Here is a 53647-nt window from a genome sequence, read left to right on the forward strand (position 1 = left end):
TGCTTCCATGTTTATTGAATCATCATAAGGAATGGCAAATGGATTTAAATGCTGCCAAATGTGAGGTCATCCGAATTACCACCAAGAGAAACCCCATTATCTTCCCATACACAATACACCAGACAACCCTCAACGTAACCAACCAGGCCAAGTATCTTGGAGTCACCATCACACCAGACCTATCTTGGAAATGCCACATCGACAATATAACGAAAAAAGCCAACTCAACCCTAGCTTTCCTGCGCCGAAACATCCGGTCAAGCCCACCAGATGCCAAAGCCAAAGCCTACAACACCTACGTACGGCCAGGCGTTGAGTATGCCTCCTCTGTATGGTCACCTGCTGCTGACAGCCACATCAAGCAACTAGAGATGGTACAAAAAAGAGCAGCACGGTTTGTCAAGAATGACTACTCACGCCAGAGCAGTGTCACAGAGATGGTAAATTCACTACACTGGACCACTCTACAGAAGAGAAGAGACATGGCAAGAGTCACCATGCTCTACAAGATCAAGACCTTGTAGACGTCACACCAGATCCCCCACTACGTAATGCAAGAACATCAAGAGGCAACCAACAACAACTCAGCCAGCTCAGAACAGCTTCTTTCCGGCCACCATCATCCTCTGGAATCGCCTACCCATACAAGTTGTTGAGAAACCAACCTTGGAGGGGTTCAAGTCGGCGCTGACACAACCACCAACTAGACACATTGCCAGTTTTTACCAGATTTTAAAAAGATGTAAATAGACAATTTTTAACTGTAAAGAGGAAACCAATTGCTGCGCATGTACATAGTTTTAATTTCATCGCGATTATGCTCTATGAAGAGTGAGGCGATTACTGAAGATGATGATGATGATGAAGAATGAAAACTTCGTCCAAGTGAATAGCTTTCTTTATCAAATAAAGACAGCTGTGAATTATAATTCAACTTTCACAAATATTTTCAGGATAAGTATTGCGTTACTTCTTTCACAATTGTCAGGAATATAACGCTAATTATTGCATTTTATTATTTTATTTCTATTTCGTAAACATTAAGACATTATTTATCATATTAAGAAAACAAATAACGGGAATCTTTCATCAATTCAGCCATATCCGTGTTAAATGGTTTGTAAAAGGTATATAACAAAGTGGCTGTTTCATTCTTCATTTGCCAAGCATGTTTAATAATTGACAAATTCGCAATTCGCGAACTCAGCATACTCTTCATCTTGGTATCGTCAACTTCACCTGTAGACGGAAAAAAAAAGTGTTGATATATGTCTGATGAATTTAGGTTATAAGAATGAGAAAAATTTAAAATAAATAAATAAATAAATGCAACTTACTCATTTCAAGAAAGTTAAAAATACTGCGGATCATTTGTTCCATGTTAGTTACGTAATCAGTCATAAGTATTGCTTTGATCTGACTAAGTCCAAAGGCATCAATCATATCTCTCATGTAAATGGCATAAAACCCAGCTGTAAAACCGACAGCTACCTCTAAATGTCTCTGAAAAAGATAAGTGATATTCAAAGCTAAACAGTTGAAGAAGGGATAATAAATCAGCTACATATATCAAGATAACGATCAATATTTTTCACTAGGCAGAAATAATGTGATTTTTATAACAACGTTTTGAGATATCGTATTTCTCGCACAGTTATAACATCAAAATGCAATTCTTACAGATAGCAGTTGTTGGCTTAGGGTATTGTTGTAAACACAACTCCTTTTTGTATATCTCTGAAGACAATCCTGGTAAGCATTAATGACAATTTTGACTTGATCATGGAATATATCTGGGGAATTAGACTTGTATTTTCCTCTTGTAGCATGGATGAAATCTGAATACAACCTAAATGAAAACAACAACATGTGTATAGATGAGTGTACATTACATAGAGTTTTAAATAATCATACAAGACAAATATTATTTCTATTAACATATGCTAACCGTGTATGCTCCTTCTTGTATATCAGTGAAACTATTTTAAAAGGGCTATTTTTCTCAATTGACAAAAAAAAAGCAAAAGATAAAAATAGTAATGCATTTCCATACGACTGGATAATCAATTGATTGTATATTTATATAGTATGGACACATTCTCCAAGCGTATGTGTGTAATAAAATCATGGGATTCAATCTCTCTTTTGGGCGATTGCAATGTGTTTTATAGAGGAAAGGAGGTATTTTCTTATAAGCTGTTAGCAAAATTCTGCAATGAGTCAAATTTGATAAAAACTGTTGTTAATAATGCCTGAAATGAAATATGAGAAGGCTTTTAAAGACATATTGTTGGCTAGCGAAAACAAAGTATGTCTTAGCCTTAGAGTTTAACTTTACCTAGGATGTGTCGCAAATCGTTAGTGTACAATTGTTATTAAAACAATTAGAATTGTCGGAGTCAGTTGATGACGGTTGAGACAAGTCTACATCAGAACCTAAAAGAACTCTTTCGGAATCCGTCAGAGTCTATACACAATTATGTATTGCATGTATCATGAATGTCATGCTTAATTCATTTTTATTGTTGACTATATAAAAATAATGATATTTGATAATGTGAGTTTAATTTAGGAAACATGACACGTGACGTGTATACGTGTATATTGTCTGTAAAATAATATAAACTAATTGGATTTAGTAATATAGAGAAAGTTTGAAGAAATTATTGTTTTTACTTTGAATAAAGAAAATTCCAAGGAGGCAAAGACATCGAAGCTACAGTTCTAAACAGAAAGATAGAAAATTCGCCACAGGATGAGGACGGTCATATGTAATAATCGTTTTAAGAGTAAACATCTAAGGTTAATAAATTAATAATATAAACTTTGTTGTATACCTGGGTGCATCAACAAATTCGTTAACTAATTTAATTCGGAAACGATTTAATTCAAGTACCCAAAATGATTACTTCTTCTCAAAATAACGTCCCATGCACGATTTGCACTTGTCCTTTTTCTCGACCCATGATTCAGACACGAGTTGTAGCCGTCAAGTAACATATTCTGCAGCTATCTGTCCATAACACACCTCAATTCATCTCCTGACTCACATTTCGTACCACGAAGACTATTTTTTTAAGTTGGAAACAGAGAAATGTCAAAAATTGCTGGGTCCAGACAGAAGGTGGGGTATGGTAACAATTCGACGTCGAGTTTTTTTTGTGTATCCATGACAACGTGACTTGAATGGTTCTGCGCGTCGTCGTAATGTCATATGAATCCGGGCCTAAGTAGAAGTCGGCGTTTTCTTTATTGCCGACATGAGTTCCGATCTAAGTAATGTTGCAGAATAGTTTCCAGTGACTGTCGTTCAAGGAGGAACAAAGTGGCTTAGCATTGTACCGCATGTTTTACAGACCACAATAGCCAATACTTTCCCGGCTGACTTGGAAATTATCGTTTGTGTAGTGGAAGGCGAGGAAGGATGCATCAGACAAAACTCTGATGTTTGCTTTCCGTTTCAAAAAAGCGAATCCACGTTTCATCACATGTTATCACTCGATTAGAAAGAAATCGCCTCCTTCATGATACCTTCAGTCGTACTGCTGACACATTTTCATCCTTACCCCATCTACTCCGACGTCAACAAACGAGGCACCCATCTTGGTTAAACGCGGCACGTTCCTAATCTATCAGACTTAATGCACTGAGCTGTATCATATGAAATAGCAAACTTACCTGCTACGTTCTCCATACTTACTTGCGTATCTTAATGTATATACTCCTGAATGGCAGTAACATGTGTGACGCCATTTTCGAACGACCGCCCGTTACGTGACGTATTTTACGGTTTATGACGTTATGAGTGATGACGTCAAAGTTGTGACATAGTACTTCAATTTGAAAACATCTGTTTTCACAGAATTTAAGTTTCATTTTAAACGGACCAGCAGTTTTGTCGTTTTTGAATTAGTTTACACCCTCGTATAAGTGTATTATATTAGCATTATACAGTCAAAAATATACAATTGTGTAACTTAAAATATGTTGAATGTATGTCTTTGATATCGTTAAACTTTAATTTATATAAACTTTAATGTTTTTTTTATTGTACATTTACATTTTATCTGTGCAAACTTTGTTGCAATTTGAATTTCATGTTCATTATACATTGATTAGTTTTGCAGTTTAAAAGTCAAGTGTTGGGGTGCAGAAAGTGCTTTTGCAGCTCCAATTTAAGACAAATGGTTGACTAAAAGCACCACTGTGAGAATGAAATATGAATAAGGAATATATATCACCTTAACAAGTGCACACATCAAATCAAGTTTTGTTTTACTTTATGTCAGCATCGAATTCGGCGTCGGTAATTTCTTCATATGTTTCAAGGCGAAATTATCTTACTAATATTTCTAAATTTTGGCGATGGGTACTAAAATGTAGAACATTAAAAAATGCAATCATATTTTCAGATCTTGCTTCATTTTTCTAAGAGATCATACAAATATCTAAATTAAGAACAAACAAAGAAAAGCAGGACACAAAACCTTTCCACAGGATCCCTAAACATAATTATGAATTTAGCACTTGGTGTCAATTCTTTTATGAAATGAAAGTTGGTGTAACGAGGCTCGTCTAAATATTTGTTGTCTTCTAAATGTTCCCAACAAGTATGCATAAAATATGTCTTGGTGCTTGCATCAACTGAAAGTAAAAACAAGAATTGTATGTCGACGATACCCGGTTCATGTATCAAAGAAACAGCAAATGCAATCTAATGTAAGAAATTTATATTACAAAATTGTACATATATATTTATATTTAATTGTAAATATTTGTTCACATGTATATATATATATCAACCCAAATATGAAATACTACGGTCATATGTAATTATATAACGAAAGGTTTTACTTGAAAATAATGCAACACTTTTTTGTAGCATGTTTCTTATCACCGACATAACTACGAAACTTTTTAAAGAAAAACATTAAAGTTGTACGATCTTTGTCAAAAAATATGCGATATATACGTATAATGTGGTCTTGTTCTCTACGACAATCCTTCTTGACATGTCGTAGGATAGAAAGCAACATACTACTTTTTAGAAAATGACACTAATTTATTTTGATTTAATGTCATTTTGTGACATAATAATTTCAACACAACGTTCGAAGCTCAACTAACCAATTGCCAGTAAATATGTTTGAAGTCTTTGTTACTTAAATGTACGATAGTTTGTTAAAACAATAACAATAAAAATAAAATAAAATAAAAATGCATTTTGATTCGTTATTTAGACCTGTGTAAATATAGAAAATTTGAAAGCTGTAAAATACCGCACAACAAATTACACAACCGTTGCAAATGTAGTTATTTCATTTCTCCACGGTATTTTGTCATATGATATATTAGTTTTAAGGATTTTGACAAATTATAATAGCTTAAAATATGATAAACAAGATCAACAAGGAAAAGCTGCGTTCAATGAACGCAAAACCGAAAAAAAAAGTATTTTTCCTTCATTATTTTTAGTAAACAATTCAAATATGTATTGAAAATATGACTGTGGAATTTAAAATAATGTCATACACGCCGTCGTTAAGTGAAATGTGCTCGATGACGAAAACCGGTCGTATATCTGCACATTATATTTTGAAAATTTAACATGATGGGCAAAATCAGCGTTTTTTATTTCAATAATAACAATGTGACATCATGATTTTATGACGTCAGGAATAAAAGTGAATGTCGTTACACTGCAATAATAAGTGAGAATAACGTGAAATCGCTATAACATAAAAAATATATGCCATGTTTTATTCTTAAATAGTTGATATTTTCATCTTTTCTGGACTTATGGAGCGATGGATAATTAACATAAATTAGCATATATTTCTGACCAACACAGATCTTAAACACATGTTTTTGAATCATAATTTTAATAAGTCTGGTATGGACTAGGGGAGACTTTTCCTTTAGAAATAAACACATTTTACTTTATTTTATTTTAAATTGTTGAAATCAAATTTCACACATGAAATTTCAAAAGATGAATTATAAACAATACACATGCATGTTATTAGAATGTAGTCTCTGTATATATTTATCAACACGATACTAAAGTTATAATCGTAATAAATAATATACCTGTTATTTTCCTATGCATGGTTGAATTTTCGTTTGCTATACAGTCTGCCGCACGGTCGAACATTGATATATAAAATTCAATATTTGTAGTTTCAATGCCCTTTTTTGTAATATCTAAAAAGTTAAATTATTGTTATTAACTATGAAACAAACCATTGTACTATTCAATATTACTTTACATACAGTAAAATTATATATCCAGTTTATAAAATAAAAATCCATTAAATCAGATTGATAAACGCGTGTGTCAGAATGTAAACGCGATGATTCCTTGACAATTTCAGATTAATTTTTTATATGTACCGTACATAACCAAGCAATTAAATCAATTGCTGCGAGATAAACTCTAACTCTTTCGTTTATTATAGAATACTATCAGAAAGAAATTAAAGATACACACACGACTGTTATAGTGGCAAAACAGTATTGTATTCATTTATGTTATAGCTCAATTAAACAATGGTTTGAATAAAACAAACTATTTATTTTAAATATATGATTATCTAAAAATCGTTCGATATGCAAACATAAACATTGTTTTCTATGTTATAATCAATTAGATCAACATATAAAAAAAACTTCTAAGTACACAGAAAGGGAATATGCAATTGGAGAACATTCTTATATGATTTATTTTTTCCTTTTATTCTTAAAGTTGTATTTGGTTTGTATTTGATCATGTATAACATACAGTATATATCAGCATATACATGCGTTTTCGATAAAGAAAGTAAAATGTGGGTCGGAAAATACACATATATCAGAAAACAGGATGAAACAATACTTTGTCTAGAATCTGACACATTATTTAAATGTCATGTTTGTCTACACAATAAAGTTAAAAACACATTTGCACGTAATAAATATACATAATTGTCAAAAGAAAACTAATTAATTTTGATAACTAAGCTTATTACATTCTATTGGATAAAAGCTTTGGTTCGGACACATGATTTAAAATTTTAACGAAACTGACCATATTATAACAATTTTTAGATATAAATTAAATACTGAAACACTAAAAACAATTGATCTCCAGAACGTACAAGGTTTTACGCACGTTAAACTTACGATTTTCTATAGCTCTCATTTTAGGCACATGATTCGGTGCACCAAATCGCTGGCTAGATATCCACTGACACTCTTTCGAAAATGAAGGCCGGCATATGTCTGGATGTTTTGAAATCCTGCCAAACAAATCTGTAGTAGCACTCTTCTTTACACCTTAAATATCGCGTTACACGTGTGAGTCAGGAAACTAAAGGTAGTCTAAAGCAGCGACAGAAAAATATTTGCACCACCGGAGTGTGGCAACTTTGCAACCATTTATACTTGACATAAACACTGAACAATAGTTCCGTATGATGGATAGAATTAAAGTAGAAAAAAACACATCCAATCATTTTCTGTTTTATTTTTCTTATTAACAATTTTGACCGGGCTTCTTTTTCTGAAATCCGCCAGAATTACGAGGGGTGTTCAAATATGATCGCAACTGTGTCAATTTTTCAAAAGTGTTTAACAAACAGTGCCTAAATAAGTATCAAAATGCTTCAAAATATTTACCACTATGTGTTTTACAAAGTTAATGTATTTTAATCCAATTGTTCAAATGTACTTTTTTATATTATTGTCAAGGTATACTGTTCAGACACTTGAAAAAAGCCAAACCTTAATTTTTTGCGTTTGATATTTTGTTCCAGCAATGGTTTTATTTTCTAGTCTCGAAAATAAGAAAGAAGTCACAACGGGCAAGATCTGGCTAATAACCTGTTTCGGATATGATATCCTCGTACAATGGCCTTTTTTGTGTGACGAAGCATTATCTGTTTACAACCAGGGACCACGGAAACCAATTGCTTGTAGACGGTTTTGAAATACTTCTTTAATTGATGAAGGACCTTGCCTTCGTAAAATTTAGCATTTACTGGTTACCCTTTGGAACTGTAATCTGAATAACAGGACCCTGATTGGAAAGGGAAATTACATATTGACCTTTTTGACGTCCATGGCGCTTTTGCTATGCAAGGTCTTTGACTTCCTTTGATAACACATAATTGTTATGTATATTTCGCTTGGGCTCATACAAATGAATCCACGTCTCATCGCAAGTGATGATATTTGCGAAAGATTAATTGTTGTATTTAGGAAATGGTTCATCAATTGTTTGGACATTCTTACCCGAGCTTGTGTTTGCTCTTTTGTAAGGATACGGGAATCCATATGGCACTTATCCTTCTCACTTTAAATAGCGTCTGAGAATTGTATGAGCGGCTCCTACAGAGATAATGACGCATTAAGCTATAAACTTAGTTGTAAATCTTGCGTCAGTAGCAATCAAATCATTTTTTTTCAACCATATTTTCAGACGACGTGCATGAAATGCATCTTTTACTGAATTCACAACACTTTAAAATTGATTGCACCACCCTATGATAGATGAAAGAAAAGCCATGGTTCCCATAAACACGAAATATGTCATTAAATATGTATTTTGCCTTTGTGTCTTTTTACGTCTTTAGTATACACAAATATAAAGCGTTAGTCGAGCTGTTGTCAAAGCTATATGTGCACATGTGTTTATCAATTGAGAGCTTATTGCATATTTGTGATGCATGTGCACAGTTCGTGCAAAACGTGGTTCAAAGTGAGATATTGGCATGGTTACATTCATATTTGAACACCCCTCGTCCTTAAATTCCATTTTGAATTGTTTCCAACATTATCGTTTATTCCAACAGGAATTTCAATTTCAATTTCCCAGACGATTCAAAACTGTAAAAATCATCAATAATATATCCTTTGGTGACGTTAGCAAAGAAACAAAATCCCATTTAAAAAGATTGACTTTTTACAGAATATTTTAAACAAGTATAAATATGGAAAGTTAATATATATTTAAGGTAGTTCGCTTCTTTCTGACCGTAATTTGACAACATTTCAGATCTGAATGATTTTATTTGTATGCAAACAAGTAGACATGCAGCCTGTACTTCCGCAGCATTATTTGGTAAAGAAAAAACGTGGGTATGACGTCAAAGCGCCCCGTTTCTGCGGTGGCGGACGTGCCTATTTTTATCAATAACACGGTTTTTATCAATTCTCACTCGATTTTCTCCATTAAAATTGTATAATGTTCAGTAGACTTACACCCTTTCACTGATGTCTTTCTTTAATTTTTGCTAAATATACTGCGATTCTATGGCTAATTTCCCTTCGTTTTGGCGTACAAATCTGTTGAAAATATTGCGCGTCATCGCAATATCAATATGGAAATAAAAAAACGATCAGCACGGTAAATTTTGTTATATTCCTTTTGAGCATGAATCTTGAAGGTTAATATTAACGCAATAAAAACGGGCCAATGCATACTATAGTTTGCTATTACTGTCTTAAGGTGAGTAAAACGTAATGATTTTAGTGACCTCAATAGATGGTGGAGTTCAAAGAATATACCTACTAATAATTTTATTAAATAATTGTAGATTAAATGTCATAGAGAAGGATGTAACTTGATTCGTACGGAAACTCAAATCTGTATATGTTTTCAGACGAAATTATGTGTACTGTTGAAGAAAAAAATGCAAATTAGTTGGGCATAGTAGGATTGAGATATTCACATTGACTTAATTATATAACCTGTTCGTTTAAATAAAAAGAAAATCATGTAGTTGTTTATTTAACTGTTTTGCAAGAAAATTTATTACCATCCTTTTACCAACATTAAAATTTACGTTTATTTGTATATTAGAAGCTTTAAAATGCATTTTAAAAGGACCCCAATTTGTTAGAAACTACTTTTTTATCATTTCAATAAAATTGTTACTCACTTGTACATAATAAAATTGCTTTTTACTCTGTTTTATAATGATAAACCTTGTATAATTTACTTTGCGTATTGTTATATACACTGGGACCCTTTCACAGGAGAATGATCTATATATCTAAGAAAAAAACACATAATGATTTGTGACACTTAAATATTTTATCAAAGTATTTCCCTGTGAACTAAATATCAATTAAAAGGGCTTAATTATATCAGTTAATAAAAATATGAACACAAGCTATCAACATTATATAAAAAAAAGAATTTTAATAACAGTTAAATATTATGCCAATACTTTCATTAAAATAAATTTAAACAAGTGCAAAATTTCTAGAATTGTTTTCATTAATGAATGACATATATCAACACATTTAATTATCAAAATTAAAATAAAATATATTGTTATGAACATATTAATCATTTTTGAGAACTGACTTAAAAATTTGTCAAACTTCATAAAAAGTTGGTTTAATTTTCTTCATAAAATGGTGGTTGAAAAGGTTTGTTTATACCTGTTTTCATATAAAAATGAAATATTACAATTTATTGAATATTTGTCTTACAAACTTTCAAGGAATAATACAAAATAAATTATATGTGGGAAAACGTTTATATAAAACAAAAGTTATAATATTATCAATAAAAGTATGAGAAAAATTGTAGTATAAAATATTAATATTCATATCACATACATACTGTTATTTTTTAGCAACATTCAACTGTTTTATATTTTGAATGAAAAAGACCTAAAAGATGTTAACAAATGTTAATCAATATAATACTTTGCATTGGCCAATTGCTCTGTAATTATCCATTAAACAAATAAAGTGTCACCCTATTATTAATAATAATAATAATAATAATAATAATAATGATAATAATAATAATAATAATTACCATAATAATAATAATAATACTAATAACAATAATAAAGTGAAACAAGACGAAGTCTAACTTTGTCGTATCTACATGTTTTTACATTGTTGCGCCCAACACCAAAAAAAGAAAAAGAGGTAACATGTGTAATTCAAAATTCAGCACATTTTTTTTTTACATGATTTTGTTTTTCTTCATTTTCAAAAATACCTGAACACAAAGTTATGATAAAAATGACTTGAATCGTATTGTTGCATAGTGATATGTTTATTACATGTTATATGTGTGCATATTCACTGTTGCATGGTCATGTAATAATGCTACGTTTTTTTTTTTCCTTTTTAATTTGAATTGTCATATTTTCGCATTGCTGCATTTTAACTTCAATTTATTGCAGCATTTTGGTATCTTCAAGATAAAATAAGCTTGTGTTTAGGCATTAAACATAACATGCTATTATATTTTTATATTTTCGAATTTCAAAAGCTCCTATCCTGATATGCAATGCAAAATAGTGAAAATGTAATACAACAATAATACGAAAAATGTAACAGTGCATGCAAAGCAAGGAATGATGTAATGCGAAAAAAATGTCCACAAGACAAAGTCCAACTTTGACGAATTAGCATGTTTTCACATTGTTGCACTCCAACCACCAAAAAGCAAAGATCTAACAGATGTTATTTAAAACACAACACATTGTCTTTTGTTTGATATTTGCATGATTTGGCTCTTATTTTTCTTTTTGAATGCAAAAATGTTCAATTAAATACAACTCCACAATATGTATGGGTATTGAAGTGAGGGTAATATATCTTCCACACAAAGTGAGTAGGTATATTAGAAACCCCAATAAGTGTTAATAATCTATAAGTTAAAAAAAAGTTCCCGTAGGAAATGTTCTCTTAAAGTCGTCAAACAGCAATTGCAACATTACGTGAATTTACAACTTTTAACATAAACAATGTAAGAATTTGACACCTTACTTTCTGCATTTAGTACGGAACAATCATTTAGTTAACATAGATTTTGTTAACTTACTTTTAGAAATCTATGTATATAAAGATTTGGATACATCTTTTTAAACGGTGTACATACACTGGCATAACATGTAAATTAAAAATGTGTACAACTCCATTAGTCATACTTTTTATTTTAATCTCCCTGGGATCTTCTTATTTTTGTTTTTATTAGTAATATCTCATCGATATAAATAATAACAATAGTAATAATAATAATAAAATAATAATAATAATAATAATAATAATAATAATTATCATAGTAATAATAATATAACTAATAATTAAAGCAAAATATATATATTATAAAAAAAAAACACGAGCAAACATAAACTTACCGATAAGATAAAAAAAAGGCAGACAGTGCACCTTCCCATCATTCAGTTGTCCATCCTTGGCCATCCAACAAGGATTTTTAAAGTTTGGAAGAAAGCGTATCTGTTTCTAAAGAGAGCAATATGTTTAAACATTTGAGGATGCGACAAAACGGTTTTTTTTTCTGTTTTTTTTTCGTTTTTATTAAATTAGATATGGCACTGACTATACACATACATGTTTAAAATTAATTACTTTATATCAGTGTGTTTGAAATATACCGTTGTATGTTGGTAGCAGGCATTCAATATTATTTCATATGCAGAAGTTATTATTTATGTACTATTGCAAAATGATATGATAATATTCTTACCAGTTCGTTTTTAGAAACACATCTGATCTTAGGCTTTGAAATAAATGTAAAATTTGAAAACCACGTCCAGTTTATGTTTGCCGTATCAATCAAGACTTTGCTTAACTTATATGTTAAATTCCCATCTAAATTTCTGTTTAAATATCCATCTTTTAAAACAACACCATCTCTACGTGTGTTTGTGTCGTATTTTGATTTACACATGTATATGATTATGGAAATAATTAAAATTGTTACAATGTGTAATAAACGTTTCATTTTGCTACGACTAACAAATATTCTTATTTCGTAATGTATATATCAAATAATTACAACTTAAGTCCGAAATACATACAATGCAAAATTTATAAACTTCTGTTATGCATAACTTGTCTTTTAAACACAAATCGTATATATCATTCATCATAAGCTGCTCCTACATAGTTTTATTTTCGAATTGAACATAACCAATGATACACGGTCACGTGCAGTAATTCTGATATATACTAGTAACTAAAGTGATAAAGTAAATCATTTATGTAAGGTTTTAACATACACTTACTTCAACAAAAATCAAGTGACCCTGACGCTCAATGTATACTATAGTGTATCTCATTAAAAATGGAAATTAACTGTTGCCTGGTATGAATTAACAAAACGACGTTGAATAAAAATTAAAACTTTTTTGTAAAATAAAAAAAAGTCACCCTCACGATTATTTAGGATTTTTCTCTAAAGTGTCTATTTTTCTTGAAAAGCAAAGTTTCATTTCTCTACGGCAAGTGTATGTTGTTTATTTTCCGTAGCCATTGCCTGAAGTACTCTACATTTGAAGATGAACGGGGGAAAGCACGTGCCATATTTCTAAATGGTACACGATGCTCTCGGGATCGTTTCATAATTATTTTATAAAGCTGGATATATAAGATGTAACAGTTTAGTGCAATGCATTATGGAGAATTTAAAAAAAATGAATAATAAGCAACAAGAACATCGAGTCACATGAAGTACATCTCGAAATTGCACTTACTTTTAAGCTGAATAGAATCCCTATGAATTTCAAAATATATCTTTATAAACGTCACGGCAAATTCGCATTCTGAAGATTCCTTCATTGCCAGTTTCTGCCTAGTTCCTTAGATCATATTCTTTTACGTTAAAACTCCTGAATGGTATGACTCCAACACTTAAGATGATCCAGATTTTTTTTTTTTTAAATTGCTTATCTATCTCATTATTAAAATATTGCTCCATTTGTGAAGTTAACTGGTTAAGAAAATGAAACACATCATAATTCAATATATTCCAAATCCTTAATTCAAGAACGGCCCAACAATTTTAATTCAACATCGCAATGTTTATTACTCTTGAACATCGATTCCTGGCGAAGAAAACATTATGACGTCAACAACAATATACGAAATATATGACGCAACAAAAATGACGCGCGCTTTTTATGGATGATTCCAGTTGCGGCATTGACAGTGGGCAGTTAGGCATAGGTAACATCAAACAAATAATTTTAAGTGTTGAGATAAATTTGTTTTCAAGTTTTATTAAATATATATCTCAGTATGTAATATAAATAGACATGAGAACAAATTCTAATAATACACGTAATCACAGAGGACAACTTTTATTTAAGATCTTGAAGGAATTTATACGAAAGTGAGAAAAAAAAATCTATTCCGTAATTAATGATATTGGTATCAGTCCATTCTAGTCATACTTATGGATTTTAATAATGCGCGACCCGGTCTGTAGATATTTTTATCAGGTTATTTGATTGGTCAATTGATTTACACACCGTGTAAACCCATTAATTATATCATGTAGGTCAGTCAGGTTATGCAGTAATTGTGTCATTGTGTCAGGTTAAGGTTAATATCATGGAAAACGTGGATTTCGTCTGTCTCGGACTTAATCACACGTAATCTGTTTAAGGGTAGAAGTTGACATCTTCGTACTGGGTTATTGTCTCGATGCCACTTAAAATTATTTTTGTATACCCAGATTTAGCATTAATTGTTAAAATTACACCCTCACTTCATATATTAACAATTAAACGTGTGATAACATTTAAATTATTTTAAACACACATCTTAACGACATGAATCTATGACAGCACAATACTTCTTCCATTAATTCACATATAACTTTCGTTTTGATTTTATGTTTTTAAACTATTTTATATATTTCTCAGAGAAACGATTTCCCTACATACTAGTATTGTCTCGTTGTTCAAGACTTCTGTAAATCCTACTCTCTTGGCTACAAAATGTACCATATGCGGTATTTGTTATTCTCCCACGAAAAATAAAGGTATTGTTTTCTTCACTGAATATTTTCAAATTTTAGGAAGACTTAAATTATTGAGAACATCACTCTGTGTTTCTCTTTGGCTCGATCTCCCCTTCATATTAACATGGTATGTAACACTTTCAGTCTACAAAAAAGTGTCCCTTATTGAACGCTCTAATTCAAACTTATTCTAAATAATATTACATCACTGCCGGTATTTCTGGACATTTTGTTAAATTGTGAGAAGGACAATTAAATATGTATTTACGAGCTTAAAGTGCATAGGCCTAGGTTTTGTTGCTCAAACTAGAAAGCATGATTATATTCTTATTATTTTCATTTTTTCTCGCACGCGAGTCTGTATTCTCTCATTTGCGAATTAGCTAGTAAAAGTTGACACTGTGCAAACCAAAACTGAACATATATTGAATCAGTTCCCCATTTATATATATATATATATATATATATATATATATATATATATATATATATATATATATATATATATATATATATATATATATATATATATATATATATATATAAGTTTGTGAAAAATATTTGCATCTACAAAATACCTTTCAAAAACACTGGATCCAAAGCAGGATACAAGAACGTGGAAAAAAAATAAAAATAAATTTGGAGAAAATAAACGTTCATACAGTGCTAAAGTATAAATACCCAAGTACTTTCGGCGTATTATGCCTTCATCAGGGGTGTATTACATGTATAATGTGCACACAATCGAGCACAAAATCTCAATACGTGTGTACTGTATAGTATCAAAAAAGTTCAATTTTTGATACTATACAGTACACAATAAATTTAATTTCTTCCATACAACACAGTGCATTTCACCTCCACCACAAATCACAATACATCTCATCTCTGCCATATAACACAATACATATATTTTATTCCACCACATGACACAATAGGTTTCTTCTCTTTCATGTAACACAATGCATTTCATCTCTACCACGAAACAGAATACATTTCATCTCTTACATATAACACAATGCATTTCATCTCTTTCATATAACACAACATATTTTATCTCTTCAATGATGCACTATTCATTTCATCTCTTTCATATAAAACGTATTTCATCTATACTATATAGCATATTTTCTATTTCTTCCATGTAGCACACTACATATTTAATGCTAGACAATACAGATCCATATAAGACAACACATTCCATCTCAACCATAAAGCACAATGCATTTCATTCCCTTCCTTATAACACAATACAGTTCATCTCTATCATAAGACAAAAAACATGTCATCTCTACAATATTACACAACATTATAATTCCATCACATTCCAAAACATGAAAAATAAGAAATTTAAGTTTGCTTTACAGTGGGTTATCTGACGATAAACACTTATCATTTATTACTTAATATTTTTTTTTTACTTTGAAATGAATTTAAACAATTTATACAGGTTTTTAAATTGCACTTGTCTGTGTGAGAACATAACAATTAGACCTGTTGTGTAAACACTAAATAATCAAAAGATTGCACTGGTTCTTCAATAACGTTGTTTAATTTCTGATTACCGGAAGCCAACTCATATCAAGACGTCAATACAATAACGTATAAAATGGCGCGTCACGCTAAACTTGACGCTAATATTGGCGCAATAACTCTGTACATACATATTTACGTAACACTCCGGGGGCCACAATGCTTGATCAAGATCATATTAAATAAAATAATAATTGTACAAACTGAATTCAATGAAATGAAGTATTGTAACTTAGAAACTATGAAATCAGATATATCTAGTGAATTAAATTACAAGTTAGATCGATCAATTAAATTCATAAACTGTCTCTGATAGTAAACCACTATTGCAATTAGTTTCAAATCATTGTTATTATACTCTTATTGTAATTAACCGGTAAAGTTTCACTGAATTTATAACGCATTGCAAATATCACTAAATGATTAAAATGTATGCGCGAACAATTGCTTTAGACATTCAGCAAATGCACGTAAATCACGTGTACAATGTTACTTAAGTTCTAGTGAGACTCTCGTAACAAGGTTAGGTATTTGTGTTTCCATCTTGAAAAGAAATGTTTTAGCGTTGAGTCTATGAGTATGTACAGTTCCTCGACAGGCTCATTGAATCCCCTTGTTGTGAGTTCTCTGTCGTCTGGGTTAATAGGGGAGGTAATCCTGCGTCTGTATAGTAGATGAAATGGGTCTTTGAGATCTGTGTACATGCATGTGCGGTCATTTATAACACATATTTTTTCCGAGTCTTTTCTCACAGGATGGTGGGGCATAGTTCGGGGTCTACTTATATGTTCGTTTCGTGATATAATGTAGTGGTCATCTTTCTGTGGATAATTGTCAACATAATTTTCTTTACTGTACGTAATGCTATTTTCTGAATATTGGCGTCTTTTTTCGTAGCATAATTGCTGGTTTGGCTTATATCCTTCTCCGACCGACTCTTTTATCTTAAGATGCTCTATTTTAAGTTCATTATTCGTAATCACAGTCGTAACGTTAATTTTACAGATGGGAATCGATGTGGAATGTATTTCATGATCAGTTTTCAATGGTCCTGATAGAAGGTATCCGGTTTTAGACAGTGTAGCTGTAGGCCCGTCACCTCTGATAACTTTATGTTGTACTACGTCCCAGTAATGATCAGCACCAATAAGAATCTCGATATCAAAATCTTCATCTCCTGAGACTGGGTGTGCGAGTTTCAGATAAGTTAGGTGACCAGCATGTTTGTGATGAGATTTCAGTTGCGTGGAAATTTCAGGAATAATCAAAACCTTTATGGGAATATTTTCTTCTGGTGTTTCTAAATACACGGTTGCTCTGCTTAAATGCCGCACGCGACGCTCTGTGTCTTCGAAACCCGACATGTATAAAATTTCACTTCCGGTGGGCTCCAGTTGTAATTTTTGGGCTAGGTGTTCACTTATAAATGTGTACGTAACAAGACTTAAGCAAAAATTCATTTCAAAGACATATATCAAATAAGTCGCAGACTTCAGATTAGATTTTAATATATTGCATTCACTTTATCTAGAATTTCGCACCCAGGACCTCAATATCTTGAGGCGAGCGCTCTTTCACTGAGCAAATGCGCTGATATTAAAGAGGCCATCGGTATAGAGCTATTTAAACTTTTTTCCTGTCTATGATAATGTAAACAAACACTAAGCAAATGTCTAGCCAGACTTTTAAAATCAAATAATGTACCAGCAATTACATTTCGCAGTTCCGTATAAAAAGGGCAGTGCTAGTTCTTTCTAATCTTAGTTTAGAATTATGTAAACACATCCGGTCAAAATATATAGTGCAGCTATCTTTAAAGATATATTATGCTCAAATTTGATATTTGACATTAATGATAATTCCTACATAGTCTCTTTGTTAATGTAAATTGAACATGTATTGGGAACACGTTTTGAACTCTACACACTATAGATAAAGACAGTATTAATGCATAGCATCGTTTAAGAAATGACTATCTTAACTTGACCCATACTAAATAGAACGCAGCTTTCAATACACTAATTAGACATATTCAGTACGACTTATAGACTCCAATAAATTTCTACATTAAAAGTATTTTACTCAAAGAGAGCTGAGAACATCTTAAAGAAAATCTAATAATTCACAAATCACTTAACAAAGATGAAAAAAAGTATCTTTATGTTTTTGATCGCCATTTATTTCATGGCCTTACAAGTTTTTTTCCCTTGCAGTTTTGTATTAAATAATTTTGCTCGAGTCTTTTAAGTACTTTTTTCTTTTTCTGTGAAGGTTTTGAGTGACTCCAGTTGATTTTGTCTGATAAAGCTTAGTATCTCCTCTTTGCCTAAAAAAATCAAATTAGGTTTTCTTTAAAAACATCCATTTGGCTTTTTCATATACATCAAATAAATACATGTAACCTCTACTTTTTGAAACTGTGGACCAAAGTGACATTTACATCGTGTTCTTATTTACCCTTTATCACCCACTTAATTTTCTAAGACATTGAACGAGTGTCTATCAAACATAACTTTGTTTTAAACAATCATTTAATTGTTTGTTTGTTTGTTTTGGGGTTTTACGTCACACCGACACAGTATAGATCATATCGCGACGCCCCAGCTTTACTGGTGGAGGAAGACCTCAGGTGCCCCTCCGTGCATTATTTCAGGCACGAACGGGCACCTGAGTAGAACCACTGACGTTCCGTAAGCTAGCTGGGTAGCTTCCCCACATGAAAGAATCCAAAGTCCCTGTCGGGATTCGAACCCACAGCTGTGAGGGGCAAGTGATTTGAAGTCAACAACCTTAACCGCTCGGCCACGGACGCCCCAAATATTTAATTGAAAATTGGTTAACAAACAGGACCTCTAAACTGCACACACAATTTGAGTTAGAGATAGCATGGATATACTAATTTTCACACCATTGACCCATATTCAAGTCCTACATTTATAAAAAATTCAAACCATTCCCATTAAAATATTACAAAATGTTACTTATCTTATTGATAGCAAAATGAGTAACAAAATAATACAAACTTACTGTTATGTGAAAAAAGCCATGTTCATTAAGTTAAAGCAACCTTAGCATTAAACAAAATGATCCCAAGTGCAATCCAATGTTTTGTTTCAAAAGCTTGTCTAAAGTTTAAAGATTTCCATGTCTTGCTATTTTTATTTACTGGAAATGGTAACCTTACTACAGGGATGTAAAACAATTCTACACTTTATTTGATATATATTATAAACTACCTTTGCAATTCTGTTGATCAGTCTCAGTGAAACAAAATGGCAAAATGTATGTCAAACAATATGTGTGTCTGCTTTCTGACCATTTCACTGAAACAACAAGAATAATTGAAAGTGAAAAAAAATTCTTCTTTACTCAATATTGCAATGGCAGAAAAAACACGCCTAAGCATAATTCTAAGCAGTTCTAAAATTTTGAATGTTTGACCTACAAATATTTTGACCTTTTGGCTCCAGGGATAAAAAGTTATAGTCCAGGTTAAACGGTTCACACACAACACCAAACTGGCTATGAGAGTACCTGTTTTTTCCTAGTATAACAGCTTAAAATGCAGATATTCATGTTGCCATTTCATAAAAAGCAGATAGGGGTTTCCAAGGCCTGATCATGAACAGATATACAATCACACAAAAAAAACAGATTGATATTCTTTGGCCTATTCGAAGTTCCAATTACTAATATTTCATTAAATGCTTTTATTTTCAGGTTTTAACATCCATTAACAAATAGAATATAATCAAAACTCAAGTTAATTCAATTATAATTACTTTAAAAGAAGCATTGCTTGGATTTTTTTTGGGATCCCTTGCAAAAGCAGTTAGTGTTTGATCATCTTGTTCAAATTGTAAATGATATTGTTGGAGCATGCAAGTTAATGATTTATATGGATTATTTATCAGTTTCTATCATAGAAATATTTCAATTCCTTCATTAGGGTTACAACAGGTACAGTATAAAATATCAAAGCCATACACAAATATTAATCTGATAGATGTGTCTACATTTTAACAGCTATTTGAGTGCAGATTGTTAAGTTTTACATTAATCATTAAGTAATTGATAGTGTTGTTTAACCATTTTATATCATTTATCCAAAAAAATGCTATGTAATGGACTAATGCATGATTATAAAATTGTCAAATTAATTGTTAATTGATTAAATTTACAATTATAATAACCCAAATGAGCCAGTAAATAAACATACCACATTACTAAAAGTCATTAAAGGCACCAGTATTTTTACATAATTTATTTTTTCATCCGAAACATTTATTACCTCAATCATATAGTTTAAGAGATGGCACCACTATAGTACTGATAACCTCTTTTTGATGAAAAAATACAAAGAAATACAACTGTTCTAAAGCTAAGAATCACAACTTTTAGATTTATTTGTGTAAAATTGTAAATAGTCCTTTGTTGTTTCACAAATTATCTCTTGGGTTTGTGGTATCTTAGGAGAGGATGTTTGAAAATTTATTTTTCTAAACATTTTTGACCCCTGTGACTTATATAGGCAATGAACTGAAAGTTTTTAAAAACTTTGGTAAGGGACCCCACAAGGATCAATTCTAAAATTTATTAAAAATCCAGTAAGCGGTTCAAGAATAATTGGTATAAGTAAAAATGTTGATGCAACAGACAATTCACAGAATAGCTCACCCTGATGAGCCTAAAAAATCTCAAATTTTAAGATTCATTATTTATACAGATGATATAAACATACAAATACTGCGAATTCACTTATATTCGTGGGCATGAAATTTCGTGGTTTTATCAAAACGGGCCTTTTCGTGGGTTCTTAAATTCATGGTTTTTCATTTTCTTTAAAAAAAAAAATAACCTAATGAAAAGTAATCTTACAATTAATCGCCGCGAATTTTACCTACCGCGTGAAAATATCTTTACGTATCACACAGCGTTTGTAAATAATCTTATCCTTGCCTCTAGGCATAACACTGCCGATAATTGACTACAATTAACACATTTAGATGACATGATATGCAGCCCCATTGTACAAAATGCCCCTGTGATTCGCCGATGTAAACATTGCATAATTTATACGACCCCTGCCACGTTTAAACCAGACAGTTTAAAAAGTTTACACCCTGAATCGGTCTTACTATATTTGACAGTAACTTCACGCAATATCACATCGACTGTGTAAATCTACATGGATATAAATTAATATGAGTAAATAACACGAGATTGTGCAGATATATTAAGAAGTCGGCAGCGTCCTATATGTTTACGGAATAGCAGTTGCACAAATACAGATTAAAATTCATTTAAACTGGATCAAAAGATGTACAGTTCTTCCGTTGTAGTGAGTGTTTGTTATTTTTGTGTACTTAACTTACGACATCAATATCAAAGATTTCTTTAATTCTATTAACAATTACGAAGAGCAAACTGACAATTTATATTAGTGCTTATCATTGCACTGGTTTCCCATTTTTACTCGATTATGTCAAGTATTCCGGATAACACAATCAAGTAGCCTACAACAATTAAGCAGTCTCAGTGATGTGTATTTACGATCGAAATTCAGGACATATAATCAACTTTGCTTTCGAGTTTCTTAAATATTGCAAACCTAGAATCACACGTACGGTCTTAAATTTACTCAAAAAAAAAAAAAAAAAATCATACACCATTTTATTTCAAAATGAATTCCGCATCTAATAGTATAATTTTTGTGGGAATTAAATAATTTTTTAACACACGGGAGTGTTTTAAAAAGCATGTATTGCAGCGATTTTTAAATAATTATGACAACCTTCTTTATGAATAATTATAATCATGTTCTGATATTAAATAGATGGAGGTCCAGGAATGATGAATATGCATAGAAATATTATTTTTAGACTGGCTTTATAAACCTTATAAACTTGGGTCTTCTATTTGTTGCAGCTAGTAATTTTATATTTATTCTTTTAAACCTGGGTTACCAGTTAAGATTTCATCATAAAGATCTTCAGGACTCCATAAATATTTTTTTTGTGGTTTCTGGGGAAATCAGGGGAAAATATAATACTATTTATGCCAATTCAAAGCCATGATGCTTGCCCATGGCTAAATGATTCAAAAAAACAGTGAACCATTCATGTGACTTTAAATCAGAAAAAAAAGTAAATGTATTTTTTTTTTTTTTAATTTTATCATAACTTGCTAAATTTCAAAACATCAACAAAAATATGTTAGGAGAGAACTGTTTAAAATCCAGTGTAATTATTAATTTTAATAACTTTGATTTGTTAAAAAATCTGAGTTTTGTTAGTTAAATATATTTCAGTCACAACTTCCTGGAAAAATATGTTGTTGTATGATAATATAGGGTTAACGCACGTTTTTCCGTGTTATAACGTCTGCAGAGTCCCGAGGAACGGTTGGTGCCCGAGCCCGGTAGGGCGAGGGCTCCAACAGTTCCGAGGGACTCTGCAGACTTTATAACACGAAATAAACGTGCGTTTACGCTATTATAGCATAAAATTTTCAAACAGATTCGTGATGCATAGTTTATACAAAACACAATTACATTAAATTCTTGTGCTTGGACGGTATTTATCCAATTCTATGTTTTACGTATGCGTTTCATTTTTCCGGGGCCAACAACTTGGAAAATTCTCGGAACCGAACGAAATATTGAATTTTAATTGATTTAACGAAGCTTGGCCATTGGAGATTTATTATCTCAAGAAAAAATAAATGTTACATTACTCTACCCTCTACCCAATACAAAACATGACCCTAAGAAATTCTTAGAATGATTTCAGATTGACGGTAGAAAAAAGATCAGTTACATCAGAATCGGTTTTTTTTTCAAGCAAACAAGTTTATAAAAATCAGGCACTAAGCATTATTCTCTCAAAGAAATTTAAAGAGCATTTATCAACATTAATATAAATAAAAAACATTTTCTCATATTAATTTTATGTTATCTAGTTTTGTAAGTTAATCGAAGTGTTAAACTGAATGACAGGTAGATTCTACTGTATTTGTTTACATTGACAACTGTCCGTTTCTTAGAAAGGGCGACAACCAAGATCAGCACCCATGTCTATACGCCGTTTTTCCGGCATAGTTACTTGAATATGCGGCTGAGGCCCTCGAATCAATAAATTTCAATATAACAAGAGCGCATGACTCTTTGGCAAACAGGCCAAATCGTCATTTTTTGTTTGTTTGTTTACTGGGCCCTGTATGTATTGCGCATAGGTGAAACCGGGCTTTAACAAGAGCGCGTGACTATGTTAACACATGGTTCTGGTCCCGTTATAACATGGGCAAAAGTGGGAAAAATAGCCGATTTATGCTATAATAGAGTAAAACACATTTTTTGGCACTTATATAATTATTCTAATAGAAAAGATATAGATAAAGTGTAAGAATGAGATATTATATGAATCCAGGGAACTTTGATGTACAGTAGTTGCCTAGTTTGTATGGTTTCAGATGCAACCCTGGTCCTAGCAGTTTGGTTCCATCTGTAAGATTGCTGACAAAGTTATCATGGTGAAGATTGGATCTTAGCTATCTCATGATCCTTGGATCACAAGATCAAGATGTTACAACTCAAAAACAGATCACCTCCCTAATGGATAAGATTTCTATTTACTTAATTTGCATTTATTCATAATGATAACAAAACTTTTTCTTGAAGTTTTTTTTTATACATAGTATTTGTATTTAATTAGTAGGATTATGTCATGGTTCATAACTGTTCACTGTTAAGGGGACAAAATGTGTAAGTGGCTATATAGCTCAGTCGGTCAAGTTATGGTATGGTACTTTGAGGGTCCCGGGTTCAAATCCCGGTCAGGCTGCAAATTTTTTCTCACCCGGTTACAATTGGCGCCCAGCTTTGTTGCCTTGACTGCATATAGCTAAGAGTTAATTCACATATTGCTCAGTATGACCGACACATTTCAATATAGCGGAGATGTAATTATAATGGTTCAGAACTGTTCACTATTTAGAGGAGTGGATGTGTAAGCAGCTTTTAAAAAAGCTCATACATCAGAGCTGTAGTAAGGTATTCTGATTGTCCCGGGTTTGAGTCCTGTTCAGGCTGCACATTTTTCTCACCGTGTTACAAAATTACCAATTGGTAGGATTTAAGAATCTTGTGATAATCCTAAATATAATATATTTAATCAAACTGGACTAAAATTATTAAGTTTTTATATGCATTAAACATTTTTAATCTTGTTGCATGTAATTATACAAATTGATTATACTTGTATGAGTGATATTGGTGAAGTGACAATGAAAAAAACGTTTGAAAAGGTTTATGTATATATAGAAAACAACTATTGAATTATAGAAATTAAAAGTTAAAATTTATTTACAGAATGATGTGGTCCCTGCAGGATTTTCACCAGAGGTCCGGATTGTAAAATTTCAACAAGAGGTAAAATACACATTTCAGGTGGTGTCCTTGGCCGAGTGGTTAAGGTCGCTAACTTCAAATCACTTGCCCCTCACTGCTGTGGGTTCGAATCCTAACTTTGGATTATTTCATGTTATGAAGCTATCCAGCTAGCTTACGGAACGTCAGTGGTTCTACCCAGGTGCCCGTTCGTGCCTGAATTATGCACGGAAGGGCACCTGAGGTCTTCCTCCACCAGTATTTAGCTGGAACGTCGCGATATAACCTATACTGTGTCGGAGTGACGTAAAACCCAAAACAAACAAACAAACATATTTCAGTGTGTACATGTATTTGATATCGTTGGCCTAGTGGTTAAGGTGTCTGCCTTCAGTTTGTGAGGTTGAAGGTTCAAGCCCCCACAGGGAAGGTAATTGAATTATGAATGTGTATCGTGGGACTAAATAGCAGCTTCTTGAGCTGCTAGGTAGTTAAAATGAATGGTTACCATTTTTATCCGCCTTGCACCTGGTATAATGGTAGGAGTTCGGAGGTACATGGTATGCAAGCAAAAGGTGTGTCATAAGTCAGAAATGGCTGGCCATTACAGTAGTGGTGACACTATAATAAACAAGACCTTTCCCCATTACATTTTATTTGGTATTTAACTTGTTTAAAAAAAGGCCTTGATGTAATACGATATTTATTGTGTCACGGTTCAGAGAAGAAAATGTGTAAACCTCTGGATAGCTCAGTTGCTAAGAGCTGTGGTACGGTATTCTAAGGGTTGTAAGTATGAGCCTCGGTCGGGCTGCACATTCTTCTCACCCTGTCACATTTACAACCCAATTTGAAGCTTTGACTGAATAAAGCCCAGAGTAAAAATTCACATTGCTTTGTAACCTGAGAAATTTGAGGATGAATTTCAATATAGCAGGAACATATGTCAAAAGCTTTTATGGGAGAAAATGTATAAGAGGCCGGAAAGCTCATTCGGTAGAGCCGTGGTATGGTATTCAAGGGTCCTAGGTTCGAGTCCCGATCAGGCTGCACAATATTTATTTTTGTTTTGTTGCTTTCGTCACTTCACTTTATTCGCCCCATTGACTAATGAAATTCATGTAACCGGTTATAACTCAAATGACATTGACCATCCAGGTCAGATGATTGAATTTCGCTTACATTTTCTTAACTTAGTCATTTATTATTGGAAATGATTCATATTTAGACAAAACAAGTGTGACTAGACAGATCAGTTAAACTACAAAAAGGTGCATATTATTAACCTATAAATTTAATTAATATTATTATTTAAATATTAAAAGTGTTTGATACCTTGAAAAAGATTGAAAAGGAAATGTTTTATTTTTTATTTATTATGTTACAAACCACTGGTACCAGTCATATTTGTTATAACATAAGAATCTTACACTAATTTTCATTTTCCTTATTTTCACTGCAAACAAATATTTTTCACTGCAGTGAATAAATAAACATATATATATAATTATATAACAAATATACTTTGTATCATAGTTTGGGGACCTTTCTGTTGAAGATGTGTCCGAGTTAAATCGTATACATATACATGCACAGTGCGTTAACTGGAGTACAGGTATAAGTTACCCGCACTCCAGAGCATGCCAATTGATAGGTTCATTTTTGCAGGGGTTTACATATTGTGACGACAGAGAAAGGGACAGCAACATAAATATCATATTCAGATGCTCGTTCATCGGTTACTTTTTCCGGGGTTTCATCTTGCAAAAAAGGGAACTTGTTTTTATGTTTAACTATTATACAAAAGAGAAAGAACATCCAAACACTCGGCAAATACATAAATATTAGAGGGCTTTGCCCCCTCGTACTTACCAGATAGCTTTGTGTTTCGATGCTCTTTCTTGTAGTTGATACGAATCGATAAGATTAAAAAAGTTCGAATTCTGTGTTTCCCGAACATAGTTGGCATTTAGACTCAAGTCAGAAACATTACTGGAAGGGCTCAGGTAAAGCACAGTATTTATCTAAAATTTGTTAAAAATTACACTCTTAAATGTTGGACAAGATGTTATTGAATGTCAGACAAAATCCCCTTCGGACATAATCCCCTTCATGTATTTTTGTATATCTGGACATAATCCCTTCCATGGGTGGACATAATCCCCTTCATGCATGAAATTTTGAAGTGAAAAAAAATCCCCTCAATAAAATTGCTACCTGGGACAAAATACCCCTCGGATGAATTTTCTGTTTATAAAGTGGGTATGTCAGAGCGACATACTGCATTATGTCGTGTGGTGATTCCTAGTACTTTATTTGGGAATAGTTCTTTATTTGGGAATATTGGTTTCAACATCAGTTCTATACTGCTAAGGCCTGTGCAAGGTGGACAGTGTTGCACAATTTATTTCTTCCTCCCATCTTTCAGAATTTATAGACGAGATGTAATAGTGTTCTTCTTTTTCCATAACAGGTGTTTTGAGGTCCCTTTTCTGCCCTGGCTTGTAAATATCTTAATTTATAAATAAGCAGAAAATATTTCAATTATTTATATTTATTTTTCAAAGCAATTATGGCATAAGCAATTATAACATGAGCTAATAAATACAGATCAGCATGATAGTACATTCAATCAGCACTTTGTTAATTTCTTGATGTGTAAATAAGCAAAAAAAGATATCAATTATTTCTCAAAGTATGAAAAAATAATACTTTATAATCCTCATCTTCAGAACATAATACACTATTCATCAATTTTTATGGAGCATAATAATACATTACATTAGAAACCTATGAAACAAGGGGATTTTGTCCGGGTAAGTAAGGGGATTTTGTCCAGCCTTGCAAAACATGAAGGGGGTTATGTCCACCAATGGAGGGTGTTTTGTCCGGATATGCGAATGGATTTTGTCCGAAGGTGATTATGTTTGTACACCGATGTTAATTATAGAATCGGAGGCTCAATGGCGAATAGAATCACGGTATCTCCCGATTTTAAAGCGGATATCTTATTTGATTCACAGGTGGCAGTATCAGTGTTTGGACACCCCACCCCAATCTGCCCCTGGACCCCTACTACAAACCTGAAAAAAAAATAATTCAACAATCTAAAGCTTACTATAAGGTACCAAATACAAAACAACCGATGAAATTTTATATATTTTTTTTTTCCACTATCAAAATTATAGTTATAGAAAGGTGAAAAGCCTACTATATGTTCATTTGCCAAACAATGTGGAACACGGGAAATCGTCGTTTCGGTGACTGAGGAGCATTCCGGCAGGATTTCGCTGCATCATTCATTAACATTAATAAAAAAAAAAAAACACTTGAATTCCACAGCTTATCTAATTCAAGTCTTACGAATATCACTATCATTCCGATTTGTTCTGTTCCATGGTATTTCTTTGAATTGTCGTAGCCATTTTGCAGTCTGATACCTGGGTTGAAATACGCGATCTGATTGGACGAGCCAAATTTGACGTCCAATCAGATCGCGTATAACACACAGGTATCAGAATTCAAAATGGCAGCGACAAGTCAAAAATTACCGTGAAATAGAAAAAATCGATTGAATGTTGATATTCGTTAAACTTGAATTAAGTAAGCTGTGGAATTCAAGTTCTTTTTATTAATGTAAATGAATGATGCAGCAAAGTGCCTTCGGAATGCGCCTCAGTCGCCGAAACGACGATTTCCCGTGTTCCACATTGTTTGGCAAATGAACATATAGTAGGCTTTTCACCTTTCTATAACTATAATTTTGATAGTGGAAAAAAATTATATAAAATTTCATCGGTGATTTTGTATTTGGTACCTTAAAGTAAACTTTAGAGTGTTGAATTTTTTTTTTCAGAGTTGTAGTAGGGGTCCAGGGGCAGATAGGGGTGGGGTGTCCAAACACTAATACTGCCACCTGTGATTTGATTTCGTAACAAATAATAAGATTTTCCAAAATTGAATGTTGATCACTTCGTTTGGTTACAATGATTAATTAACGCAGATCATTTCTCATTTTTATCATAGAGGTCATTTATTTAATATACATATCTGTGATTATATTTATTAATTTAATTATACATAAACATGTAATTCTAAAAATAACAATATAATTTGTTTCATTTTATTAATGTAAGATAAAAACAATATACGATAACTGAGTAAAAAGATGTTTTAATGGTCTTAATCTGACATGATCAACTTGAAATATTTAATTTCATTAGCTATATATATATTCCTGTTTTGTAAAGAGATCTTAAGTTACAAATTAGATTTCATTGTTTATTCTTTTCATCGATATGTAAAAAAATGAATGGTTTAAGAATATGAAATTAATCATAATTTGACACAAACTTTGACTTATTTTCAGATAGGTAAATTTAGAACTATAATCGTTTAAATATGACAATAGAATTTTGAAAATGGTTATTACATTTACAATATAAAAAATAGTAGTTAAATTATGTAATAACTTACATAAGCCAAGCACTGCATTAAAATAGCACATAAAACATGAAAAAGAAAACATTATTTATAAAAGAAATACAAACATAAACACAATAAAATATAACAGATATGAGGTTTATTGTATAACATGGTAATCTCATCAGTGTCATATTTTAGGAGATGAAAGGGTCTTTGCTACTATCAATTACATAATATCGGATCATGAATAAGTGTGGTGTTGATCATGCGTTACAAAAAGGAATAGATGACAAATGATTGTATATGCCCGTTGTCATCGTATACCGTGAAATTACATTTACGACCAAAAAAAACGAACATTTATAACTTTATTTTTGTAAATTACCATATGATAATCATTTTTTAAACATGACTTTTACACATTAATTTGGCAAAATCGGCAATAATAAGGGAAAATAAGAAAATACAAAACTTATTTACAACTTTTTAAATTTCATCCCGCAAAATGAAAAAAGAAAGAAAAGGCAAATTCTGTTTAAGAAATTTAGAACACATAATATTTTATCATATCATTTTTTATAAATATTCCGAACATAGAATATTTCTAACCATTTTGTTCGTAAGCACTTATTAAAAAGCTGGATTCTTCCACGAATACAAAAAAAACAGTTACTCTGTAGAAAAATAATAACGTTATACAAATTCGTTATTTAAAGTGAATCATCTATAATATCAGGTTTATAAAACAATATATAGTTACTTCTATAAAATTAGAATCAGTCAACAACACACCACGAAAGATATTAGTGATAGTTTATAAGAATATCCAAAACAATTCATATTCCTATGTTCTTTATCTATATTAATATAATTATGGGAAATGTCCCCGTTGTTTCCCAATTAAGTTAGAAGTATTTTTCCGTGCGTCAAATGAACTATGCAAAAGATAAATAATCTGGACTCATATTTTTATATCCTAAAATGTCTGACCTGTTTGTCAATATAGGTTCTACTATAATAGTTCATCTTATCTACATGTATCTTATCATAAAGTTGCAAAGTACAATTGTAAGTTTCCAAGGACTGCACTGATGGAGGCTGTCGCGTCTACCGTAATTATAATGAAGCAGTTATAGCTACCAATTACAATGTCATTAAATTTACACACTTTAAACTGCTGAATATAAACTATTTTACCAACACCTGGAGTCGTAATTAATATACATTTAAATCAATTAAATTTCACTGTTTGTTATCAATAAAAATAATTATAAAAAAGATACTTTAAGTACCATCTTACTGTTGAGAATCTTATCATTTTAAAATGATTGTTACCATGTGCAGTACTTACGCTTGTTTCAGTCTTTGATTTAAATAAAAAAAATATAAAAAAAAAAAAACAACAAAATTACATAACATCGAACACAATAAAATGGAAACACACACAATTATATACGAACAATAATAAACATTATATCAATTGAAACATTACAAATAAAATAGATCGGGTACCGGGAATTACCAAGAGAAGACCGGCGAATAGTACATCCCCTACAACAACAACACTTGACAGAGCAGAAATGGCGGCATTTTCATATAGGAAAAGAATGGTATTTAAAGCATTATTTCTTATTGACTTTAAATTAAATTATACATTGGCATATTCGTTATTGTTATCCTACGAAATATTTTTGTTTCGTTTCTAATGCTGAATGACAGCAGCGGACATGTGTCTAAATTATCGATTGTCCGAAATATCTACCCGAACATTGATTGATTGAAATAACCTTGAGCATTTGAGTGAAAAATAAAATTATGGCTATGCTCTTGAAACTCAACGTAGTTGGAACTCAGTCTTTAGTCTCTTGCAGGATAAAAACAGCAAATTGCAATAATGATTGATACATGCCTTTTCTGATAAGAGAATTTAGTCTTAACAAGTTTAACTTCCAAAAAAATCTTCTAGGGCAATACTTAATTTATGAATATGGTTATAGACAGGACTTCAGGTATAAAAGCTGGAAAAAAAACATGTAAACTTAAAAAGAGGATCTTACATGAGTGTCTTTTAATATTGAATTTTGAAACGAGTTGATTAAAAGTTCTTTAACGTTTCCAGAGTTCACTGTGACAACTATTTTGAAATCTTAACGCTGTAACCTGACCCACATGGGTGAAGTTAGGAAATCACTAGTTTAGTCTTTATAATATAAGAAGAAAAAGTTTTGTTCCTGTGACTGCCTAGTGTATTTATATTGAGGATATTTACAGAATATTGAATAAAAATTTCAAAGCGAAGAAATGAAAAGTTTGCCTATGTCTCCCTTTAAACCTTGTTAAAAAGATTATACTTTGTCCAAGTATCAAAAAAAAATCCATTTATTAATATTAGTTTCAGCCAATGATAGCAATTATCAGTGAAAAAATATAATTTGACCTTCAAGGTCATACATGAGTCAAGGTCTGATTGAGTTTAATATACATGTACATGGACGTTCTGACCTAAAATATGTTGTGTTTTAATATGAAGTTAATCCATTGATAAATAACAAAATCATAGCCAGATAAAAATCAATGCACAGAAGGCGCTGAATTTGTTTGGGTAGCAGATGTCAGAAAGCTGAAGGTTGTGAGATTATAAACCAATCTGTTTGTAAAGTATCACCAAATTCTATAGTAACTTAAAAAATAAACATCAGTTGCCTGAACTTGAATTTGAACTCCGGACCTCTCGCATCTAAAGCGAACGTGTAAACCCCTCGACCTCGGGGAGTTATTAGGTAACAGCCTGATGAATTCATTTCTTAATTAGAGTTTGTAACCCTTATTAATTTCGATATATTTTGTTTACAGTAAACCTGTTGTAACACTGAAGTAAATAATCATGGGCTGAATATAAGCATGGATATCTATAAGAATTACACAATTTTAGAAATCTTTGACCAGTCGGGAAACATGTTTTCGTTACGAAAATTAATGAACCTGTCATTTGACAATCGATACGCAGTGATCTCCTCTTAATTTTTCGGCGTTGATGTACATATGAAGGGAAGTAACCGGTTTGAGGAGTTTGAACTTCTTTTGGCATTTGCAAATAAGAACATCAGGGTCTGAAATTTCGCTACCATTATTTGTTTGGTCTGACGACCCAAACAAATAAAAACAACGACACGTGATTCAATAATTTGAGCTTGACATTCAAAGTCAATTTAAAGTAAAGGTCATCAATATATTTGTCTGTTAGGATGTCTTGTTTTGTCTAAGTTTAAATCAAATGCATGTATGTACATAAATAACAAAATCATGACAATAAAATCAAAATTGAATAATTTTACCTTCACGGTCAAGGTCATTCAAAGATAAATGTCAAACTCAGTTCAACCTTTAAAGGGGTCCTGTCCAAAATGTTATTTTGTCAAAGTATGAAGATAATGCATTTTATAATTACTAAGTAACAGACCATTGTAGCAAAAATTAGTTAAAATTCAATAATTTAACCTTTAAAGAGCCAAGGTCAATATGAGTTAAAAATACATGAAGACAATCCATTCAATAATAACAAAGTTATAGTCATTCACAGCAAAAACATGGAAAATGTATATGATTTGACATTCAAAGTCAAGGTTATTTATGATTGAGTAAACGGCAACGTCAACGCCGACATGACTGTAACAATACCTATACTTTTTTTCAAGAAAAAAGTAAAGCTAAAAATGCCTCAACAGTACCTTTATTTAGGCTAGTTGTACGTGACTCACATGTGCCTAGAACTAATGGCTAGCAGTATGAGCCGGTGGCTAGCCACTGCCATCTTGGAAACACAGAAAGTTATCGTATAAGTACCAGTCCTTATCACACAGCCAACCTATGCTTAAACCTTTCAATCATGACCTGTTTACTTTTTACTAAAAGTGACTATGATGTCATCAACTTGTGTGCATAAAAGTTTAGCTTTGGCAGACTTGTCTGCTGCTGTCAAATGAAAAAAATTAAATAGGAACAGATTTTTATATTAAATAGTTTATTGCTAAATAACATAATGTCATATAAATTGCTATTACCTTTGAAGGTCCTGTAGATAGACCATTAATATATTCACGAAAATAAAGCGTTTACCACAACTTTTCCGCGCAACGTCAAAATAACATACTTCTGACTGGGACACCAGATCTTACATACAATATGGAGCCCGCATACCTCAAGAACACAGACGATTATTTGCCAAAAACAAGGTAAAATGACCGAATGTCTCATTCCATCCAATGAGTCATTTAATTTGAAGCTTATTGCTCTTTACTACATGCAAAATGTTTACCTATCTAAGTCAAGATAGTGAAACCAGCTGGGGCTGCAAGCATGCTGTGAAAAATTTTGCTTTGATTACGAAACATTACATTTTTCTAGTCTGTTTAGTTCATAATGGCTGATTGAAATCCAATATAGATATGTACATTATTGTCGTTTGAATAAGTTTCCATGTGTGTACTTTAGACACCGTACTACTTGAACTATAGTGAGATGTAGCACCGCATTAATCGCCCTTAAATCACCGCATTTATTATGTTGTTCTTTTTCAGGAACATCGATCGACAAGAATGTTTACATGTGGGAAGTATGCATTTGAAGAAATTCAAATAAAAATATATAAGTTAAGTATGGTGCAAAAGAAATCAATGCCAGAAATTATCGTAATAGAAAGTTAATCATTATATATATAAGGTCATAACAAAAACTAAATCGTTGTTATGGCCCAGGTTTTAGGGACAAGTATTCATGAGTTATGTTATGGTCGACACAACCTTTTGTAAACGCTATTTATTCCAAATATGTGATGTTTTGTGAATCGTGTTCTGCAAGATTAACAATGAATTGCTTCAAACATTCAATGAAATAATAGGAAAGTTTGAATTAGTTTGCAATGTCTAGCAGTAAGATATTTCATAAGCTTTTTCCTACAATGCAATTAGCCCGCCATTATTTGTTTGTCCAGAAAGATTATATGAGGTCTCTCAGTCTTGCAGAAGTACATGTATGATATTTTGACATTGCGCGGAAACATTATTGTCGTTTGAATAAGTTTCACTACTTTAATAACCTGAATTTTGTATATTTGATATAACTTTCATGTAACAATAGTAAGATGTAGCACTGCATTACTCGTCCTTGAATCACAACATTTTTTCCTGATGTGACAAGAGATATTAACATGTTGCATGCATGCATTTGAAGAAATTCAAATAAAAATGTATAAAAACAATCAACTTACTAATCTATTGAGACTATGGCACTTATCTAATTGGTATTTTGAACAAGTCTTTACGTCTTCTATAAAATAATATTTTATAAATTAAAGAGAAAGTGAACAGTCTGAATTCCATCAATAGAATATATTCGTACATGTAAGTAGATCCAAAAATTCTATCCAAAATAAGAAAATAACAATTAAAAAATCCATATATATCATGTATGTACTATATAAGTTTTATATATATATATATATATATATATATATATATATATATATATATATATATATATATATATATATATATATATATATATAATATATATATATATATATATATATATATATATATATATATATATATATATATATATATATATATATATATATATATATATATATAGAAATGAGAGAATATATACACACATACCACCACATCGATATGCCAGTCCAATTACGGCACAGCGCCTAGCAGAACAGTCATGAAAGCATAGCCACTGCTCATCCACCATCACAAAAATGATGGTTTCAGAACAGCTTTATATACAGTCACAAACTGCACTACACATTGAAACAAGCTCAACATTCTCATATATAGAGTTTGTTCTCTGTTTATATATATATATATATATATATATATATATTATATATATATATATATATATGGGATTTTTTAAAAAAAATATTTTTTTTGTTTTGGATAGAATTTTGGATCCTGTGGTAGATCTGAAAGTATACAGCTACTTATAAAGTTAAGTATGGTGCAAAAGAAAACAATGCCAGTAATTATCAAAATAATAAGTTAACCATTATATATATCAGGTCATAACAAAAACACAATCTTTGTTATAGTCAAGGTTTTAATGACAAGTATAGTATTCATGTGTCATGTTGAAGTCTACACAACCTTTTGTAAACACTATTTCTTCCATCATGCGAATTGTGTTCTGCAAAATTAACAATGAATTGTTTCAAAAATTTGATGGAATAATTAGAAAGTTTGCAATATCTAGCAGTAAGATATTTCATAAGCTATTTCCTCAAATGCAATTAGCCGGCCATTATTATTTTGTCCAGAAAGATATGGTGTCTCTGGTATGATATTTTGAAGTTGCGCGGAAGGTTGTGGTAAGCGCCTTATTTCTGTGTTATTGTGAAAATAAATATTTAAGAAACAAAAAATCTTAAACTGTAAACACTGTTAAATCAGGTGGAACTGTATCCTGTAGAGTGCTTCAATGTCATGTGATATAATAGCGAGCTCGACGAGCCGGCCATCAAAGCGAGCTTTACGGTAACGCGAGTACCTTCTAGATAGTAATGGTTTCGCAAACTTTCGTGCGAAGTACCGAATTGACACATCGCAACTTTTCGAATTACAAGATACCGATAAAAGCCAAGGTACTCTGATTGAAAACGGAAGCGTAGAATGGTCTCCTGTGCACTTGTATGGGAACATTAATAAAAAAAAGAGGAACCAGCATAAACGGAATCAGTGTATAAAATACCGAATGGCAATTGTAAAACGGAAAATGTAAAATAAAAATGAACGATTATTTTTTACTATTTCAAGCGTTAATACCAGGCTACAATGTACATGTCATGACGGTCTAATCTTTCGAACCTGGTTGATTTCTGACTTTCGGGCTTTACTGCGGTAGTTTGCGTGTAAATAAGGATCTGTTCCTAGTCTGTTTTGATAGAAAAATATATATGGCATTGATTCCATACAAATATCTGACGATATTACCACCCGTTGGAAAATTTTGACACCGAGAACGGATATAGCCATAATTTTCGTACACTGATGTTGCATACCTTGTCTATTATAATATAAAAATTGTTTGTTTCTTTTCATTTCTTTTTAATACGTTGATATTTTATTGCATAAATGACAAGGTTAAACACATTTTATGTCAAATCAATACCACTAGCACATTTGCGCTAGACGAGTTTACCGGTGTCCGAACTGACTTGACAAAATGTGTTTCTCTTGTGATATCTTCCTTTAAACTAGATCAAATTTGATGAAAAATGTTATTAGAATATTTTAACACAGGTACAAAGATAAAAACAAATAACTCACACATCGCTTTCCATAAGACAATGCCGCCATGTTGGATGTCTAAATAACGTTAATGACCGTACCAACCGAAAATTCGTTTCCGTCAATAATGTAAAATTTAAAGGAGAGCAAAACTCGATTTTTAAACGGAGGTGCTTATTTCAAAACAAGAAGCGTTATATTAAAGGGTTTGAATAAAATATCAATATATTTCGTGAAAAGTTCAAACTTTGACTTTTTCGATATTTTTAACTCAGTTTCGAAAAATGTCTGCCCAAGGTGCATAATGCGTATAGTCTGAAATATATACAGCAAGTTTTTAAAATGGCTAAATATATTTGTTTGCAAGTTTTTCAACTTAAACTAACAATCTTATAACAAAACCTGAAAAATACACCCAATAATTGATAAAAACTGGAATAAAAAAATCGGAACGTAATTAATGGCGTTAATCCGAAATTAGGGCAGACAGGATTGATGTAAAATTTATACTTCATGTCTCTGCTTTATATGTAAGTCTGTATATATATATATATATATATATATATCCCAAATATATATATACACACATAACACATGGTTTTGAGGAACTGTGTTACCAGACAGACATCTGGGAACTACCATTTGCAGGCACAATATTGCTGTTGGGGGATATTTGTTTTCGTTTTCTGATATACACATTTCAAATATTGAGAGATCTTACTATTGGCATTTATATATATTTCGTTATATGACAACAAAAACGTCCATAAAATCAATACATATAAGAACAAAACCGTTCGCAAAATCAATATATATTATATGAGACCCACGCCTGATTTGGTACGTTTAACTCCATTTATCAGCCGTGGGTAAAAACATAGTTTGAGTATGTTCACAAATATGTGACCTACACGGCCTATACAATTTAGATTCCAGTTCTCAATATAATGCTTGTTGCCAATAGATATATACTTGCAGACGCGTTTAGTTTCAAATAACTACTGTTCAAAATGTATCACTAGCAGTTTCACATGTGAACGTATATTTAACAGTCTGTTTAACAGTGTTAGGTATAAAATATTGAATTGATAATGTTATGAATATTCAGGTGTTATATTTCTTAACACTAGACGCGCTCAATTACAATGCAACCTAATTATTCGGTATGTAAAGAGTAAGAACAGTATGTTAACATTTGAACACTTAATCAAACAATCGATCTGAGTAACAAAAAGCCAAATGATTTCAAATAAGTTAAATGTTTGCCTTCTCTTACAAAAAAGCAGAATAACTTATATTACACAAAAGCATATTTATTTGAATTGAAGCTGTTTTCATCCAAAAAGTATTTGATCAACTTTAATGCCAAAGCAAGTGGTTAATTGAACTGACACATGATCAGCTGATTAAAATGAATTATTGTGTTTAATAATAGTTATTTTAAATTAAATGTACTTATAAGTGAGATTCAATGTCAGGTTCTGTTAACTATACCAGCGGAATGACTGTCAGCTCAGATATTATGGGTAAGGAATATCTTATTATATGGTCTTGGCACGAAAGGCCCTTAATTATCGTCTTATTTCTGCTCGGACCTGTCGGGTCATTCAATTCCATTTTTTCTTGTAATTGTTCAATTGATTTTGATTCTGTTCCGAACAAGATGACTTCTAACGAAGGAGATATAATATTTGATTTTTTTTAACGGAAATATAACCTCTTGATATTCTCCATAAATCTTTAAATGACAGAACCATTTTTGTCAATTTGTTTTAAAGAGAATCAACATATTGATATTTTGCCTGTTTGATTGACGAAACAATAAGATTTCTTAACTTTTATTTGAAATATATTCCAATGAGAAGGTACATTATTATTTATTATAGGCTCTCCTTTGACGTGTTTTATGTTTGATACCATTATTTATCCATGGTTTATTATGATCATCTTTACGTACATATTTGTTATGAATATATATTTTTCCCTGAACTACAGAAAAATATTTATCATAGTCAATGCAAATTCATCAACATGTTCATCTTTTATCGAATGATAACTACGGACACCGTCGTAGTCAGAACATCGTTGTATCTCCGTATATGGCGTTTATACTTCATACTCAAGGCCGGTTTATAAAATTTGAAAATAGCAAATATTGGGCGATGAAACGTAGCCCGCAGGATTTAAGAAATGGAACAAAATGGTGGCTACTGTTCTTTCTGGTGATGGACATCGTCTACCAAGACCATAAAGAACAATAGCTTCAGCCTCAATTTTGATTAAAAAGGAAAGTCGATGGGTTTTCAGTGAAATGTTTTGGATCATCAATAATTTAAGTTGTGTAATGATGCTAAAATAATATAAAGATTGAAAACAGTTTATGTTGTTGAATGTTGAAGAATATTTAAATTAAAGTCACAAATTCCAATAATATCTGAAATTCCGAAATCAACTGCAAAAACCAATAATTATCTTCTATACGAGTAAAATAATCAGCATTGAATTTGGTGGACTATAAAAAAGTACTACTAAGAATAGAATGTATATGTTTCACTTTGAGCTCAATCCAAAGACATTCAATATCCATACGTTCAAAGCATCTATTCTAATGAAAGAGTATGAATCTTTACTATACATTGCTTTACCTCCATGGTTGTCATTAACCATAACTTTTCTGACTATTTAGTGAAAGCAACGGAAGTTTAATTCGTCAGAATGGTGTGAGCCAGGAAGCCATGTTTCTGTGAAGCACAATACACCAAAAGATTGAAGTTCGTTTGATTACAATAAAATAGGAAAAAGGAATGGTAACTTGGTGATTAAAGTGCTAATTTCTTAAAATCTGAAAACGTGTAATATCTAGACATTAGAAATAAGACAAAGTGACTCAATATTGCTGCTTTTAATGTCACATTTTAAACAGGGTGACATAATAGAGATGATAAGAGGGTTTTTAAGAAAGGAGTCAGAAATAAACAGCTATGCATTGAACGATTATCGTATGTCTTCTTTCCAAATAGATATACGAAATACATTATTTGACAGATTGCATTCATATACAGATTTCATCTTTAAAAACCTCTGATATATATACATTATACTAATGTTTTCTTTATATTTGGAAATATTTTTCAGAAACAGTTTTGTTTGTACCCATTAGCAAGTAATGTATTGTTTATTTCAATCACATACAAGTATAGGTGAAGATAATGTATTTGATTTTGTTGTAAAATAATTTTACTTGAATGTTATTGAAGCGAAACTAGACGCTATATAAGACCTTTCCGTAAGGTTAAGTCTATATTGGTAACTATTACATATGTACATAAATATTTACATTTCTGCTTGTACAATAGCTTATCAAATAAACGTTTTTTTCCGACTTTGTCCCTTGCCTTCCAAAATGTCGAAGTACTGTGTGTTTTACATTTGTTCATTTATATAAAATTCAATCTAGTATCTTGAATTACCGTTTTTGTTCAAGGATCAATTACACACCATTCTTAAACGAAAATATAGTTTTCAGTACTATTTTAACAACATATGATGTATATTTGATAAAAGTAACGTATATTTCACTTTGTTTGTGACAAGAAACAATGTATCAACTCAGCAAAAATTAGAAAAATTAACTGACTTATGTCAAATTGATGCATGTGTGCTTTGATTTATGTTTTATTTTTTTATACTATGACTCTTTATACTAACAAAGTTGAACCGGTTTAAGCTTCCTAGTTGTGTTATTACTACTGACCCTCTGTGTTCCTTTTTATGTTTGTCCTTGTTAAATGTATTTTTTTTATGTTAAGGATGGTTATTGTTGGTAAGTATCCCCTTCCCTTCTCTTAACCCATTACTTCATATAACGCCTTTTAACGCCTTCCCCCCCCCCTTTTTTGTTGTCTCAAATGATGAAAAAATGCCTTATTTAGGCCCCAAACACTTGTTTTTGTTTGAGAAATGTTGTTAAAAAAAGTGACCTCTTTTTCGGCGCGGTCCCCCAACTAAAAGATACATCAGGGGGTTGCCAGAAGGAGGATGTGCCCCCTTCTGTTTGGGGGGTTTGAAGGGCGGCGGAGTCCCCTTCATCGCCAAGAAAATTTTGGACTTGTAAGAGGCTGTAAATGATCCCAGATTGATCACAAGGTAACGTGTAACCAACGCTGAAAAGCATTTGACTCTATCTCAATCCATTGAGAAGTTGCAGCACTTTGAAATCAATTTTGATGGAAAAAATCAACGCAAAATAGTGATTTTTGGCAACTTTGAGATGTCCCCTCGTTGCCATGGTAACAGAAAATTTAAGCCTGAGCATGTTGTTGCAAGGCAATGGTCCAGTCAACATTTTTGCCAAGTTTGATTAGTGTTGAAGCAGTTTTTATAGTATTATAGCAATTTGAACTTGTAACGGGAGACTTTTCAATGAAAACAGCCATTTTTCACAAAATGCTCATGAAGTAATGGGTTAATGAAAAAAATAAAAAAATCTACAAAACAACAATTTTTCTTCAAATTTATATGACAGGCCATGTTTAAATATGAAAAAAAACGCGATTTAGGGTAATTTCAAGTATTTTCATCATTTTCTGTTAACCCATTACTTCATATACACGCCTTTTAACGCCTTCCCCCCCCTTTTTTTGTTGTCTCAAATGATGAAAAAATGCCTTATTTAGGCCCCAAACACTTGTTTTTGTTTGAGAAATGTTGTTAAAAAAAGTGACCTCTTTTTCGGCGCGGTCCCCCAACCAAAAGATACATCAGGGGGTTGCCAGAAGGGGGATGTGCCCCCTTCTGTTTGGGGGGTTTGAAAGGGGGGCGGAGTCCCCCTCATCGCCAAGAAAATTTTGGACTTGTAAGAGGCTGTAAATGATCCCAGATTGATCATAAGGTAACGTGTAACCAACGCTGAAAAGCATTTGACTCTATCTCAATCCATTGAGAAGTTGCAGCACTTTGAAATCAATTTTGATGGAAAAAATCAACGCAAAATAGTGATTTTTGGCAATTTTGAGATGTCCCCTCGTTGCCATGGTAACAGAAAATTTAAGCCTGAGCATGTTGTTGCAAGGGCAATGGTCCAGTCAACATTTTTGCCAAGTTTGATTAGTGTTGAAGCAGTTTTTATAGTATTATAGCAATTTGAACTTGTAACGGGAGACTTTTCAATGAAAACAGCCATTTTTCACAAAATGCTCATGAAGTAATGGGTTAATGAAAAAAATAAAAAAAATTACAAAACAACAATTTTTCTTCAAATTTTTATGACAGGCCATGTTTAAACATGAAAAAACGCGATTTAGGGTAATTTCAAGTATTTTCATCATTTTCAGTTAACCCATTACTTCATATACACGCCTTTTAACGCCTTTTTCACCCCCCCCCTTTTTTGTTGTCTCAAATGATGAAAAAATGCCTTATTTAGGCCCCAAACACTTGTTTTTGTTTGAGAAATGTTGTTAAAAAAAGTGACCTCTTTTTCGGCGCGGCCCCCCAACCAAAAGATACATCAGGGGGTTGCCAGAAGGGGGATGTGCCCCCTTCTGTTTGGGGGGTTTGAAGGGGGGCGGATTCCCCCTCATCGCCAAGAAAATTTTGGACTTGTGAGAGGCTGTAAATGATCCCAGATTGATCATAAGGTAACGTGTAACCAACGCTGAAAAGCATTTGACTCTATCTCAATCCACTGAGAAGTTGCAGCACTTTGAAATCAATTTTGATGGAAAAAATCAACGCAAAATAGTGATTTTTGGCAATTTTGAGATGTCCCCTCGTTGCCATGGTAACAGAAAATTTAAGCCTGAGCATGTTGTTGCAAGGCAATGGTCCAGTCAACATTTTTGCCAAGTTTGATTAGTGTTGAAGGCAGTTTTTATAGTATTATAGCAATTTGAACTTGTAACGGGAGACTTTTCAATGAAAACAGCCATTTTTCACAAAAATGCTCATGAAGTAATGGGTTAATGAAAAAAAATAAAAAAATCTACAAAACAACAATTTTTCTTCAAATTTATATGACAGGCCATGTTTAAATATGAAAAAACGCGATTTAGGGTAATTTCAAGTATTTTCATCATTTTCTGTTAACCCATTACTTCATATACACGCCTTTTAACGCCTTTTTCACCCCCCCCCTTTTTTGTTGTCTCAAATGATGAAAAAATGCCTTATTTAGGCCCCAAACACTTGTTTTTTGTTTGAGAAAATGTTGTTAAAAAAAGTGACCTCTTTTTCGGCGCGGGTCCCCAACCAAAAGATACATCAGGGGGTTGCCAGAAGGGGGATGTGCCCCCTTCTGTTTGGGGGGTTTGAAGGGGGGCGGAGTCCCCCTCATCGCCAAGAAAATTTTGGACTTGTAAGAGGCTGTAAATGATCCCAGATTGATCATAAGGTAACGTGTAACCAACGCTGAAAAGCATTTGACTCTATCTCAATCCATTGAGAAGTTGCAGCACTTAGAAATCAATTTTGATGGAAAAAATCAACGCAAAATAGTGATTTTTGGCAATTTTGAGATGTCCCCTCGTTGCCATGGTAACAGAAAATTAAAGCCTGAGCATGTTGTTGCAAGGGCAATGGTCCAGTCAACATTTGTGCCAAGTTTGATTAGTGTTGAAACAGTTTTTATAGTCTTATAGCAATTTGAACTTGTAACGGGAGACTTTTCAATGAAAACAGCCATTTTTCACAAAATGCTCATGAAGTAATGGGTTAATGAAAAAAATAAAAAAATCTACAAAACAACAATTTTTCTTCAAATTTATATGACAGGCCATGTTTAAACATGAAAAAACGCGATTTAGGGTAATTTCAAGTATTTTCATCATTTTCTGTTAACCCATTACTTCATATACACGCCTTTTAACGCCTTTTTCACCCCCCCCCCCTTTTTTGTTGTCTCAAATGATGAAAAAATGCCTTATTTAGGCCCCAAACACTTGTTTTTGTTTGAGAAATGTTGTTAAAAAAAGTGACCTCTTTTTCGGCGCGGCCCCCCAACCAAAAGATACATCAGGGGGTTGCCAGAAGGGGGATGTGCCCCCTTCTGTTTGGGGGGTTTGAAGGGGGGCGGAGTCCCCCTCATCGCCAAGAAAATTTTTGACTTGTGAGAGGCTGTAAATGACCCCAGATTGATCATAAGGTAACGTGTAACCAACGCTGAAAAGCATTTGACTCTATCTCAATCCATTGAGAAGTTGCAGCACTTTGAAATCAATTTTGATGGAAAAAATCAACGCAAAATAGTGATTTTTGGCAATTTTGAGATGTCCCCTCGTTGCCATGGTAACAGAAAATTTAAGCCTGAGCATGTTGTTGCAAGGGCAATGGTCTAGTCAACATTTGTGCCAAGTTTGATTAGTGTTGAAGCAGTTTTTATAGTATTATAGCAATTTGAACTTGTAACGGGAGACTTTTCAATGAAAACAGCCATTTTTCAAAAAATGCTCATGAAGTAATGGGTTAATGAAAAAAATAAAAAAATCTACAAAACAACAATTTTTCTTCAAATTTATATGACAGGCCATGTTTAAACATGAAAAAACGCGATTTAGGGTAATTTCAAGTATTTTCATCATTTTCTGTTAACCCATTACTTCATATACACGCCTTTTAACGCCTTTTTCACCCCCCCCCTTTTTGTTGTCTCAAATGATGAAAAAATGCCTTATTTAGGCCCCAAACACTTGTTTTTGTTTGAGAAATGTTGTTAAAAAAAGTGACCTCTTTTTCGGCGCGGCCCCCCAACCAAAAGATACATCAGGGGGTTGCCAGAAGGGGGATGTGCCCCCTTCTGTTTTGGGGGGTTCGAAGGGGGGCGGAGTCCCCCTCATCGCCAAGAAAATTTTGGACTTGTGAGAGGCTGTAAATGATCCCAGATTGATCATAAGGTAACGTGTAACCAACGCTGAAAAGCATTTGACTCTATCTCAATCCATTGAGAAGTTGCAGCACTTTGAAATCAATTTTGATGGAAAAAATCAACGCAAAATAGTGATTTTTGGCAATTTTGAGATGTCCCCTCGTTGCCATGGTAACAGAAAATTTAAGCCTGAGCATGTTGTTGCAAGGCAATGGTCCAGTCAACATTTGTGCCAAGTTTGATTAGTGTTGAAGCAGTTTTTATAGTATTATAGCAATTTGAACTTGTAACGGGAGACTTTTCAATGAAAACAGCCATTTTTCACAAAATGCTCATGAAGTAATGGGTTAATGAAAAAAATAAAAAAATCTACAAAACAACAATTTTTCTTCAAATTTATATGACAGGCCATGTTTAAACATGAAAAAACGCGATTTAGGGTAATTTCAAGTATTTTCATCATTTTCTGTTAACCCATTACTTCATATACACGCCTTTTAACGCCTTCACCCCCCCCCCTTTTTTGTTGTCTCAAATGATGAAAAAATGCCTTATTTAGGCCCCAAACACTTGTTTTTGTTTGAGAAATGTTGTTAAAAAAGTGACCTCTTTTTTCGGCGCGGCCCCCCAACCAAAAGATACATCAGGGGTTGCCAGAAGGGGGATGTGCCCCCTTCTGTTTGGGGGGTTTGAAGGGGGGCGGAGTCCCCCTCATCGCCAAGAAAATTTTGGACTTGTAAGAGGCTGTAAATGATCCCAGATTGATCATAAGGTAACGTGTAACCAACGCTGAAAAGCATTTGACTCTATCTCAATCCATTGAGAAGTTGCAGCACTTTGAAATCAATTTTGATGGAAAAAATCAACGCAAAATAGTGATTTTTGGCAATTTTGAGATGTCCCCTCGTTGCCATGGTAACAGAAAATTTAAGCCTGAGCATGTTGTTGCAAGGCAATGGTCCAGTCAACATTTGTGCCAAGTTTGATTAGTGTTGAAGCAGTTTTTATAGTATTATAGCAATTTGAACTTGTAACGGGAGACTTTTCAATGAAAACAGCCATTTTTCACAAAATGCTCATGAAGTAATGGGTTAATGAAAAAAATAAAAAAAATCTACAAAACAACAATTTTTCTTCAAATTTATATGACAGGCCATGTTTAAACATGAAAAAAACGCGATTTAGGGTAATTTCAAGTATTTTCATCATTTTCTGTTAACCCATTACTTCATATACACGCCTTTTAACGCCTTTTTCACCCACCCCCCCTTTTTGTTGTCTCAAATGATGAAAAAATGCCTTATTTAGGCCCCAAACACTTGTTTTTGTTTGAGAAATGTTGTTAAAAAAAGTGACCTCTTTTTCGGCGCGGTCCCCCAACCAAAAGATACATCAGGGGGTTGCCAGAAGGGGGATGTGCCCCCTTCTGTTTGGGGGGTTTGAAGGGGGGCGGAGTCCCCCTCATCGCCAAGAAAAATTTTGGACTTGTGAGAGGCTGTAAATGACCCCAGATTGATCATAAGGTAACGTGTAACCAACGCTGAAAAGCATTTGACTCTATCTCAATCCATTGAGAAGTTGCAGCACTTTGAAATCAATTTTGATGGAAAAAATCAATGCAAAATAGTGATTTTTGGCAATTTTGAGATGTCCCCTCCTTGCCATGGTAACAGAAAATTTAAGCCTGAGCATGTTGTTGCAAGGGCAATGGTCCAGTCAACATTTGTGCCAAGTTTGATTAGTGTTGAAGCAGTTTTTATAGTATTATAGCAATTTGGACTTGTAACGGGAGACTTTTCAATGAAAACGCCATTTTTCACAAAATGCTCATGAAGTAATGGGTTAATGAAAAAAAATAAAAAAATCTACAAAACAACAATTTTTCTTCAAATTTATATGACAGGCCATGTTTAAACATGAAAAAAACGCGATTTAGGGTAATTTCAAGTATTTTCATCATTTTCTGTTAACCCATTACTTCATATACACGCCTTTTAACGCCTTCCCCCCCCCTTTTTTGTTGTCTCAAATGATGAAAAAATGCCTTATTTAGGCCCCAAACACTTGTTTTTGTTTGAGAAATGTTGTTAAAAAAGTGACCTCTTTTTCGGCGCGGTTCCCCAACCAAAAGATACATCAGGGGGTTGCCAGAAGGGGGATGTGCCCCCTTCTGTTTGGGGGGTTTGAAGGGGGGCGGAGTCCCCCTCATCGCCAAGAAAATTTTGGACTTGTAAGAGGCTGTAAATGATCCCAGATTGATCATAAGGTAACGTGTAACCAACGCTGAAAAGCATTTGACTCTATCTCAATCCATTGAGAAGTTGCAGCACTTTGAAATCAATTTTGATGGAAAAAATCAACGCAAAATAGTGATTTTTGGCAATTTTGAGATGTCCCCTCGTTGCCATGGTAACAGAAAATTTAAGCCTGAGCATGTTGTTGCAAGGCAATGGTCCAGTCAACATTTTTGCCAAGTTTGATTAGTGTTGAAGCAGTTTTTATAGTATTATAGCAATTTGAACTTGTAACGGGAGACTTTTCAATGAAAACAGCCATTTTTTCACAAAATGCTCATGAAGTAATGGGTTAATGAAAAAATAAAAAAATCTACAAAACAACAATTTTTCTTCAAATTTATATGACAGGCCATGTTTAAACATGAAAAAACGCGATTTAGGGTAATTTCAAGTATTTTCATCATTTTCTGTTAACCCATTACTTCATATACACGCCTTTTAACGCCTTTTTCCCCCCCCCTTTTTTGTTGTCTCAAATGATGAAAAAATGCCTTATTTAGGCCCCAAACACTTGTTTTTGTTTGAGAAATGTTGTTAAAAAAAGTGACCTCTTTTTCGGCGCGGCCCCCAACCAAAAGATACATCAGGGGGTTGCCAGAAGGGGGATGTGCCCCCTTCTGTTTGGGGGGTTTGAAGGGGGGCGGAGTCCCCCTCATCGCCAAGAAAATTTTGGACTTGTAAGAGGCTGTAAATGATCCCAGATTGATCATAAGGTAACGTGTAACCAACGCTGAAAAGCATTTGACTCTATCTCAATCCATTGAGAAGTTGCAGCACTTTGAAATCAATTTTGATGGAAAAAATCAACGCAAAATAGTGATTTTTGGCAATTTTGAGATGTCCCCTCGTTGCCATGGTAACAGAAAATTTAAGCCTGAGCATGTTGTTGCAAGGGCAATGGTCCAGTCAACATTTTTGCCAAGTTTGATTAGTGTTGAAGCAGTTTTTATAGTATTATAGCAATTTGAACTTGTAACGGGAGACTTTTCAATGAAAACAGCCATTTTTCACAAAATGCTCATGAAGTAATGGGTTAATGAAAAAAATAAAAAAATCTACAAAACAACAATTTTTCTTCAAATTTATATGACAGGCCATGTTTAAACATGAAAAAACGCGATTTAGGGTAATTTCAAGTATTTTCATCATTTTCTGTTAACCCATTACTTCATATACACGCCTTTTAACGCCTTTTCACCCCCCCCCCTTTTTTGTTGTCTCAAATGATGAAAAAATGCCTTATTTAGGCCCCAAACACTTGTTTTTGTTTGAGAAATGTTGTTAAAAAAGTGACCTCTTTTTCGGCGCGGCCCCCAACCAAAAGATACATCAGGGGGTTGCCAGAAGGGGGATGTGCCCCCTTCTGTTTGGGGGGTTTGAAGGGGGGCGGAGTCCCCCTCATCGCCAAGAAAATTTTGGACTTGTAAGAGGCTGTAAATGACCCCAGATTGATCATAAGGTAACGTGTAACCAACGCTGAAAAGCATTTGACTCTATCTCAATCCATTGAGAAGTTGCAGCACTTTGAAATCAATTTTGATGGAAAAAATCAACGCAAAATAGTGATTTTTGGCAATTTTGAGATGTCCCCTCGTTGCCATGGTAACAGAAAATTTAAGCCTGAGCATGTTGTTGCAAGGCAATGGTCCAGTCAACATTTTTGCCAAGTTTGATTAGTGTTGAAGCAGTTTTTATAGTATTATAGCAATTTGAACTTGTAACGGGAGACTTTTCAATGTAAAAAGCCATTTTTCACAAAATGCTCATGAAGTAATGGGTTAATGAAAAAAATAAAAAAATCTACAAAACAACAATTTTTCTTCAAATTTATATGACAGGCCATGTTTAAATATGAAAAAACGCGATTTAGGGTAATTTCAAGTATTTTCATCATTTTCTGTTAACCCATTACTTCATATACACGCCTTTTAACGCCTTCCCCCCCCCCTTTTTTGTTGTCTCAAATGATGAAAAAATGCCTTATTTAGGCCCCAAACACTTGTTTTTGTTTGAGAAATGTTGTTAAAAAAGTGACCTCTTTTTCGGCGCGGTCCCCCAACCAAAAGATACATCAGGGGGTTGCCAGAAGGGGGATGTGCCCCCTTCTGTTTGGGGGGTTTGAAGGGGGGCGGAGTCCCCCTCATCGCCAAGAAAATTTTGGACTTGTAAGAGGCTGTAAATGATCCCAGATTGATCATAAGGTAACGTGTAACCAACGCTGAAAAGCATTTGACTCTATCTCAATCCATTGAGAAGTTGCAGCACTTTGAAATCAATTTTGATGGAAAAAATCAACGCAAAATAGTGATTTTTGGCAATTTTGAGATGTCCCCTCGTTGCCATGGTAACAGAAAATTTAAGCCTGAGCATGTTGTTGCAAGGCAATGGTCCAGTCAACATTTTTGCCAAGTTTGATTAGTGTTGAAGCAGTTTTTATAGTATTATAGCAATTTGAACTTGTAACAGGAGGCTTTTCAATGAAAAAAGCCATTTTTTCACAAAATGCTCATGAAGTAATGGGTTAATGAAAAAAAATAAAAAAATCTACAAAACAACAATTTTTCTTCAAATTTATATGACAGGCCATGTTTAAACATGAAAAAACGCGATTTAGGGTAATTTCAAGTATTTTCATCATTTTCTGTTAACCCATTACTTCATATACACGCCTTTTAACGCCTTTTTCACCCCCCCCTTTTTTGTTGTCTCAAATGATGAAAAAATGCCTTATTTAGGCCCCAAACACTTGTTTTTGTTTGAGAAATGTTGTTAAAAAAAGTGACCTCTTTTTCGGCGCGGTCCCCCAACCAAAAGATACATCAGGGGGTTGCCAGAAGGGGGATGTGCCCCCTTCTGTTTGGGGGGTTTGAAGGGGGGCGGAGTCCCCCTCATCGCCAAGAAAATTTTGGACTTGTAAGAGGCTGTAAATGACCCCAGATTGATCATAAGGTAACGTGTAACCAACGCTGAAAAGCATTTGACTCTATCTCAATCCATTGAGAAGTTGCAGCACTTTGAAATCAATTTTGATGGAAAAAATCAACGCAAAATAGTGATTTTTGGCAATTTTGAGATGTCCCCTCGTTGCCATGGTAACAGAAAATTTAAGCCTGAGCATGTTGTTGCAAGGCAATGGTCCAGTCAACATTTTTGCCAAGTTTGATTAGTGTTGAAGCAGTTTTTATAGTATTATAGCAATTTGAACTTGTAACGGGAGACTTTTCAATGAAAACAGCCATTTTTCACAAAATGCTCATGAAGTAATGGGTTAATGAAAAAAATAAAAAAATCTACAAAACAACAATTTTTCTTCAAATTTATATGACAGGCCATGTTTAAATATGAAAAAACGCGATTTAGGGTAATTTCAAAGTATTTTCATCATTTTCTGTTAACCCATTACTTCATATACACGCCTTTTAACGCCTTTTTCCCCCCCCCCCTTTTTTGTTGTCTCAAATGATGAAAAAATGCCTTATTTAGGCCCCAAACACTTGTTTTTGTTTGAGAAATGTTGTTAAAAAAGTGACCTCTTTTTCGGCGCGGTCCCCCAACCAAAAGATACATCAGGGGGTTGCCAGAAGGGGGATGTGCCCCCTTCTGTTTGGGGGGTTTGAAGGGGGGCGGAGTCCCCCTCATCGCCAAGAAAATTTTGGACTTGTAAGAGGCTGTAAATGATCCCAGATTGATCATAAGGTAACGTGTAACCAACGCTGAAAAGCATTTGACTCTATCTCAATCCATTGAGAAGTTGCAGCACTTTGAAATCAATTTTGATGGAAAAAATCAACGCAAAATAGTGATTTTTGGCAATTTTGAGATGTCCCCTCGTTGCCATGGTAACAGAAAATTTAAGCCTGAGCATGTTGTTGCAAGGCAATGGTCCAGTCAACATTTTTGCCAAGTTTGATTAGTGTTGAAGCAGTTTTTATAGTATTATAGCAATTTGAACTTGTAACGGGAGACTTTTCAATGTAAAAAGCCATTTTTCACAAAATGCTCATGAAGTAAGTTAAATCAATGGGTTAAACTTCTTCACCTTACAGTCCATCCATTTTCCTTGGCCCCCTCCCCTTACCTTTTAAGATGTGTTTTGGTGCCCCCTTACGTTGCCCTCAATCCATGTTTAGTGCCACCCTGGGTGTCTTGGCGTTGGCAAAGGGTGGCTTGATGGGGGGGGGGTGGCTGCATTCAGTGAACTTCACATTGCCTTGTTGATCAGTTTGTGTTTACAGAGTCACACAAAGTCTAACAAATTACACAAATTTGGTGAAGTAAGAGAGATTGGAATAATTCATTGAATACTAAAGCATAGATTAATATTGCATGTCAAACTAGACAGTAATGTCATTTCATACAATGATTTAATTGTATCATAAAATTTAACATTAAAATAATTTTCTTTTCCGTCATTTTGAATTCACATAGATCAATGCAATGTTAAAGAACAAAGTCTATCAATAAAAATGAAGTCGATTGTAAATAGATTTTTAAATGACTTTTATAATTTTAAGTTTTTTTAATACATAACAGAAATAACGGACTTTGCGGTGTTTATAGTTTATAAATGTAGGACCCGCCCTACTGCTGCTATTTTTTTTAATTTTCGAAATGAAAACATAAACATGACAATTAAGAAAAGGCAAACATCTTAAACATTAGAAAGTTCCGTTGTATACGTTATTTGCGTGTGATATATCTCCTCTCGTAAAGTAAGCCTTTATTATATTCTCTCCTGGAAACAGAGTACCGTGTAACATATACATTGACTTAGGCATTGGGAGTAGCAGCAATTTAACCGCCAGTGCAAGACGTTTAGAGCTTGCGCTATTATGGAAAACCATAGGAGTTTATAAGATCAAAAAAGGTAGGCTTATTTAGTAGTAGTAGTTTTAAGTGAGTCAAGCACTGCATGGTTAACTCATTTCACACAAAAACTGAAAGAGCGCATGATTGTGAATATATTGACCTTTTCGATAACCTAGCTAAACACCGTTTTTCGGTACGTTACGGATTTGGATCTGGGGAATTACACCTAATGACGTACATAACACTATTACACGATATTTCTATTTTTTTATCATTATTTTGCCTTTAAAGGTGAAAAAATCTTGATATGTTTGAAAATTACCAATGTTTCTTTAATACCCATTGCAATTTTTTTAAAATATAAATTGTTTATAATAAAAACAATCAAATTAGAAAAGTCGTAGTGGCATCTTCAATAATAAATAAGAGATATTTTCTGCGAAAACTTGTGTATTTACATAATTATGCATGAAATTATTCATACAATGATATTTAATTAATTTCTTACAAAGTAATAACTGTTTTATTTCATTTTAATTTAAAAAAAAGACCAAAAACAGTTCGTTATTATCAAGGTTCTTTATACCGGAAGGTACATGCACTTTGTACCCGGAATGTCCAGATATAACAAATAATACTTACATAAAAAATATTTTATACGCAAGAAGTGTTTTTAACATTAATTTCATACAAATATAGCATTTTTTAAAGAAAATTCAAAGTTTTAGTAACCCTATTCACATAAATGTGTTTTACGTATAAAAACCAGTTGTATTGCTAAGGGCCCAGTTACACAGACGGTCGGTCCCCAATCGGTCATTTAATTTTAGATTTAGTCGCTGTTATGATCGGTTGTCATGCGTGATTTTATTTCTGGTTTTCTGTGTAAACGGCCATCGGTGACAGACAGCAAACTCAAACGGGAATGGGTCGCTGAAATTCTTTTGGTTTTAATCGTTTGTAAATCGGAGCTAAATCGGGCGTAACGCTGATTAATCGGTGTTTGATAGCTAGTCATCAGTGGTTAAACACTTTCCGTCAGATATGGCCGGTGATTCATATTTGGTTATCTTTGTCCGATCGGCGATATCGGTGATTAAGAGCTTGCACATCTCGTGATATAGGTTGCCGTCGGTAATTTTTAAAATATTTTCACCGATCGAGAATTTTAGACGTGTTTAAAAATCCCAATCGGTAATTTTTCACCGATGAAACTTATCTTTCCCCAATAGCAGTTGATAGGTGGAAAACAGGTGACCAATAGGTGATATCGGTGATAAATACGTTGTCATCTGTTCACTCCATAAGTTGGCAAAAAAAACTACCGATCAATCACCGATGGCTCTGTGTAACTGGGGTGTAACAATTAAGAGCTGCAATAGGGCTGCATTTAAGTAAATGTTGTCCAGTGTTTATTGCCCTTTTAGCTTATGTCCCTTACCTTATTTTTAAGAGTTAATTTGATTGGTGCTTTCGGTTTAATTCTATATTTTTCATTTGTACACTTGATTAATGTTGTTCGATTAGTTCAGAACTTGTTATGACTTATTTTGACTAATCAATATTATAGTTATCATTGTCATGACTGTGTTGTATTTTCTTATATAAGAGTAACTTGAAGGTAGCGTCGAAACACTATCATCCTAGCCGTTTGTTGGCAATTATAGTTCAGATAATCTGGGTAAAGTGCCGTTTAAAGTTATCTATATGATCACGTGATGTACGTATAATAATTTGGCAATTTATATAAGTTTTTCAAGAGCACCAATGAGTGTTGGGCTTGACTCAACGTAAACCAAAATTAACAAACCTGCACTTTTACAGACCCAACATGATATTTTGAATGTGTGTCAAATTATCAAATTGTTACCCTTTTATTGTGTGATAACTGATCAATATTGAATAAAACTTTAGTATCATTAGCAGTAATGGACCATTTAAATATGTTTTTAACTTTTTATTAATGGCTTAAAAGTCATTTCTGGTATTAAGTACTTAAAAACATAAATGGCTGCCACGCCACTCATATGAGGTTATTTACAGAACTCTCTTTTGTTATATAGTTAACATTGTGACGAAAATGCTTCCTATACTTCATATACTTCATTTGATTACCTCCCCTTAGTATGATTTCGCCATTTGTACAGTAAAACAATTTATTTTTATGTGAAGATAACAGGATAAACAATAGGTAATTAAGGTAATTTAGTAATTATACTTTTGTAACGATATATATTTGAAGAATTGTCAAGGTGTGTTTATAAT

At 32.9% G+C, this 53647-nt stretch overlaps 1 protein-coding gene and 1 long non-coding RNA gene across 2 annotated transcripts; both read right to left on the reverse strand.

Annotated features, from left to right (window-relative positions):
• Window positions 1-598: 598 nt before the first annotated feature.
• Window positions 599-12963, reverse strand: LOC132731070 (carbohydrate sulfotransferase 15-like). The gene is made up of 8 exons (XM_060717180.1): window positions 12500-12963; window positions 12150-12255; window positions 7162-7314; window positions 6091-6204; window positions 4488-4644; window positions 1681-1849; window positions 1338-1503; window positions 599-1239 (listed from the first exon to the last, which is right to left on the reverse strand). Exons 1-8 carry the CDS (start codon window positions 12755-12757, stop codon window positions 1061-1063), a joined length of 1302 nt encoding a protein of 433 aa, XP_060573163.1. The 5' UTR covers window positions 12758-12963; the 3' UTR covers window positions 599-1060.
• Window positions 12964-17758: 4795 nt separating this feature from the next.
• Window positions 17759-21381, reverse strand: LOC132731068 (uncharacterized). The gene is made up of 3 exons (XR_009625831.1): window positions 21217-21381; window positions 19549-19635; window positions 17759-18638 (listed from the first exon to the last, which is right to left on the reverse strand). It is a non-coding gene; the product is annotated as an uncharacterized LOC132731068 (long non-coding RNA).
• Window positions 21382-53647: the final 32266 nt, after the last annotated feature.

Source organism: Ruditapes philippinarum, unplaced genomic scaffold (genome assembly GCF_026571515.1).
Source record: "Ruditapes philippinarum isolate M1 unplaced genomic scaffold, ASM2657151v2 ctg5522_1_1_1_1, whole genome shotgun sequence".
Classification (NCBI taxonomy): Eukaryota; Metazoa; Mollusca; class Bivalvia; order Venerida; family Veneridae; genus Ruditapes; species Ruditapes philippinarum.

Excerpts from the sequence above, each read along its gene's own strand:
- LOC132731070 (XM_060717180.1), bottom strand. The coding sequence starts at position 12,757 with ATGAAACGTTTATTACACATTGTAACAATTTTAATTATTTCCATAATC. Across the intron at positions 6,205-7,161 it reads AATGAGAGCTATAGAAAATC|ATATTACAAAAAAGGGCATT; the intron begins GTAAGTTTAACG and ends TTAACTTTTTAG. Across the intron at positions 1,850-4,487 it reads TTTAGGGATCCTGTGGAAAG|GTTGTATTCAGATTTCATCC; the intron begins GTTTTGTGTCCT and ends GTTTTCATTTAG.